The sequence below is a fragment of the Camponotus vicinus genome, unplaced genomic scaffold (assembly GCF_025532165.1).
Source record: "Camponotus vicinus isolate PSW18456_S1 unplaced genomic scaffold, iyCamVici1.0 SCAF_4, whole genome shotgun sequence".
Taxonomy (NCBI): domain Eukaryota; kingdom Metazoa; phylum Arthropoda; class Insecta; order Hymenoptera; family Formicidae; genus Camponotus; species Camponotus vicinus.
Window position 1 is genome coordinate 15,391,125 of NW_028141976.1, and position 72,089 is coordinate 15,463,213.

Sequence of the window (72,089 nt, forward strand, 5' to 3'; positions counted from 1 at the left end):
CTGTAGTCTCTCTGCCTTTAAAATTTGTAATGGGTGTTTGACAAAAATCTGTTCTAACAGATTTGGCTATCTGGGGATGTGATTCAATTGATTCTTCGACGTACTCAGTAGAATCAATGCTAATGCTTTTTCGTCTCTTGATGTCCACACATCACTATTTTCGGTTGTACGAATTTCGACTCCACTCGTATATTTCCACAGTTCCTTGCATACGAGTATACTTTTTATTTGAATCTTCTATGATTCGTAATTAGTGTCGTTCAGCTTCTCGATATTTTGCGTTCCGATAGTAACCGACATGGCGTGCTTCTTCAGAGCGTTACTTCTCAGAAAGGCAATAAGAATTAGACTATACTCACGCACACACTTTTCTTCTCTTTATACCCTGCGTGCCCTGGGTCCATAACCTGTCTGAGTTTAGGTTGAAATAGCACACATCTAACTATATAACTATACCCAATAAGCAATTTGCGCGCAAATTGCCAGCAAATTGACGACAAATTTGATCAAAACTTGGCAGCAAATTGGCATCAACTATGTCCGCAATACGCTCGTGTTTTGCTGGCAAATCTTGCTAACAAAACCTGAGTGCAAATTGGTAGCAAAACCCGAACAAAGCTTGTTGACAAGATTCGACGACAAATTGGCGACAAATTGTGAGCAAATCTTGCCGACATAACCTGACAGCAAATTGATGGCAAATCACGAGCAAAGCTTGCTAATGCTTGACGTCAAATTGTCGCCAAATTGTGAGCAAACCTTGACATTCCGAAGCCATTTTATGGATATTTAATTTTTAGTTTCTAATTTTTTCTCTTTAAATAATTGAAATTATTTATACGTAGAAAAAACTTTATTTTATTTTATAAATATAATATTGTATCATATACAAGTTTTTTATATTCAAATACACATATCCCTAACAGCACATGTAGATACTGAGAACTTGTATGTATTTTATGTATATATATTCATATACAGGGTGTTTCAGATCACCCGTCCACCGCTTTTCTTTCAAAAACTAAGCATTTTTGAGAAAAACGTTTTAGACAAAAATTGTATGGTTTTGAGGGAAATATAAGATGGTGTCATTGGTTACACCCTCAATAGTCGTTTGAAGGTCACGTAAAGGTCACTTTCAATTTCTTAAATGGGACTCCCTACTTTTCATTGCATATTCTTGTAGCTTATCTCAAGAGCTTTCCAAAACACTATAATTAAATATTTTTTCATTAAGTACTTTTCGAGCTATGAGGCTTGAAATAATTTCTTAATTTTACATAAACTATAAAATATCTAATAAAATATTCATCTTTCGATTATCTTACCTTGACACTTTTACGTACAAAATAATGAGAGGAATCAATTAGTGTAAAGAAAAAACATAATTGTCTCGAAGAAAAAATATGTAATTGTTAATTGCAAATTACATATTTTTTCTTCAAAACAACTATGTGTTTTCTTTACACCAGTTGATTCCTCTCATTATTTTGTACGTAAAAGTATTAAGGTTAGATAATCGAAAAATGAATATTTTACTAGATATTTTACGGTTTATGTAAAATTAAGAAATTATTTCAAGCCTCATAACTCAAAAAGTACTTAACGAAAAGGTACTTAATTATAGTGTTTTGGAAAGCTCTCGAGATAAGCTACAAGAATATGCAATGACAAATAGTAGGTTCCATTTAAGAAATTGAAGGTGACCTTCATGTGACCTTCAAATAACTCTTCAAGGTCAAACCAATGATACCATCTTATGGCCCCCTCGAAACCAAACAACTATTGTTTGAAACATTTTTCTCTCCCGGGCTTGGTTTTCGAGTTATTCTCCATTAAAGGTTAAAATGATCCACCCTGTATATGTATATATATATGTACGTGTGTGTGTGTGTGTGTGTGTGTGTGTGTGTGTGTGTGTGTGTGTGTGTTGTATAATACACAAAAATCAGTAAAAATAAGAAAATATAATATAATACATAAAAATAATTTTAAAAAGCATTGATACTAAAAATATTGATAGAAATTTAATTAATAATAATTTAAAATTTGTTACATTACTGTCAAGGTGTAATAAAAATAAAAATATATAAAAACATATTATAAAAGAACGCAAAGTAATAAGTATATATAAGTATATTATAAAATATTGTTTAAAATTATGTTATTATTATGTTAAATTATTTAAATTGTAGTTATAGAAGTAATTTTATTATATGTAAATTATAATTATATAAATAACTTTAAATTTTATTTTATTAAAAATATCTTACCAGAAACTGTGGCTAATCCTTTCCCTAATACTGGTTCAAAAAGTTTATACATTATACTTTTATCCATACTGTTATGCAAGATTACCTACAAAAGTTGTGTTATGTCAAGTACTTTTAAATGTATATCTGTTTGTGTTTAGATATTTAACATATTATATTGAGATAAAATTAACTGTAGAAAATTATTTTGATTACATCAGTGATGAGTTATTATAAAGAAATATAAAAGTATTATTTATTTGAAATAGACAACAGATTCTCTATATATAGATTTAAATTATTCATGAATATATAATGAAACAAACAAACGCTAATCTTTTTACCTGCATTTGGTCTGGTTCATATATACCAATTACTAATTTGTTGCCTAGTCAAAACTTGAATGGAGATGAGTAATATTCGGTCCATTTAATAAAAACATTCAAAAATTCTAAAAAATATTTTATGATTTATTATGTAAGATAATTTATTATCAACTTCTTGTTACTTTGAATTAATGCTATGTTGGTGATAGTTAATTTTTGAATAAATATCTCTTTATTATTACCTTCAGAATTCAGACGAAGAAAATAATGGGCACTTCCAATAAATGGAAAACTCGTTGAGCCGTTTAATATATTTATCTTTTTAATTATATGTAGGCGATGATTATTTAAAATAAAATAATATATATAGAGCAGTAAGACCCAAAAGTATTAATGAAGTAAATATCATTATCATTAAATTAATAATACAAATTTGTATTAATGTATTTTCTAGATATTTTTCTTTTATTTTGTCTTCCTCTCCTAAACATATAGATAAATACATAATTACAATTTATGAAATAATGGAGATACTTTTTTTAGATTAGAAAGTAAATAGAGATACATTAAATTGAGATACTACTTACCTTATCGAAAAGTATGGGTATTTGTTGTTACCGTTACACTTGCTACGATTCGCGATTACAGAACAGAGAGACACGCAATATATATGTGCGATACACTTAAAATATTCAGAACGTTTCATAAAAACTGGAACTAAACGAACAAGAAAAATTCCTTTTGATGACATCAAAGGGTAATAGATAATAATTTATTACCAGTACTACAAAAACAAATGATACGCTTATGCAGCTACAGAGGCATAACATTAGATTTCCGGGAAAGCCACTTATGCGACTCTTGAGTTGATAAGTTAGTGGTATTTCATAAATATTAAATTAATATAATAGAAGTAAAAAATTAGAAAACCAACGAAAAAGACCCAAAAGTAAAAGAGGAGCTTTCTACATCCACGTAATTAGTTCTCGATAATGTTAAAAGAAAGTTCTCTGCATAAGTCTATACGTTTATATTTATTCATGTTATCATTACTGCTCTTAGGCTTGAAATTTCATAAATCTATGTTCAGAATTAGAATCAGCGACATCAAAAACCTTACGTATTTTTGAGAAAATAAACATTTTTTATATTTGACCGTCCGTTGCCTGCCAGGAAAGCTACTTTTGTGGCTTTGAACAAATCTCAAAATTCTTCGCAATGTGTATGTCATTTACATGGTTAAATTTTTCGGAAAACACGTTATTTTTGATGAAAAAATGACCGCAGCCTAAAGGTTAATATAAGGTTAATATAATTTTATAATTGCGTCCAACGGAGCGCGCACACATTACTATACGCATACTACAGGGTAAGGTGTCCGAGATAATTTTTTGCACATCCGAAGTGTGAAGGTAGATTGGCTCAAATTAAGAAGGAATATCCTCTACTATTTTCTGATTTTTGCAATAATTAATTTCTTAACTTTTAGGCTGCCGGCATTTTTGAGATATAGAAATTATTTTCCAGAAATGCTAAGTCAATGTCAATTATAAGCTTGTTAATATGTTAATGACTTTATTAATAGAGGTCAATAAACATAGATCTATAAACATTCCTAAGCATGCGTATAGCGGAAATGATAATGCTTATTCTACTGTGTTATTAAAGAATGTCAATTTGTATTTGCATAGTATTACGTGATATATGTACAGTATAATGCATAGATTATTGATTAATAAAAAAATGGATCTATTATTAATATTAATAATTAATATTATAATGAATTCTCAAAAAAAAAAATATATATATATATATATATATATATATATATATATATATATATAATACGTTATCATATGTGAACTTTAACATCATGTTCCTACTAATGGATAGAAACACTAATTTAATAAATTAACAACAAGTTATTTAATTACGTAATACATCTGATTTTTCGTGGTAGGAAGGTCAAGTTAATAAAGGTGTTGAAAATTTATCTACCAGTCTGCGTATTCAGAAATGAGATTTTCGATTGGATAGAGAACGAAGGATAGACGAGGATGATTCTGAATTAAATTTTCCGATACTTCCCACACAACATTATGTCGTCTTAAAGATGTCTTAAAGACGTCATGAAATTTCTAAAGACGTCTTAAGAAGTTATCAGAATTACATCTTTATGACGTCTTTAAGACGTCTTATGTCCCGATTTAAGATATCTATCGGGCATTGTTTTAAGACGTCTCACTCAAGACGTCCCAATCAAGATATAATTAAATGTCTCACTCAGGATGTCATAAAGACGTCTCAGACATTTCAATTAAGACGACTTTTAGACGTGCGTAATTCGGTCGGTACAATAGCTGCATATTGATTTATTCTATAATAAATAACACAACTCATGATTTTAAGTTCATTTCTTTATTATATTTTGGTTGATACAAAGTTTTCAATGGTACAACTAGTCTAGTAGCATCAATACGCGATGATGACCAAGCATTCCATTGCGCACATCGTCACAATCTTCATTTTGTTGAATAAAATCTTCATATGTTGTCATAGTGCTGTAAAAAAATATACAAAAGATAATTAATATATTTTTTTTTTACAATATAGAATTTAATGTTTTACACACACACACACACACACACACAAAATTAAATATATAAGTGAAATATGATATAAGATGATATACATTTACATATATTAAAAAACATATATTAATTTCAATGTTTTCTCATTTTCAACACTAAAAATGTTATGCAGCAACATTATACAGCCCTATTGTTTTTTAAATAATATCGTATGGAATTTTCAATAATTTACCAACCTTTTTCTCCTTATTTCTTAAATAGTTGAGGCGATCTCCCGCATGTCGTAACCATTCTTGGATGGTCTTTTTAATATCGTGCATATTACTTTTTTCATCGTCCGAAACGTATGCTGAAAAACGATTTGTTACATAATTATTAAAATATTTTGTGCTTTAATTCCAATAGTTAGAATAGGGTAGTCATGAAGTAAAGTATAGCTATAAACGTTTGTAACTTTTGGAAAGAATATAAAAATTTTGATCCGTAAAAAATTGGAAAGAGTATAAAGTGTAGAAGAATATTTGAACGAAATTTGAAGTAAGATCTTATTAATAATTCTGAAGAAAAATTTAAAGTTAAAAGTGCACGTTACATCTAAGCATATGTTAGATACTATCTCGAATACTTATGTTCGAATACATTAAAGGTGCAACTATTTTTAAGCAATATTACATAAAAAGGAGAAATAAAAATATATCTTAAAGAAATAATAATTACCCATAATAACTGTGACAAAACTTGTGTCCTTAATTGCCGTTGATCCTTTTTGGCCTGTCCATGATAATTTGCGGCACAATTCATCCGATAATGTGTACTTTATAATATTCCTTGTCTTGTGAACGAAAGTGTTTCCTCCAATTTTTGCAATTTTCCGTTTCTATAACAGAATGTTACAAAAATGTTTAATAATATTTTCAATTTAAGCCGCTTGAATTGAAGAAAAAAGAAACATGAATTTAATATATTTTAAGAGCTTCTTTCAAAATTACTAAGCGACAAAAGGCAGCAAAAATTGTAATAAAATTTAAAAGAATGTTATATATTACGCTTTAAGTAAATTTAAGTAAATATTTTATACTATATATCTAAATTTGCGCACTAATAACCGCGTATCTTTTGATTTTTATTTGCCTTTTTACCCCTTAGTAATTTATTATTATGTTGAGCCTATTATTTTCATTATTTTATTTTTCAAAATTGTTTTTATTATATGAATAAATAAATAAATAAATAAATAAATAAATAAATAAATATATATATATATATATATATATATATATATATATACAGGGTGTGTCAGACCACCCGTATCAGCCGAATATCTCGAAAACCGAGAACGGCAGACAAAAATGTTTCCTATAAAAGTTATAGGGTTTCAAATAATGCACAGTAATATTAGTACAACCTTTTTAAATAAAATTTTGTGGTTCTTTCTCTCTTTCTTTCTACACACACACACACACACACACACACACACACACACACACACACACACACACACACACACACACACACACACACACACCACACCCACACCCACACCCACACCCATGACAATGATATATGTAAACAATAACGCGTTACTGTTTATCATCAAGGCTGAACATGTTATGGGTAATTTGTTGCCGAAATATTCTATGCATTATATAATATACACACGGAATATTAAATTATAGAAAAATATTAATTTATAGATTATTTAATTAATTATTTCTAAAATAATTAATTCATTCAGTCAGTGTTTTAAATAAGTTGGAAATTGTTACATAACTATTTTAATAACTGTATGGAATCTTAAGACGCGATCTAAGATCATACTTAAAATGATTTTAAATATACTCTCTAAAAGTGAATCAGTGTATTATCACTGTAATCAGTACTGTACTTATAACTGCTTGTAATCAGTGAGTATTTACTGTTTTTCAGTGATAATACACTGCTTCACGCTAGTGAAAGTAGTATATAGTATATTATCACTGAAAAACAGTAAATACTCACTGATTACAAGCAGTTATAAGTACAGCACTGATTACAGTGATAATACACTGATTCACTTTTAGAGAGTAAGAATAGTCTATATGAATATTGGCATATGTTACCGCCGGCATAGTTCTCAGGTTCATGAGAGTACTGAAACCTTCATACCCGGCAAATGCCTTCGTTAAGGTGGAGATATATTGAAGAGGAAAATTTTTTTTTAATTTTAGTTTAATTTCCTTTTAATACAGAGTTTCCAAACAGAGAATATAATACATATATAAAATATATATTACACATAATTATAATATATACAACGTAAATTACAATTAATTTGCAATTACATAAAAAACACATTACAAATAATTACAAATAAATTACAAATTAAATTATTAACTAACATAAAAAATATTAACATAAACATACTAACATAAACATATTAAATTATCCTTTTTTTTTCAACACCCTGTATATTAATTTAATTTATGTATTCAAAAACAGACGTTTTTTAAACTTCAATACTATCCATTTCAAATCATCTTTTATACTTTTGATTTTTAGACTTTTTACCTCAGGAAACTTTTGATCAGCATCACCTAAACTACAACATATTTCAATTTTAGCCAATTTGACCGAAGCCACTTTTTTAATATAAAATGTGCGGGGTCTTTTTGCACAATTTAAGTGCATTTATATATATACAAATATTATATATATGAATATGTTTATATGTACACACACACACACACACACACACACACACACACACACACACACACACGTACAATTCTTTTCTAATTTTTATATATAATATAATAAATGTTTGTTTATATACAAACATTATGTAAAAATTATATAGAGATATTTTACATACCGCTAATATCATCGTAAGTAAATTCTCCCGTATTGTTTCTTGCCGAAATTTCCCGTTAGACATTTTTATTAGTACATCGAGAAGTGTTTTATTTATATTATAAAAGAAAAAATGTAAAATTTTGTGCATGTGTGGATACATGTTAATTATTTTCTCAAGTTTTCTAATAGCATAAATATATAATAATATACAATAACATATATATAAGAAAAATTAGATATTCTAAAAATTAATATTAAAAATAAAGAAATAATAGAAGAAAAGAAAAATATTTTTAGCATTGATTAAAATTAGACATTATAATAGTATTTTAACAATGAAAGCAAGCACTTTAACAGCATTTTAAGCTTTTGAAAAATATTATTTTGCTGAAAAATATATTATTTACAAATCTTGCATCATAATAACAATGAAAATATACAAATAAAATATAGACAAAACTTACGAGTTGTTTCATTTTCATTGTTGCTATTCTCTGCATTTATTAAATGCTGTTGTATTAACTGTGAAATAATAATTTATGAGTAAGTATAAAGTATAAGTTAAAATTAATTCCTTATTAATATTCATAATATTTACCTTATCCATAAAAGAGTATAAAATGTTTATATTTTCTTTTTGTTTTCGTCCTGCAGCTGTCAGATTAAATATGAAATCAGGATACAAGAACACATTCCGTAATCTTAATGTGAAAATTTTCCTCATGCTAAAACACACACATCTTTCTATTAAAATAATATTCTATATTATAAACTATAAAAATATATTTAATTAATTTAATTCCACAAATAGAGCAAAAGAAAAATATTGTTTTCCTGGTTATATATGTCAACAAAATTATTTATAATAAAGATTTAATTTAAAATATAATTTCTACAAACCCTTGTAAAAATTCTTTTGAAAGTGCAATTTTTTAAAGAATTTTATAAATTATTTTCAGATAGACTTATTTTTACGATTTGTGCATATTTTAATATTGTAAGAAGTCAAGTAAAAAAAATTACTTTAAAAAACAATAATGTAAAAGAGAGAAACAATAATATAAAATATTATTTTACCTCGCACTTATTTCGAGACATTGATTGATCTGATTTGATAAGAGTTCAGGTTTGACGTTCATCATTGTGGCTTCATAATGATACATGAAAAGAAATTCATTACTCAAGATATTAACTATTATAGTAATTGAATAATAATATTGATTTGTACATTTTATTCAATGCATTTGCTAAATAAATATGATATGAAATTATAAAATAAAAAATAAATGTTTTGTTATCTAAATATTTTTGAAAATAATAATCAACTTGGTAAAATTATATGCATTTTATTATTTTTATTGTTTCAATATTCTCGATATTAATTTATGTCGAATGTCGAACGTCGAACAATATTTTGCAGCGTATATTACACATATTGTCATTAAAATGTTTTCAAAAGTAACAAACATAAGAACTGAAAAATCAAAAGACACGATAATAAAGTCACTCGCAGCAACGACAAGATTAGTCTCGTATCTATGTATCTACGTATATGCGAGTTGCTCATTTAGAAGTATCATCGATTATCAGATTTCAATAACTATTTCAATAACTATTCAATATCAATCTTAATAGACTTAATCAATAGCTTGGGTTTCATTAAGGAAAGTATCTGTAGTTGTGTTCTACGTGTCTATAAACAGAAATATTACAATTAAAGATAGGGAAATAGATGCAAAATTCCAAATATTTGTGAATATTTTCATTTAAGAAATGTTTTAGACAGATGATAATTACTTTTCCGTTCTTTTCTATTACATATGTTTCGATTACATATGTCGCACGCACTAAAATAAATCTAATTCTGCTGTTGTCGAATTTTATTACACAATTTTTTTTTATATTTTATACTCTATGAAATTTTATCATTAAATCAACAGGATTTAATATATTATTTAATTCACAAATAATAAAATAATACAAATTATACTATATTATATTTAATATGTAATTTGTGTGTCTCTTTCTTTATCTCTTACAAAGTTTTTGATTTCTTTTTATGATAACAAATATAGTATACACACATGTTTTATAATAAATAAAAATACTTGGCCTTACCACATATTGTATTTATCAAGAGACACGGTAGTGTCTCGCGCCAAGTTCATGCGAAGCATTAGCGCGGCACTCCGTGTATCTATACGCGAGTCGGACAGTTGAGAGTAACTCAGATTTCAATAACGGCTGAACGGATCGAATTCTTACTAGCCTTAATCGATAGAGCGGGTTTGAATTGTATAAAGAAAGTATCTTTATTTTTGTGCTGCATGATCTATAAACGGAAATATCATAACGCAAAATCGAAATATGAAAATTTTCAATTAAGAAATGTCTTTATCATCATCATCATCGTCATCAACGCACATGTACACAACACATAGAAAGAGAAAACGTACATTTCCTACTCTCGACGGAAGATTGCGCTAATGACGCTTTGCGATATTTGCGATATTAATGACATGTGTCATATGTGTCATTAGTGACATGTATTATTAACCGCATTTTGAGTAGTGATAAATAATAAAGGGCAAGTTAAATAATAAATAATAAAATTATTAATTAAAAATTCGCAAGAGCCAGTAAGGTATGATAATTGGAGCGCAAAGTAAATAAATATATCTATTTTACAAGCTAAATATAAATATATATAATATAATTATATATATATATATATATATATATATATATATATAATATATATTATATATACTTATTCTATATATATTTTTATATAATTTGCTTATATATTTAAAAAAATATACATATATATATATATATATATATATATATATATATATATACAGGGTGAATTTTAATGGTTGTGTCAATCTTTTTATCATACGGGAGATTACCGATAGCAATTTTAATAAATTGATTGATACATAGATGTCAGTTAATTGAATGGACCGAATCGAAGGCCGAAATATAATGTGTACAATTGAAGCAAGTTAAAAGCTGAAATTATGTAATGTGGATTTATTATTATTATTAAAGCTATGCATTTATTATTATTATTATTATTATTATTATTATTATTATTATTATTATAATTATTATTAAATATATATGTTATTATATTTATTATTATTATTATTATTATTATTATTATATTATTATTATTATTATTATTATTATTATTATTATTATTATTATTTTACTATGATCAAAACACAAGGGATTTATTATTATATATATTCGATATATTAAAGCGGAAGAAATACATATTTAAAAATTCAATTCAAATTTAACACTTTAATGTTTTATGTAAAACTTTATTTCAAATTCCGCATTTATTTTTATGATAAATTTTTATTGTATTATATGCTAAAAACATGCTGCAAAAAATTTTCTTCCTTAAAATAAAATTACGCAATTGTTTTATAAAAATGTATTTCTTGTGGAACAATTGCGTGATTTTATTTCAAGAAGGCAGAAATACTACATACCTTTAACGTATAACAATAATAAAAATTTTTATCATAAAAATAAATGCGGAATTTGAAATAAAGTTTTACATGAAACGTTAAAGTGTTAAATTTGAAATGAATTTTTAAATATGTATTATTACTGCTTTAATATATTAAATATGTATACGTAGCTTTAATAATAATAATAAATCCACACTACATAATTTCAGCTTTTAACTTGCTTTAATTGTACACATTATATTTCGGCCTTCGATACGGTCGATTCAATTAACTGACATCTATGTATCAATTAATTTATTAAAATTGCGATCGGTAATCTCCCGTATGATAAAAAGATTGACACAACCATTGAAAATTCACCCTGTATATGTATGTATATATATATATATATATATATTTTTTTTTTTAATATAATATCTCTTAGCACACAAATTAGACTAAAAAAAGAAGTGATATAATTCCCAAAAACTTACCTTTTTAAAAAAAGGTAAAAAAAGGGCGCCAAGTTCATGCACTAATTGTATCCAACTGTCATATTGTCTACAAAAGTAGTGATATAAAAAAATTGCGACAACTAAGAATAAAAATTTGTACAAGATAAATAGAAGTACAAGGAAGAAAACTTGTACAAGTTAAATAGAAATATTTTAATTGAAAACATTGTTATACAAAATAGTTGTTTTAATTTTCAAAAATAATAATATTAAGAAATTAAAAATTTATTTAAAAATTGAAAACTGAAAATTAATATAAAACAAAAAAGTAAAAAAAATTTTAATTAAAAGAACTTGGCGCTAAGAATGTATTTCTTATGGAACAATTGTGTAATTTTACTTTAAGAAGGAAGAACATTTTTTTGCTGCATACTTTTAACGTATAAATCAATAATAACAATTTATGAATCATAAAAATAAATGCGGATTTTGAAATAAAGTTTTACATAAAAAGTTAAAGTGTTAAATTTGAAAACTGAATTTTTAAATATGTATTTCTACTGCTTTAATATATCGAATATGTATACGTAGCTTTAATAATAATAATAAAAAATATATTAATATGTATATATATATATATTTAATAATAATAATAATAATAATAATAATAATAATAATAATAATAATAATAATAATAATAATACGTAGCTCTAATAATAATAAATCCATACCACATAATTTGATTCACCTTTTAACTTGTACATATTATATATGGATCGATACGGTCGATTCAAATAACTGACATCTGTGTACCGATTAATTTATTATAATTGCAGTCGATAATCTCTCGTATGATAAAAAGTTTGACACAGAAAATAAAACTCACCCTGTATATATATATATATATATATATATATATATATATATATATATATATATATATATGCCATCCAAGGTCAAACCAATGACACCATCTTATGTTCCCCTCAAAATCATACAATTTTTGTCGAAAATGTTTTTCTCTAAAATGCTTAGTTTTAGAAAGAAAAGGGGTGTACGGGTGGTCTAGGACACCCTGTATATACAGGGTGACCCATTTTAACTTAGGCAGCCAAATAACTCGAAAAATAAGCAAGATAGAGAAAAATGTTTTAGACAAAAGTTGTATGGTTTCGAGGGGGCCATAAGATGGTATCATTGGTTTGACCTTGAAGAGTCATTTGAAGGTCACGTGAAGGTCACTTCAATTTTTTTAAATGGAATACCCTATATATTTTTGTACATTCTTGTAGCTTATTTCGAGAGCTTTCCAAAACACTATAATTAAGTACCTTTCCGTTAAGTACTTTTTGAGTTATGATGCTTGAAATAATTTCTTAATTTTACATAAACCGTAAAATATCTTGTAAAATATTCATTTTTCGATTATCTTACCTTAATATTTTTATGTACAAAATAATGAGAGGAATCAATTGGTGTAAAGAAAACACATAGTTGTTTTTAAGAAAAAATATGGAATTGTTAATTGCAAATTACATATTTTTTCTTCGAAACAACTATGTGTTTTCTTTACACCAATTGATTCCTCTCATTATTTTGTACATAAAACTATTAAGGTACGGTAATCGAAAAATGAATATTTTACAAGATATTTTACGGTTTATGTAAAATTAAGAAATTATTTCAAGCCTCATAACTCAAAAAGTACTTAACGAAAATGTACTTAATTATAGTGTTTTGGAAAGCTCTCGAGATGAGCTACAAGAATGTACAAAAATATATAGGATGTTCCATTTAAAAAAATTGAAGTGACCTTCACGTGACCTTCAAATGACTCTTCAAGGTCAAACCAATGATACCATCTTATGGCCCCCTCGAAACCATACAACTTTTGTCTAAAACATTTTTCTCTATCTTGCTTATTTTTCGAGTTATTTGGCTGCCTAAGTTAAAATGGGTCACCCTGTATATACAGACCACCCGTACACCCCTTTTCTTTCTAAAACTAAGCATTTTAGAGAAAAACATTTTCGACAAAAATTGTATGGTTTTGAGGGGAACATAAGATGGTGTCATTGGTTTGACCTTGGATGGCATCGTTAAGGTGAGGTCAAGGACACCTTTAATTTCTTAAATGGAACCACCTATTTTTTATTGCATATTCTTATAGCTTATGTCGAGAGCTTTCCAAAACACTATAATAAAGTATTTTTTTCATCAAGTACTTTTCGAGTTATAAGGCTTGAAATAATTTCTTAATTTTACATAAACCATAAAATATCTAGTAAAATATTCATTTTTCGATTATCTTACCTTAATACTTTTATGTACAAAATAATGAGAGGAATCAATTGGTGTAAAGAAAACACATAATTGTTTCGAAAAAAAAATGTAATTTGCGATTAACAATTGCATTTTTTCTTATATATATATATATATATATATATATATGTGTACATCTTTTTTAAATATGACAAAAAAATATTAATTACTAAAATCAAAATTTTAATTATAATCTATTGAATACTATTACAAAACTTTTTATAATGCGCAGAAAATTCAAATACTACAATCTAATATAATGAATATCTTTTTTATTGTATGTACTATATTATAATATATATGTGTGTGTATGTATGTATACATTAATTAAATGTATATTGTTACATAATTATTACATAATATATTTCTTTTTATACTATTTTACTAGTGTGGACCTCGTGTTTTTAATTTAACGCTTAAAGGTTTCACGCTAGATAAAGCAACATTCATGTTCAATTTTATTTCATTGATTTTAATATTAGAATCCGCTTCAAATGTGAAATTGCGTATTAATGTTGCTAGTAGAATTTTCATCGATAACAAAGCAAAACCTCCACCTGCAAAAACTTGTTAGTTAATTATAAATAAATTTGATCTTAATATCTTGTGATTTATTGCTCACCTATACAATTTCTTACGCCATAACTAAATGGCATGTAATGTTTCTGTGATATTTCTATTTTGTCTGGCAAAAATCTATCTGGATCAAATGTTAGTGCATTTTGCCAGAACTTTTCATTTCGATGGAGAGCTATTATCCCCAATATAACTTCCGTGCCTTTTGGCAAAATAGTGTCTCCTAAAACATATATCTCTTTATACTTAAACGTTAAAAAAAGATATAAAAAATAATATTTATATATGTATGGTATATATAAGGCAACATATAAAAGTAGTTTATATATAAAAACAAAATGAGCACATAATATAATATAATTTTTAAATAATAAAATATATTTGTAATTATTCTTTAAAAATTATGGTTTTTCGTGCTTAAGCTATATAATGATTATATGTATTCTAACACACATATAAAGTAATAGAATTTTAATATTTGAAAACATACCAATTTTTACGTCCTTAGTTAAAGACCGCCCAATTAATGGAACAGCTGGAAATAGTCTCATTGTTTCTTTTATTACACAATCTAAGTATTCCATGTAATGTGAATCTTCATATTTAACAGGATCAGTTCCACAAATTTCTTTAATTTCTTCATATACTTTATTCTATTATAAAATTAAATAAGATATTTAATTATATAAATATAAACATGTACAATATATAAGAGAGATGTAATCTTATTTATTATATTTACGAATTTTTATCAGTTTGGTATTGAAATGCAGATAATAGCATTTTATGCTGCATTAAAATTCTTAATTTAATAGAAACATTACACACAAAATTTTTATTTAAGCAAATTTTGTAATGAGATTATAACATATATTATACATATTTCTTGTTTGCTGAACTGTTATAAACATACTTTGAAAAAAATGTTTATACTAACCAAATTTAAGTTACAATTTGAACAAAGTATGGTAATTTAATATAGTAATTTAATCTTATTAACATCATTAGAAATTATTTTATAATTTATATAATATGCCAAAAGAGATTCTGAGCGAATTATTATTTGTGTAAATAATAGAATTTATTGAGAAAGAACTTTCTTTGATTATTACTAGAAAAATTTTTTTATATTCGTCGTTGAAAATTGTATTATTTGCATTTACTTCGTTTATTATACCGAATTAATTGTATTAATTGTATAATTAATTGTATTATTTCGAATAAATTTAATAAATACTTACTTGTATATGTGGATGCAAGGCCAGCATAAAGATAGCAAAATTTAATGTTATTGCCGTTGTATCCGACCCCTAATAAATAACAATTTTTTATATGTTAATTTAAATGATTCGTTGATAATAAACAACTAAAAACATATATATATATATATATATATATATATATATATATACCTATATATATTGAATATAAAAAAATCGGAAAGGAGAATAAAACTAATGAGAAGAAAGCGTAGTAAATAAATGCAATTAAATTATGCAAAATTTCACTTTAATAATAATTCAATTCTTCCGATGGGAGAAAAATAAACACATAGGGACACTTAAATTTTCGTTTAACATTAATTTTCCAATAATCCAGCATACATGGTAAAGACATTCGGTATTATATGTCGATTGATTCTATTTTTCTGATGCTTAATAAACAACAGATCTTATAATAATTTTTACTTAAAATAATTATTATATCCAAAACTTCAACGTTATCCTATTCAACTGTAATTAAAAAAAAGAAGTAATTCAATGCTCTTTGACTATCACAGAATATTGTAAAGTGTCGTTATTAATATGAATACAATCTTCATAAATGCGTAATTTTAATATTTTATCTATTTAACTGACCAACATATGATGCATCACAATCTTTACATGAAATTTTATATACTATATTTTTATTTGATTTATTTTTTGCTGAGAAAAAGAGTCCTTATGTAGTTTAATGATGGCATGTAACTTGTTCATATCAGTGTAAAATAAAAATATTTTCCAATCACGGACCAAATCTAAATTGTTCCGAAAAAAATGTAACGAAATGGTATGTTAAAAAATGTAAAGTAATCCGTGTTATTAATTATTACTATTTGTAATCGATTTTTATCTCTTTATTATGCTTATTAGATAATATTAGCTACATTGTAGCAGTATATTATTTATTTTTATATGCTGAAGAGAGATACGATACAAATGCATCGAAACGTTATTATCAAAAAGAATATTTACACAATATAAATGCATTTATTTATTGTGCTTAGCTCTTATTAGACTAATTCTTTTTTAACTTTTTATATATAATATAATAAATATTTGTTTATATACAAACATAATTATGTAAAAATTATATAGAGATATTTTACATACCGCTAGTATTATAGTAATTAAATTCTCCCGTATTACTTCTTGCGGGCATTTCTCGTTATCAAACATTTCTATTAATGTATCGAGAAGTGTTTTATCTAAATAAAATGAAAGAAAAAGTATAAAATTTTGTGCATGTGTGTATATATGTTAATTATTTTCTCATAGCATAAGAATATATAATAATAGTATATTATATATATATATACACTACAAACAAGCGCTCGAGCGGCTGAGCGCTTCTTTCGTATGTCCGATTTTAATATTTAATATTTCTGTTATTATTGCGAAAATTGTAAAATGGTACAAGACTTTTCTGTTCAATTTACTGGTCTGTACCTCCTCACAAGCGCTTGTATGTAGTGTTCTGGGACGCCATGTATATATAAAAGAAAAATTAGATATTTTGAAAATTAATATTAAAAATAAACGTAGAAAAAGAAAAATATCTTTAGCATTGATTAAAATTAGACATTATAATAGTGTTTTAACAATGAAAGCAAGCACTTTAATAAAGTTTTAAGCTTTTGAAAAATATTATTTTGCTGAAAAAAATCATTTACAATCTTGCATCGTAACAACAATGAAAACATACAAATAAAATATAGACAAAACCATAGACGTAGTATACAAGGACTCCGCATATGGCCAAAAAAGTGAAGCCAACATATAGAAAGAAACAGATGATCTAACCTTTCTGTTCAGACTTTGTCTCTTTCTGCGCAGACGAATTGCAAAAAAAAAAACAAAAAGAAAGAGAGAGACGAAAAAGCTCTCTATTCTCGCTCTCTTTCTAGATGTTGGCTTCACTCAATTAGATAGACAAAAAAGGGCATGCGGAGTCTATATACTACGTCCATATAGTACGTCCATAGACAAAACTTACGAGTCTTATCATTATTAATGTTACTATTCTGTGCATTTATTAGGTGCTGTTGTATTAACTGTGAAATAATAAATTATGAGTAAGTATAAAGTATAAGTTAAAACTAATTTGTTATTAATATTCATAACATTTACCTTATCCATAAAAGAGTGTAAAAAGTTTATATTTTCTTTTTGTTTTCGTCCTGCAGCTGTCAAATTATATATGAAATCATGATACAAGAACACATTCCGTATTCTTAATGAGATAATTTTCCTCATGCTAAAACACACACATTTTTCTATTAAAATAATATTCTATAGACTTCTATAATCTTTTCATAAAATATAAAAATATATATAACGAATTGTGATTATTAAATTCGACGAATAGAACACGAGAAAAATATTCTTTCTTTAGTTACATATATAACAGTATCTATATTTAGTTATATGTCGACAAAAGTATTTATAATAAAGATTAAATTAAAATGTAATTTCCACAAATACATTTGTAAAAAATTCTTTTGAAAGTGCAATTTTTAAAGAATTTTATAAATTTTATAAATTTTCAGATAGACTCATTTTTATGATTTGTGCATATACTTTAATATTGTAAGAAGTAATATTGTAAAAAGTCCAGGTTAAAAAAATTATATTAAAAAACAATAACATAAAAAAGAGAAACAATAATATAAAATATTATTTTACCTCGCACTTATTTCGAGACATTGATTGATCTGGTTTGAGAGAAGTTCTGGTTTGACGTTCGTCATTGTGGCTTTATTATGACACATGAAAAGAAATTCATTACTCAAGATATTAACTATTATAGTAATTGATATTAACTATTATAAATTGATATTAACTATTAATTGGTATTAACTATTATATTATTATTTAGTTAATTGATACTAACTATTATATTATTATTTAGTTAATTGATATTAAATATTATAGTAATTGAGTAATAATTTTGATTTGTACATTTTATACAATGCATTCCCTAAACAAATATGATATGAAATTTTTTAAAATAAAAAATAAATGTCTTGTTATCCAAATATTTTTGAAAATAATAATCAACTTAGTAAAATTATATGCATTTCATTATTTTTATTGTTTCAATATTCTCGATATTAATTTACTATGTTGAACAATATTTTGCAGCATATTTTACACATACTGTCATTAAAATGTTTTCAAAAGTAACAAACATAAGAACTGAAAAATCATGAAACACATTAATAAAGTCACTCGCAGCAACTTATATGCGAGTTGCTCATTTAGAAGTATCATCGATTATCATATTTCAATAACTATTGAGTCAATGTTAATAGACTTAATCAATAGCTTTAGTCTCATTAAGAAAAATATCTATAGTTGTGTTCTATGTGTCCTATAAACAGAAATATTACAAAAATGCTAATATGAATATTTTCATTTAAAAAATGTTTTGAACACCATCATAATTATATTTCTGTACTTTTCTATTACATATGCTTCGATTACATATGTTCTATTGCATATGTTTGTCTTTTTCAATTATATGCACAAAATTTCTATAAAAAGTGATATGAACAATATAACCCCTATAGAGTACTCTGGATTAAATTAATACTGGCGATAATTTAAATTAGAAATGGTAATTATGCATAAAAAGGGCCCACCTTCGCACAAATCATGTCATTGACATATGTTGTCAAGGTCATATCTCTAATTAATATTCTGAAGGTTTTAGCTGGCGGTCGTTGTTTATTAAAAAGTTATTAACAAAAGAATTTCACAATTTTAATGCTTTTTATCTCCGAAAATATTGATTTGAGAAAAAAATTTTAAGCAAAAAATATAGCCGCTGAGAAACTCTACAAAAAAGGTTATATGCATTTTTTTCATAAACCTACTATTTTAGCTGTTATATGAAAAAATAATAATTTTAAATACATTTAATACAATTTAAATTTATATAGAATTTAATACAATTTAATACAATTAAAAAATATCACAAATGTATGTGTACACACACACACACACACGCGCGGGGGGTGCAAGGGGGGCCTTCGGCCCCCCCTCCCGCAACCACCCCGCCGGTAGGCAAGGTGGACCTCGCTTTACAACTTACAACATATATCCATTGTGATTGAACTCTTCGCAATGCGTCCCTACCGGCGGGGCGGTTGCGGGAGGGAGGCCGAAGGCCCCCCTTGCACCCCCCCCTCGCGCGCGCGTGTGTGTGTGTGTACACATACATTTGTGATATTTTTTAATTGTATTAAATTGTATTAAATTCTATATAAATTTAAATTGTTTACCTTTTTTTTATTTACCTTTAATTTACCTTTTTTCTTCGACTTGCGAGTTCGACCACTATTTTTAAGTTTCATATTCGTGTTCAGGTGGTAAAAATACGTAGAAATTGGGTATTCTTACCCATTATTTCATATAGGTAGGTTTTCCGAAGGTTTTCGGAAGGTTTATCTTATTTTTGTATTTATTATTTTTATTCTTTTTCAGCCTATATCTCCAAAACTATTTGAATCCGACCCTTATATACCATATATATATATGAAATTACTCGGGAAAATCTCCCCTATAACATATTTAAAAATAAAGCAAATCGGTGAACAAATAAAGTAGAATCTTTATGTCAATATTTCTCACATTTATTTGTTAATAACTTTTGAATAAAGAACGACCGCCGGCTAAAACCTTTAGAATGTTAATCAGGGATAACATCTTCACAACATACGTCAATAACACATTTGTGCGAAGGTGGGCCCTTTTTATGCATAATTACCTTAGAATATATATATATATATATATATATATATATACACATATATGTACATTGTACATTGATATGATTAACATTTTATTTCTGTGGAATAATTTATATTGTTTAAATTTTTGTTCTTCTTTCTATGTACACACGATACACACACACACACACACACACACACACACACACACGCACGCACGCACGCACGCACGCACGCACGCACGCACGCACGCACGCACGCACGCACGCACGCACGCACGCACGCACGCACGCACGCACGCACGCACGCACGCACGCACGCACGCACGCACGCACGCACGCACGCACGCACGTACGCACGCACGCAAATAATAAAATAATACAAATTATACTATATTATACTTAATGTATAATTTGTCGTCTACGTAATAACGTGTCTTTCTCTTGATTTCTTGCAAAATTTTTGATTTCTTTTTACTTTTATGATAACAAATATAGTATACAGATGTTTTATATTAAATAAAAATACTTGGCCTTACCACATATAACGTTAAGCGTATATTTGAAGATATAATGGGAAAGATCTATTTCTTTTCCATTTAATCCGATCTTTTTAAGTTCCTTTGTTAAATTTAGAGATTGATCGACAAATGTATCCGAAAAGTTTCGTAATATTGGAGTATTAAAATTTAATGCAATAACTTTTCGATGTTTTCTCCATATAGGTACTGAAAAAAATATTATAGGAAAGATATATTAAAGAAGATAAATGAAGAAAGCATGTATGTATATATATATATATATATATATATATATATATATATATACATGTGTGTGTGTGTGTGTGTGTGTGTGTGTGTGTGTATTTATATATATACAGGGTGTCACAGGTATCATTCGTCAAAAAAAAACCATAAGTAGAGCTCGCTAAACTGAACTAAAAAGTTCTATACCATTTTGCAAACAACCACGTAAAATTTCGAGATATTAATTAAAAAAGATTGGTTAATAAGCGCGCGATCGGTGTGATTAGGCAGTCGGCCATTTTAGCGAGGACGGTGCGAAGTGATTGGATCGTATTTTTATGACATTTCCACGCGGTTTTGTCAGAAATTTTAATCACTTTCTAGTCAAATAATTATTTTTCAAATAAGGATCATATTGATTTTTAAATGTTAAAAATGGTTTTTATTTGAAAAATAATTATTTGACTAGAAAGTGATTAAAATTTCTTACAAAACCGCGTGAGAATATTGCAAAAATACAATCCGATCACTCCGCGTTGTCCTCGCTGGAATGGCCGACTGTCTAATCACGCCAATTGTACGCTTATTAGCCGATCTTCCTTAATTAATATCTCGAAATTTTACGTGGTTGTTTGCAAAATGGTATAGGACTTTTTAGTTTAGTTTAGCGAACTCTATTTATGGTTTTTATTTGACGGATAATACCTGTGACACCCTGTATATATATATATACAGGGTGACCCATTTTAACTTAGGCAGCCAAATAACTCGAAAAATAAGCAAGATAGAGAAAAATGTTTTAGACAAAAGTTGTATGGTTTCGAGGGGGCCATAAGATGGTATCATTGGTTTGACCTTGAAGAGTCATTTGAAGGTCACGTGAAGGTCACTTCAATTTTTTTAAATAGAATACCCTATATATTTTTGTACATTCTTGTAGCTTATTTCGAGAGCTTTCCAAAACACTATAATTAAGTACCTTTCCGTTAAGTACTTTTTGAGTTATGATGCTTGAAATAATTTCTTAATTTTACATAAACCGTAAAATATCTTGTAAAATATTCATTTTTCGATTATCTTACCTTAATACTTTTATGTACAAAATAATGAGAGGAATCAATTGGTGTAAAGAAAACACATAGTTGTTTTTAAGAAAAAATATGGAATTGTTAATTGCAAATTACATATTTTTTCTTCGAAACAACTATGTGTTTTCTTTACACCAATTGATTCCTCTCATTATTTTGTACATAAAACTATTAAGGTAAGGTAATCGAAAAATGAATATTTTACAAGATATTTTACGGTTTATGTAAAATTAAGAAATTATTTCAAGCCTCATAACTCAAAAAGTACTTAACGAAAATGTACTTAATTATAGTGTTTTGGAAAGCTCTCGAGATGAGCTACAAGAATGTACAAAAATATATAGGATGTTCCATTTAAAAAAATTGAAGTGACCTTCACGTGACCTTCAAATGACTCTTCAATGTCAAACCAATGATACCATCTTATGGCCCCCTCGAAACCATACAACTTTTGTCTAAAACATTTTTCTCTATGTTGCTTATTTTTCGAGTTATTTGGCTGCCTAAGTTAAAATGGGTCACCCTGTATATATATATATATATATATATATATATATATATATATATATATATATGTACATGTAATACATAAAAATAATATTAAAAAGCATTGATATTAAAAAACTTTGAAAACAAATTTAATTAATAATAATTTTAAATTTGTCACATTGCAGTCAAAGTAACAAAAGTAAAAATATAAGTATATATTATATAAGAATGCAAGTAATAATTATATTATAAGTATGTTATAAAGGATTTTTTAAAATTATATAATGTTATTATGTAAATTGTAGTTATGAAACTACATAATTTTATTATGTGTAAACTATAGTTATAGGAATAATTTTAAATTTTATGTTACTAAAAATATCTTACCAGGAGCTGTGACTAATCCTTTGCCTATTATAGGTTCAAAAAGTTTATATAGCATACTTTTATCCACACTGTTATGCAAGATTACCTATAAAAGTTGTATTATGTGAAGTACTTTTAAATATTTCAAATGTATATCTGTTTATCTGTATATCTGTATATCTGTCATTTAGATATTTAACAATATATTATATTTAGATAAAGTTAACTGTAGAAAATTATTTTGATTAGATCAGTGATGAGTTATTATAAAGATATATAAAAGTATTATTTATTTGAAATAGACAACAAATTCTCTATATATAGATTTAAATAATTCATGAATATACAAACAAATAATAATGAAACATATAAACGCTATCTTTTTACCTGCATTTGATCTGGTTCATATATACCAATTACTAATTTGTTGCCTATCCAAAACTTGAATGGAGATGAATAATCTTGTGTCAGTTTAATAATAATATCCAAAAGTTCTAAAAAATGTTTTATGATTTATCATATAAGATTATTAACTTATTAAAATTTATTTTAATTATTAATATTAATATTATTTATATTATGAATTTATTAATATCTTTATTATTTTAAATTAATGCAATGTTGGTAATAATTAATTTTTTAAATATCTCTTTATTATTACCTCCATAATTCTGACGAAAGAAATAATAACCACTTCCAATAAATGGAAAACTCTTTGGGCCGTTTAATATATTTATCTTTTTAATTATATGTCGGCGATGATCATTTAAAATATAATAATATATATATATATATATATATAGAGCAGTAAGACCCAATAGTATTAATGAAATAAATATCATTATCATTAAATTGATAATACAAATTTGTATTAATGTATTTCCCAGATTTTTTTTTATTTTATGTCTTCCCCTTCTAAACATATAGATAAATACATAAATACAATTTATGAAATAATGGAAATGCTTCTTTCAGATTAAGAAGTAAATTCATTAATTATTTTCGAAGTGTCAAGTATCAAATAACATGGAAGCTATTATTTCGAGAATTTCTATGTTTAAGGAAAAATAAAAATTAAATAAGTTTCGTAGTTATTTAAAATAATCAATGTTTTTATAAAATTTTAAAAGATAATAATTTTATATGTAACAAAAATCTTCAATCTGCTTTATTTAAAAATTTTATTAATCTAAAATACTTAATAAAAAAGAAACTCCGCTAATAAAACAACAATAATTAATATAAAAAACTTTAAGGAACAAATAGAAATACTACTTACTTTATCGAAGAGTATAGGTATTTGCTGCTACACTTGAATTGTCGCGACTCACGGTTATAGAAGTCGGACGCAATATATACGTGCAATATACTGAAATATTCAAAATGTTCATTAAAATGTTCACTAAAACTGGAACTAGACGAGGAAGGAAAATTCTTTTTGATTAGAGGGTAATAGATGATAATTTATTATCAGTGCTACAAATATATTTTCTTGATTTGATATAAGACTCGGATTATTTCTATAACCTCTTCCTTTATTCTTTTAAGTAATAAGTTAAATTAATTAGTGAAATTAATTAGCGACTAGCCCGCACTTACAATTGTTCAATATTTGTTAACGACTGTCCGCTGCGCTCTCGCGATGGGCGGTTTTTAACTCCTCGTTTTTGCTAAAATTTGGGAGGGGATCGCCTAGTGACGTTATCATATAAGATCATGGTGAACTTTTCGTGACGGTCAAATCTTGGTGCAAGCGAAAGCGTTTCAAAATCGAAACCCTTTGCATTTTCGTGTTTCTGGCGAACTCACACGTAGTTCGCTGAGGTGACGATTTTACGCGGTTCGCAAACATTCCATTGCATTTTTTTGTTTAAATAAAATCTATATTAATATTAAACTAGAGTTATAGTCCTTCAGACTATAACAAAGAAAAATACATAAATACAATTTATGAAATAATGGAGATGCTTTTTTCAGATTAGAAAGTAAATAGAGATACACTAAATAGAGATACTACTTATCGAAAAGTATGGGTATTTGTGTTGTTACCATCACACTTGCTACGACTCGCGATTACAGAAAAGAGAGACACGCAATATATATGTGATACACTTAAATTATTCAAAACGTTTCACAAAAACGAACTAAACGAACAAGTAAAATTCTTTTTGATGACATCAAAGGGTAATAGACGATAATTTATTATTAGTGCTACAAATACAAATAGATGCACTTATGCAGCTACAAAGGCGCGACATTAGACTTCCGGGAAAGCCACTTTTGTGACTCTTGAGTTGATAAATTAGTGGTATTTCATAAATATTAAATTAATACCATAGAAGTAAAAAATTAGAAAACCAACGAAAAAGACTCTAAAGTAAAAAAGGAGCTTTCTACAGCCACATAATTAGTTCTCGATAATGTTAAAAGAAAGTTCTCTGCAGCTCTAAGTCTATACGTTTATATTTATTCATGTTATCATTACTGCTCTTAGGCTTGAAATTTCATAAATCTATGTTCAGAATTAGAATCAGCGACATCAAAAACACTATGTATTTTTGAGAAAATAAAAAATTTTTTTATATTTGACCGTCCGTTGTCTGTCAGGAAAGCTACTTTTGCGGCTTTAAACAAATCTCAAAATTCTTCGCAATGCACTGCAAATTTCAATGTGTTAATGTAACTTATTTCATTTGTGTAATTTCCAGAAAACACGTTTATCCATGTTATTTAAATACATATAAATGTGTAATGTATTAATTTTATACGAATCTTACGTGTTATAATGAGAATATGTACTCTCTAAAAGTGAATCAGTGAAAATATCACTAATTTAAACAGTAAAATAAGATTTCACTGAGAATCAGTGAGTATTTTACTGATTTTCAGTGGAAACGCTTATTTTTTTGTTATTTTATCTTATATCTCACTGATTATGATCAGTTAAAATAAAATTCACTGTAAAACCAGTAAATTTCACTGTAAAACCAGTAATCGCTAGTTCGTTCGTTTACCGCTACGATCGCTATCTCTCTCGTATTTAGTTTTAGTTATAAGAATTATATAAAGTTTGCAAAGAGCGACAGATAAAATTAAAAATATTACTTCAATTTAATTTCAGATGTTAAATCGATCTTATGAGTCGGACAAATAAATGTCTGGCGACTTAATGAAAATTATTCGTTCGTTATCTATTTAAGATAGCAAGTTCAATATGCATGTAATATAAATAAAATAAAATTTTTGATATAATAAATATTTAGTAAATATATATAAATAAAATTTTTAATTTTATATGAAATAGATAGAGAGATGAATTGTAGTTTAATATTACTGACAATAACGAAAGAAATATTACTGATTGAAACAGTCAAAATTATTAACTAATTCTTTCAATAAAATATCACTGATTTACAGTGCTGTACTTATAACTGCTGTAATTAGTGACTATTTACTGTTTTTCAGTGATAATACACTGATTCACTTTTAGAGAGTATGGAAACGTATAAAAAAATAACACACTTCTTTATTCAATGTTTGGGACGTGTTATAAAGAGGCATTTGTTCTTGATTTACACGTCTCAGCAGCTTAACACATTTAATGACTTACACAGATATCAAAATTATACAAATTGAAACTACATATATGTAAAATTTTTAATGTATATATTAATATTTCTAATAATATTATTATATAATATTATTATATAAATTTCTAATAATATTAATATTATAAATTATATTGCTTTGATTTTTTAAAGTAATGTTTACTTATAATAAATTTACAAATAATTTATTAAATATTATATTCTTGTCATGTATGATAACAATAAACCCAGGTAGCACACGGTCGTTTTATATACGTTTCTTAAACGTATCCAACATTTTTTAACCGTAAAGCATTAATAAGAAACGTTCCTATAGAAATGCTTTTAAAACCATAGTTAAGGAAATGTATTTTTCACGTTTCTATAGACAAAATAAAAATTAATTTTTATTAATTTCAAATTAATTTAAAACTATATATACATATGTACATACATATACATATACATATACATACATACATACATATACATATATATATATATATATATATATATATATATTATGAAAACTATATTAATTTCTATTTACAAATATATGAATAAGATCACTAAGAATCAGTATTTCATTGAACTCTAATAGAAACGCTTATTTTTTGTTATTTTATCTTATATCTCATTAATTATAGTCAGTGGAAGTAAAATTTCACCGCAAAATCAGTAATCGCTAGTTCGTTTGTTTACCGCTACGGTGCGCTATTTTTCTCGTACTTAAGTTTTAGTCATGAGAATTATATAAAGCTTGCAAAAGACGACAGATAAAATTAAAAATATCACTTCGATTTAATTTCTGATACAGTTTCAATAGAGGAACTTCAGATATTAAATCGATTTTATAAGTCGGACAAGTAAATGTTCGGCCAATAAACGAAAATAATTCGTTCATTATCTATTTAAGATGCATGTTCAATACGCACCTAAATATAAATAAAATTTTTAACTTTATAGTCTTTTATTAAAAAAATTTATCTTATGAACATTTTATTTTTTTTTAATATTTTATTTTATTTTTCCAACTTTAATTTTTCTATTTTTCTCTAATAATAATCATTTAATTTTAATTCCAAAGTTAGATATAAACTGATAAGGTTATTTAGAATAAGAAAAAATATATAATGTGTATTTCTTTGTAAAAAATATAAATATATTTTTATAAATTTCAAACAAGCACTTTATTGTAATGTACCATTAATTTGAAACCTATACATTTTAAATATATTAAATTAATGCATTTAAATATGATTAATTAACACGTTTTAATGTATTAAATTAAAATATATCAAGTGCATAAGTTATGCAGCAGGAAACGTATAAAAAGGGCTTCAGCTAATTTACACATTTATACGTGTAAATATAACATATTAAGATTTGCAGTGTACTTACCTTATCGAAAAGTATGGGTATTTGTTGTTACACTTGCTACGACTCGCGATTACAGAAGAGAGAAACACGCAATATATATGTGCGATACACTTAAAATATTCAAAACGTTTCATAAAAACTGGAACTAAACGAACAAAAAAAATTGTTTTTTATGACATCAAAAAGTAATATACAGGGTGAGCCATTTTAATTAACGCACGCAATTATTTCGGAAACAAAGCATTTTAGAGAAAAATGTTTCAGACAAAAGTTTTATGGTTTCGAGGGGGCCATAAGATGGTATCATTGGTTTGACGTTGAAGAGTTATTTGAAGGTCACATGAAGGTCAACTTCAATTTCTTAAATGGAACCTTCTATTTGTCATTGCATATTCTTATAGCTTATCTCGAGAGCTTTCCAAAACACTATAATTAAGTACCTTTTCGTTAAGTACTTTTTGAGTTATGAGGCTTGAAATAATTTCTTAATTTTACATAAACCGTAAAATATCTTGTAAAATATTCATTTTTCGATTATCTTACCTTAATACTTTTACGTACAAAATAATGAGAGGAATCAACTGGTGTAAAGAAAACACATAGTTGTTTTGAAGAAAAAATATATAATTTGCAATTAACAATTCCATATTTTTTCTTAAAAACAACTATGTGTTTTCTTTACATCAATTGATTCCTCTCATTATTTTGTACATAAAAGTATTAAGATAAGATAATCGAAAAATGAATATTTTACAAGATATTTTATGGTTTATGTAAAATTAAGAAATTATTTCAAGCCTCATAACTCGAAAAGTACTCAAGAAATACTTTATTATAGTGTTTTGGAAAGCTCTCGAGATAAGCTACAAGAATAAGTAATAAAAAATAGGGGGTTCCATTTAAAAAATTCTAGGTTACCTTGCTCTGACCTTGGCGACGCGACGCCACCCAAGGTTAAACTCATAGCACCAGTAAATAGATGTTTTGAAATCCTACAACTTTGGTTCGAAACATTTTTCTCAAAAACGTTTCGTTTTCGAGATATTTGACCGTTTCTAGACTTTTCTAACACCCTGTATATATACATGTGCGATATACTTAAAATATTCAAAACGTTTCATAAAAACTGGAACTAAACGAACAAAAAAAATCGTTTTTGATGACATCAAAAGGTAATAAATATGATAATTTATTACCAGTGCTACAAAAACAAATGATACGCTTATGCAGCTACAGAGGCATAACATTACATTGCAAATCTTAATATGTTATATTTACACGTATAAATGTGTAAATTAGCTGAAGCTCTTTTCATACGTTTCCTGCTGCATAACTTATATGCACTTGATATACAGGGTTTAGCAAAAGTGTGGAAACCCCTTAATATTTCGAAAAATACGCATTTAAAAAAAAAATGTTTCATACAAAAGTTATAGGGTTTTATGTGGCGCATTACACAGCAACATTATTATGACCTCGAATAGTGTTGTCAAGGTTATGTGAAGGTCACCTCCAACTTTTTAAATGGGACACCCTATATGCTTTTGCATATTCTTGTAGCTTATCTCGAGAGCTTTCCAAAACACTATAATTAAGTTAGTTTTCATTAAGTACTTTCCGAGTTATGAGGCTTGAAATCATTTCTTAATTTTCCATAAACAGTCCATCAACCATAAAATATCTTGCAAAATATTCATTTTTCGATTATCTTACCTTAATACTTTTATGTACAAAATAATGAGAGGAATCAATTGGTGTAAAGAAAAAACATAGTTGTTTTTAAGAAAAAATATGTAATTTGCAATTAACAATTACATATATATATATATATATATATATATATATATATATATATATATATATATATATATGTATATACAGGATGTCCCATTTTAAAAGACCCACTCAAATATCTCAGAAACACTGCGTTAAATCGAAAAATGTTTCAAACAAAAGTTGTGTGGCTTCAAGGGGGCCATAAGATGGTGACAATGATTTGACCTTGGAAAATCATTTGAAGGTCATGTGAAGGTCAACTTTAAAATCTTAAATGGAAACCCCCATTTTTTATTTAGTATTCTTGTAGCTGACATCGAGAGCTTTCCAAAACACTATAATTCAGTATTTTTTCATTAAGTACTTTTCGAGTTGTGAGGCTTGAAATAATTTCTTAATTGTACATGAACCATAAAATATCTAGTAAAATATTCATTTTTCGATTATCTAACCTTAATACTTTTACGTACAAAATAATGAGAGGAATCAACTGGTGTAAAGAAAACACATAGTTGTTTTGAAGAAAAAATATGTAATTTGCAATTAACAATTACATATTTTTTCTTCGAGACAATTATGTTTTTTCTTTACACCAATTGATTCCTCTCATTATTTTGTACGTAAAAGTGTCAAGGTAAGATAATCGAAAAATGAATATTTTACTAGATATTTTACGGTTTATGTAAAATTAAGAAATTATTTCAAGCCTCATAACTCAAAAAGTACTTAACGAAAAGGTACTTAATTATAGTGTTTTGGAAAGCTCTCGAGATAAGCTACAAGAATATGCAAAAATATATAGGATGTTCCATTTAAGAAATTCAAGGTGACCTTCATGTGACCTTCAAATGACTCTTCAAGGTCAAACCAATGGTACCATCTTATGTCCCCCTTCGAACCAAACAACTTTTGTTTGAAACATTTTTCGATTTAACGCAGTGTTTCTGAGATATTTGACTGGGTCCTTTAAAATGGGACACCCTGTATATATATATACAGGGGTGTCAGGGAAATTTTTACCCACGCGAAGTAAGGAGGTAGATTGGCTCAAATTAAGAAGGAAGGACTTGTACTGTTTTGTGATATTCGCAATAATTAACGAAAAATTAAATAAAGAATATCGGCCAATCTGCGTGAGTAGAAGCGCGCGGCGACGAGAGTCGTCCCACTGTAATCTTATACTAGGCACGCGGCGAAGCGATGGGCGGATCGCTCTCCGAGACATGATGGTGGCGTGCGATATATCGCAATACCGCGCCGAAAAATGACCCGTCCTTTCAGTGGCGAGAAAATGATGCGCTATCATTTCCACACCACCTTGCGGTAGATAGCATGGTGCGCTTTTTTTATAGTGGTTTCCCCCATAGGCCTATTCCACTCTCAATTTAAATATTTGTGAAAATTGTTCAAAATGCCGTTACTGTACGCTGAATGTATCGTAAATGTAAAAAATTGATGATGACAGTACCTTCACAAAAATTGATCCGTGGTTGAAAATCCCTCGATAAAATGTGTTACACACGTTGGTAATGATACGGACGTAATCCATTACACGTAAAGCGTGATGTACTGCGTATCGCGAAAAACCAAATTCCCCACACGGAACAAAAACCTCTAATGGATGTTCACTAGACGTCTACCATGGAGATTCGAAACCTCCATTAGATGTCCATGAAACGTCCCGTAAACATCTACTAGACATCCACAGTTCCGCATTTCATACCTCCATTCGACATCCATTAGACGTATTCATAGATGTCATATGTACGTTATATGGAGTAATTATAGATATTGAATGAAGCGTTCATGGATGTCATATGTACGTTATATGGAGTAATTATAGATATTTTGTGGAGCTCTTATGGATGTCAGATATACGTTATATGGAGTAATTATAGATATTTTGTCGAGCTTTCATGGATGTCATATGTACGTTATATGGAGTAACAAATAGATAATGAACGGATCATTTTCGTTTATTGGCTGGACATTTACTTGTCCGACTTATAAAATCGATTTAATATCTGAAATTACTCTATTGAAACTGTATCAGAAATTAGATCGAAGTAATACTTTTAATTTTATCTGTCGCATTTTTGCAAGCTTTATATAATTCTCATGACTAAAACTCAAGTACGAGAAAAATAGCGCACCATAGCGATAAACGAACGAACTAGCGCGATTACTGATTTTACAGTGAAATTTTACTTCCACTGACTATAATTATTAGTGAGATATAAGATAAAGTAACAAAAAATAATATTTACCAATACTAGGAAAAATAATTAATAAAAATGATTTATGTTAAGAGAAATGTGTACACATCTATCATACATCCATAACCGACGTCTAATGAACATCCATGATGAATTTACAAATGACATCTACCGTGGAGATAATATGGATTTCTATTAGAGATCCATTGAACATCCACCGTGGAGATAGAGGTCACATGGAGGTATGGAGGTTATATGGACCTCCAATGGATGTCATGTTCCGTGTGGGACACACACACACACACATATATATATATATATATAATTATAAATTACATAATTATATTCCACAAAATAATAAATGTCTGTTCTCTTTATTAAGATTAATATATAATATGTCAAAATATATTATGTTTAAACAGATTAATGAAAAAAATTTTACAATATTTTTACCTTTTGATGAATATTACAAAATTTTTCACAATCCACTTGATTGTTGTTAAGTGTCACACACACAAGTCTGTGTTTTTATTATATAATAAATGTACTTGGCGTCGAGACGCTACCGCGTCGCTTGGTAATAACCTTTAATATGTCACTTCTCTTCCTTGTTCCGCACTATAGTTTTATTTATTTACTTATTTATTTATTATTATTATTTTTATTTTTATCATTTTTATTTATTTATTATTAATCTGTGTTTAATAACCTGACTGCTTAACGTGTCACTTCTCTTCCTTGTTACACTATTCCGCACTATACTTTAATAAATTTATCTTTCATACGTCCGTACACACATACATATACATATCACACGTATGTACGCACATGCACACATATGATTTTGTCTCTTAAAGCATTGTACATATCGAAGCAATCGTATACGCAGCGGTATGAACGCCGCTTGAGGGACAAACTCGCTTTGCGTGTGTGCATGCGAGCATATGTACGTGAGTCTGAACCTGGAAAAGGAAGAGAAAGAACGAAAAATGTCACAATTCTGATATTCGATCGTCATTTCTCAGGATTGACTGCACCGATTTTATTCAAACAGGTCGCAATCGAAAGCTTGTATTCATATTATATCATAAAAGTGTCGTTAGATTTTTGATTACGGCTTTAGTTTATTAAATATCTTAACCGAAAGTTTACTTGACGCGAAATTCCGGATAAGGTACTTGGTAGCACCGCGTCGAGAACAGTGACTCTCAACTCAATGCTTGGACCTGTTTTTTATGTACTTGGCGTCGCGACGCTACCGCGTCGCTTGATTATCGGCAAGTTAATTACAATTTTCTTCTAAAATGACATATATGTCATATGTTATATCGTAATATATGTTAATGTAATATATGTTATATCGTAGTTATATCTCATATAGCGAAGGACTAATTTAATTTAATTAAATTAATAATAAAGTAAATGATAAAAGTAAATGTAACTTGTAAAACTGGAGATGTAATTTATTTAGAATTAAATTCTTGCTTTATGTCTCAAATAGGCAGTACATGAATAATTTTCCATTTATCATATTGATTCGAATCAGTTTAATATTCTGAATCTCATCTGCTTGTATCAGATATCAGAAATTAAAGTGATAGAAATTAAAATGATAATTACTATATTTTTAGTCTTTTCTTCATATTCGCGACTTTATATATATTTCTGACAGAAATTAGATTACGAGAAAGTACAGCTCACGTAGCGGTAAGTGAAGGAATTATCGAATCATGCAAACTCTGTTCCGTTTCTGCCATTAATCTGCTATCAGAGATTGTGTGCGCAGATTCTGCTCGATTTTTGTTATCAATTTGCTATCAAATTGCGCCTCACAGATCCTGTTAAATTTCTGCCATCAATCTGCCGTCAGTTATATCAGCAGGCTCTACTTGATATCTGCCGAGAATTTGATATCAAATTTCATTGCGCAGATCCTGCTCGGTTTCTGCAACCAATCTGATATCAAACTGTGTTGCGCAGATCTTGCTCGATTTCTGCCACCAATGTGCCGTCAGTTACATCAGCAGGCTCTACCCGATTTCTGCCGACAATTTGATATCAAATTTCATTGCGCAGATCCTGCTTGGTTTTTGTTATCAATCTGCTGTCAAAATTGCGCCGCACAGATCCTGCTCGGTTTCTGCCATCAATGTGCCGTCAATTATATCAACAAGTTCTGCTCGGTTTCTATTGACGATCTGTTGTCCAGTTATGTGAACAGATTTTGTTGTATGTCTGCTGACATGCTGGCAACATGATCGAATATACCAATTCCTCTATGCAAACTGTAGTCTCTCTGCCTTTAAAATTTGTAATGGGTGTTTGACAAAAATCTGTTCTAACAGATTTGGCTATCTGGGGATGTGATTCAATTGATTCTTCGACGTACTCAGTAGAATCAATGCTAATGCTTTTTCGTCTCTTGATGTCCACACATCACTATTTTCGGTTGTACGAATTTCGACTCCACTCGTATATTTCCACAGTTCCTTGCATACGAGTATACTTTTTATTTGAATCTTCTATGATTCGTAATTAGTGTCGTTCAGCTTCTCGATATTTTGCGTTCCGATAGTAACCGACATGGCGTGCTTCTTCAGAGCGTTACTTCTCAGAAAGGCAATAAGAATTAGACTATACTCACGCACACACTTTTCTTCTCTTTATACCCTGCGTGCCCTGGGTCCATAACCTGTCTGAGTTTAGGTTGAAATAGCACACATCTAACTATATAACTATACCCAATAAGCAATTTGCGCGCAAATTGCCAGCAAATTGACGACAAATTTGATCAAAACTTGGCAGCAAATTGGCATCAACTATGTCCGCAATACGCTCGTGTTTTGCTGGCAAATCTTGCTAACAAAACCTGAGTGCAAATTGGTAGCAAAACCCGAACAAAGCTTGTTGACAAGATTCGACGACAAATTGGCGACAAATTGTGAGCAAATCTTGCCGACATAACCTGACAGCAAATTGATGGCAAATCACGAGCAAAGCTTGCTAATGCTTGACGTCAAATTGTCGCCAAATTGTGAGCAAACCTTGACATTCCGAAGCCATTTTATGGATATTTAATTTTTAGTTTCTAATTTTTTCTCTTTAAATAATTGAAATTATTTATACGTAGAAAAAACTTTATTTTATTTTATAAATATAATATTGTATCATATACAAGTTTTTTATATTCAAATACACATATCCCTAACAGCACATGTAGATACTGAGAACTTGTATGTATTTTATGTATATATATTCATATACAGGGTGTTTCAGATCACCCGTCCACCGCTTTTCTTTCAAAAACTAAGCATTTTTGAGAAAAACGTTTTAGACAAAAATTGTATGGTTTTGAGGGAAATATAAGATGGTGTCATTGGTTACACCCTCAATAGTCGTTTGAAGGTCACGTAAAGGTCACTTTCAATTTCTTAAATGGGACTCCCTACTTTTCATTGCATATTCTTGTAGCTTATCTCAAGAGCTTTCCAAAACACTATAATTAAATATTTTTTCATTAAGTACTTTTCGAGCTATGAGGCTTGAAATAATTTCTTAATTTTACATAAACTATAAAATATCTAATAAAATATTCATCTTTCGATTATCTTACCTTGACACTTTTACGTACAAAATAATGAGAGGAATCAATTAGTGTAAAGAAAAAACATAATTGTCTCGAAGAAAAAATATGTAATTGTTAATTGCAAATTACATATTTTTTCTTCAAAACAACTATGTGTTTTCTTTACACCAGTTGATTCCTCTCATTATTTTGTACGTAAAAGTATTAAGGTTAGATAATCGAAAAATGAATATTTTACTAGATATTTTACGGTTTATGTAAAATTAAGAAATTATTTCAAGCCTCATAACTCAAAAAGTACTTAACGAAAAGGTACTTAATTATAGTGTTTTGGAAAGCTCTCGAGATAAGCTACAAGAATATGCAATGACAAATAGTAGGTTCCATTTAAGAAATTGAAGGTGACCTTCATGTGACCTTCAAATAACTCTTCAAGGTCAAACCAATGATACCATCTTATGGCCCCCTCGAAACCAAACAACTATTGTTTGAAACATTTTTCTCTCCCGGGCTTGGTTTTCGAGTTATTCTCCATTAAAGGTTAAAATGATCCACCCTGTATATGTATATATATATGTACGTGTGTGTGTGTGTGTGTGTGTGTGTGTGTGTGTGTGTGTGTGTGTGTTGTATAATACACAAAAATCAGTAAAAATAAGAAAATATAATATAATACATAAAAATAATTTTAAAAAGCATTGATACTAAAAATATTGATAGAAATTTAATTAATAATAATTTAAAATTTGTTACATTACTGTCAAGGTGTAATAAAAATAAAAATATATAAAAACATATTATAAAAGAACGCAAAGTAATAAGTATATATAAGTATATTATAAAATATTGTTTAAAATTATGTTATTATTATGTTAAATTATTTAAATTGTAGTTATAGAAGTAATTTTATTATATGTAAATTATAATTATATAAATAACTTTAAATTTTATTTTATTAAAAATATCTTACCAGAAACTGTGGCTAATCCTTTCCCTAATACTGGTTCAAAAAGTTTATACATTATACTTTTATCCATACTGTTATGCAAGATTACCTACAAAAGTTGTGTTATGTCAAGTACTTTTAAATGTATATCTGTTTGTGTTTAGATATTTAACATATTATATTGAGATAAAATTAACTGTAGAAAATTATTTTGATTACATCAGTGATGAGTTATTATAAAGAAATATAAAAGTATTATTTATTTGAAATAGACAACAGATTCTCTATATATAGATTTAAATTATTCATGAATATATAATGAAACAAACAAACGCTAATCTTTTTACCTGCATTTGGTCTGGTTCATATATACCAATTACTAATTTGTTGCCTAGTCAAAACTTGAATGGAGATGAGTAATATTCGGTCCATTTAATAAAAACATTCAAAAATTCTAAAAAATATTTTATGATTTATTATGTAAGATAATTTATTATCAACTTCTTGTTACTTTGAATTAATGCTATGTTGGTGATAGTTAATTTTTGAATAAATATCTCTTTATTATTACCTTCAGAATTCAGACGAAGAAAATAATGGGCACTTCCAATAAATGGAAAACTCGTTGAGCCGTTTAATATATTTATCTTTTTAATTATATGTAGGCGATGATTATTTAAAATAAAATAATATATATAGAGCAGTAAGACCCAAAAGTATTAATGAAGTAAATATCATTATCATTAAATTAATAATACAAATTTGTATTAATGTATTTTCTAGATATTTTTCTTTTATTTTGTCTTCCTCTCCTAAACATATAGATAAATACATAATTACAATTTATGAAATAATGGAGATACTTTTTTTAGATTAGAAAGTAAATAGAGATACATTAAATTGAGATACTACTTACCTTATCGAAAAGTATGGGTATTTGTTGTTACCGTTACACTTGCTACGATTCGCGATTACAGAACAGAGAGACACGCAATATATATGTGCGATACACTTAAAATATTCAGAACGTTTCATAAAAACTGGAACTAAACGAACAAGAAAAATTCCTTTTGATGACATCAAAGGGTAATAGATAATAATTTATTACCAGTACTACAAAAACAAATGATACGCTTATGCAGCTACAGAGGCATAACATTAGATTTCCGGGAAAGCCACTTATGCGACTCTTGAGTTGATAAGTTAGTGGTATTTCATAAATATTAAATTAATATAATAGAAGTAAAAAATTAGAAAACCAACGAAAAAGACCCAAAAGTAAAAGAGGAGCTTTCTACATCCACGTAATTAGTTCTCGATAATGTTAAAAGAAAGTTCTCTGCATAAGTCTATACGTTTATATTTATTCATGTTATCATTACTGCTCTTAGGCTTGAAATTTCATAAATCTATGTTCAGAATTAGAATCAGCGACATCAAAAACCTTACGTATTTTTGAGAAAATAAACATTTTTTATATTTGACCGTCCGTTGCCTGCCAGGAAAGCTACTTTTGTGGCTTTGAACAAATCTCAAAATTCTTCGCAATGTGTATGTCATTTACATGGTTAAATTTTTCGGAAAACACGTTATTTTTGATGAAAAAATGACCGCAGCCTAAAGGTTAATATAAGGTTAATATAATTTTATAATTGCGTCCAACGGAGCGCGCACACATTACTATACGCATACTACAGGGTAAGGTGTCCGAGATAATTTTTTGCACATCCGAAGTGTGAAGGTAGATTGGCTCAAATTAAGAAGGAATATCCTCTACTATTTTCTGATTTTTGCAATAATTAATTTCTTAACTTTTAGGCTGCCGGCATTTTTGAGATATAGAAATTATTTTCCAGAAATGCTAAGTCAATGTCAATTATAAGCTTGTTAATATGTTAATGACTTTATTAATAGAGGTCAATAAACATAGATCTATAAACATTCCTAAGCATGCGTATAGCGGAAATGATAATGCTTATTCTACTGTGTTATTAAAGAATGTCAATTTGTATTTGCATAGTATTACGTGATATATGTACAGTATAATGCATAGATTATTGATTAATAAAAAAATGGATCTATTATTAATATTAATAATTAATATTATAATGAATTCTCAAAAAAATATATATATATATATATATATATATATATATATATATATATATATATAATACGTTATCATATGTGAACTTTAACATCATGTTCCTACTAATGGATAGAAACACTAATTTAATAAATTAACAACAAGTTATTTAATTACGTAATACATCTGATTTTTCGTGGTAGGAAGGTCAAGTTAATAAAGGTGTTGAAAATTTATCTACCAGTCTGCGTATTCAGAAATGAGATTTTCGATTGGATAGAGAACGAAGGATAGACGAGGATGATTCTGAATTAAATTTTCCGATACTTCCCACACAACATTATGTCGTCTTAAAGATGTCTTAAAGACGTCATGAAATTTCTAAAGACGTCTTAAGAAGTTATCAGAATTACATCTTTATGACGTCTTTAAGACGTCTTATGTCCCGATTTAAGATATCTATCGGGCATTGTTTTAAGACGTCTCACTCAAGACGTCCCAATCAAGATATAATTAAATGTCTCACTCAGGATGTCATAAAGACGTCTCAGACATTTCAATTAAGACGACTTTTAGACGTGCGTAATTCGGTCGGTACAATAGCTGCATATTGATTTATTCTATAATAAATAACACAACTCATGATTTTAAGTTCATTTCTTTATTATATTTTGGTTGATACAAAGTTTTCAATGGTACAACTAGTCTAGTAGCATCAATACGCGATGATGACCAAGCATTCCATTGCGCACATCGTCACAATCTTCATTTTGTTGAATAAAATCTTCATATGTTGTCATAGTGCTGTAAAAAAATATACAAAAGATAATTAATATATTTTTTTTTTACAATATAGAATTTAATGTTTTACACACACACACACACACACACACAAAATTAAATATATAAGTGAAATATGATATAAGATGATATACATTTACATATATTAAAAAACATATATTAATTTCAATGTTTTCTCATTTTCAACACTAAAAATGTTATGCAGCAACATTATACAGCCCTATTGTTTTTTAAATAATATCGTATGGAATTTTCAATAATTTACCAACCTTTTTCTCCTTATTTCTTAAATAGTTGAGGCGATCTCCCGCATGTCGTAACCATTCTTGGATGGTCTTTTTAATATCGTGCATATTACTTTTTTCATCGTCCGAAACGTATGCTGAAAAACGATTTGTTACATAATTATTAAAATATTTTGTGCTTTAATTCCAATAGTTAGAATAGGGTAGTCATGAAGTAAAGTATAGCTATAAACGTTTGTAACTTTTGGAAAGAATATAAAAATTTTGATCCGTAAAAAATTGGAAAGAGTATAAAGTGTAGAAGAATATTTGAACGAAATTTGAAGTAAGATCTTATTAATAATTCTGAAGAAAAATTTAAAGTTAAAAGTGCACGTTACATCTAAGCATATGTTAGATACTATCTCGAATACTTATGTTCGAATACATTAAAGGTGCAACTATTTTTAAGCAATATTACATAAAAAGGAGAAATAAAAATATATCTTAAAGAAATAATAATTACCCATAATAACTGTGACAAAACTTGTGTCCTTAATTGCCGTTGATCCTTTTTGGCCTGTCCATGATAATTTGCGGCACAATTCATCCGATAATGTGTACTTTATAATATTCCTTGTCTTGTGAACGAAAGTGTTTCCTCCAATTTTTGCAATTTTCCGTTTCTATAACAGAATGTTACAAAAATGTTTAATAATATTTTCAATTTAAGCCGCTTGAATTGAAGAAAAAAGAAACATGAATTTAATATATTTTAAGAGCTTCTTTCAAAATTACTAAGCGACAAAAGGCAGCAAAAATTGTAATAAAATTTAAAAGAATGTTATATATTACGCTTTAAGTAAATTTAAGTAAATATTTTATACTATATATCTAAATTTGCGCACTAATAACCGCGTATCTTTTGATTTTTATTTGCCTTTTTACCCCTTAGTAATTTATTATTATGTTGAGCCTATTATTTTCATTATTTTATTTTTCAAAATTGTTTTTATTATATGAATAAATAAATAAATAAATAAATAAATAAATAAATAAATAAATATATATATATATATATATATATATATATATATACAGGGTGTGTCAGACCACCCGTATCAGCCGAATATCTCGAAAACCGAGAACGGCAGACAAAAATGTTTCCTATAAAAGTTATAGGGTTTCAAATAATGCACAGTAATATTAGTACAACCTTTTTAAATAAAATTTTGTGGTTCTTTCTCTCTTTCTTTCTACACACACACACACACACACACACACACACACACACACACACACACACACCACACCCACACCCACACCCCCCCACACACACACACCCACACCCACACCCACACCCACACCCATGACAATGATATATGTAAACAATAACGCGTTACTGTTTATCATCAAGGCTGAACATGTTATGGGTAATTTGTTGCCGAAATATTCTATGCATTATATAATATACACACGGAATATTAAATTATAGAAAAATATTAATTTATAGATTATTTAATTAATTATTTCTAAAATAATTAATTCATTCAGTCAGTGTTTTAAATAAGTTGGAAATTGTTACATAACTATTTTAATAACTGTATGGAATCTTAAGACGCGATCTAAGATCATACTTAAAATGATTTTAAATATACTCTCTAAAAGTGAATCAGTGTATTATCACTGTAATCAGTACTGTACTTATAACTGCTTGTAATCAGTGAGTATTTACTGTTTTTCAGTGATAATACACTGCTTCACGCTAGTGAAAGTAGTATATAGTATATTATCACTGAAAAACAGTAAATACTCACTGATTACAAGCAGTTATAAGTACAGCACTGATTACAGTGATAATACACTGATTCACTTTTAGAGAGTAAGAATAGTCTATATGAATATTGGCATATGTTACCGCCGGCATAGTTCTCAGGTTCATGAGAGTACTGAAACCTTCATACCCGGCAAATGCCTTCGTTAAGGTGGAGATATATTGAAGAGGAAAATTTTTTTTTAATTTTAGTTTAATTTCCTTTTAATACAGAGTTTCCAAACAGAGAATATAATACATATATAAAATATATATTACACATAATTATAATATATACAACGTAAATTACAATTAATTTGCAATTACATAAAAAACACATTACAAATAATTACAAATAAATTACAAATTAAATTATTAACTAACATAAAAAATATTAACATAAACATACTAACATAAACATATTAAATTATCCTTTTTTTTTCAACACCCTGTATATTAATTTAATTTATGTATTCAAAAACAGACGTTTTTTAAACTTCAATACTATCCATTTCAAATCATCTTTTATACTTTTGATTTTTAGACTTTTTACCTCAGGAAACTTTTGATCAGCATCACCTAAACTACAACATATTTCAATTTTAGCCAATTTGACCGAAGCCACTTTTTTAATATAAAATGTGCGGGGTCTTTTTGCACAATTTAAGTGCATTTATATATATACAAATATTATATATATGAATATGTTTATATGTACACACACACACACACACACACACACACACACACACACACACACACACACGTACAATTCTTTTCTAATTTTTATATATAATATAATAAATGTTTGTTTATATACAAACATTATGTAAAAATTATATAGAGATATTTTACATACCGCTAATATCATCGTAAGTAAATTCTCCCGTATTGTTTCTTGCCGAAATTTCCCGTTAGACATTTTTATTAGTACATCGAGAAGTGTTTTATTTATATTATAAAAGAAAAAATGTAAAATTTTGTGCATGTGTGGATACATGTTAATTATTTTCTCAAGTTTTCTAATAGCATAAATATATAATAATATACAATAACATATATATAAGAAAAATTAGATATTCTAAAAATTAATATTAAAAATAAAGAAATAATAGAAGAAAAGAAAAATATTTTTAGCATTGATTAAAATTAGACATTATAATAGTATTTTAACAATGAAAGCAAGCACTTTAACAGCATTTTAAGCTTTTGAAAAATATTATTTTGCTGAAAAATATATTATTTACAAATCTTGCATCATAATAACAATGAAAATATACAAATAAAATATAGACAAAACTTACGAGTTGTTTCATTTTCATTGTTGCTATTCTCTGCATTTATTAAATGCTGTTGTATTAACTGTGAAATAATAATTTATGAGTAAGTATAAAGTATAAGTTAAAATTAATTCCTTATTAATATTCATAATATTTACCTTATCCATAAAAGAGTATAAAATGTTTATATTTTCTTTTTGTTTTCGTCCTGCAGCTGTCAGATTAAATATGAAATCAGGATACAAGAACACATTCCGTAATCTTAATGTGAAAATTTTCCTCATGCTAAAACACACACATCTTTCTATTAAAATAATATTCTATATTATAAACTATAAAAATATATTTAATTAATTTAATTCCACAAATAGAGCAAAAGAAAAATATTGTTTTCCTGGTTATATATGTCAACAAAATTATTTATAATAAAGATTTAATTTAAAATATAATTTCTACAAACCCTTGTAAAAATTCTTTTGAAAGTGCAATTTTTTAAAGAATTTTATAAATTATTTTCAGATAGACTTATTTTTACGATTTGTGCATATTTTAATATTGTAAGAAGTCAAGTAAAAAAAATTACTTTAAAAAACAATAATGTAAAAGAGAGAAACAATAATATAAAATATTATTTTACCTCGCACTTATTTCGAGACATTGATTGATCTGATTTGATAAGAGTTCAGGTTTGACGTTCATCATTGTGGCTTCATAATGATACATGAAAAGAAATTCATTACTCAAGATATTAACTATTATAGTAATTGAATAATAATATTGATTTGTACATTTTATTCAATGCATTTGCTAAATAAATATGATATGAAATTATAAAATAAAAAATAAATGTTTTGTTATCTAAATATTTTTGAAAATAATAATCAACTTGGTAAAATTATATGCATTTTATTATTTTTATTGTTTCAATATTCTCGATATTAATTTATGTCGAATGTCGAACGTCGAACAATATTTTGCAGCGTATATTACACATATTGTCATTAAAATGTTTTCAAAAGTAACAAACATAAGAACTGAAAAATCAAAAGACACGATAATAAAGTCACTCGCAGCAACGACAAGATTAGTCTCGTATCTATGTATCTACGTATATGCGAGTTGCTCATTTAGAAGTATCATCGATTATCAGATTTCAATAACTATTTCAATAACTATTCAATATCAATCTTAATAGACTTAATCAATAGCTTGGGTTTCATTAAGGAAAGTATCTGTAGTTGTGTTCTACGTGTCTATAAACAGAAATATTACAATTAAAGATAGGGAAATAGATGCAAAATTCCAAATATTTGTGAATATTTTCATTTAAGAAATGTTTTAGACAGATGATAATTACTTTTCCGTTCTTTTCTATTACATATGTTTCGATTACATATGTCGCACGCACTAAAATAAATCTAATTCTGCTGTTGTCGAATTTTATTACACAATTTTTTTTTATATTTTATACTCTATGAAATTTTATCATTAAATCAACAGGATTTAATATATTATTTAATTCACAAATAATAAAATAATACAAATTATACTATATTATATTTAATATGTAATTTGTGTGTCTCTTTCTTTATCTCTTACAAAGTTTTTGATTTCTTTTTATGATAACAAATATAGTATACACACATGTTTTATAATAAATAAAAATACTTGGCCTTACCACATATTGTATTTATCAAGAGACACGGTAGTGTCTCGCGCCAAGTTCATGCGAAGCATTAGCGCGGCACTCCGTGTATCTATACGCGAGTCGGACAGTTGAGAGTAACTCAGATTTCAATAACGGCTGAACGGATCGAATTCTTACTAGCCTTAATCGATAGAGCGGGTTTGAATTGTATAAAGAAAGTATCTTTATTTTTGTGCTGCATGATCTATAAACGGAAATATCATAACGTAAAATCGAAATATGAAAATTTTCAATTAAGAAATGTCTTTATCATCATCATCATCGTCATCAACGCACATGTACACAACACATAGAAAGAGAAAACGTACATTTCCTACTCTCGACGGAAGATTGCGCTAATGACGCTTTGCGATATTTGCGATATTAATGACATGTGTCATATGTGTCATTAGTGACATGTATTATTAACCGCATTTTGAGTAGTGATAAATAATAAAGGGCAAGTTAAATAATAAATAATAAAATTATTAATTAAAAATTCGCAAGAGCCAGTAAGGTATGATAATTGGAGCGCAAAGTAAATAAATATATCTATTTTACAAGCTAAATATAAATATATATAATATAATATATATATATATATATATATATATATATATATATATATATATATTATATATACTTATTCTATATATATTTTTATATAATTTGCTTATATATTTAAAAAAATATACATATATATATATATATATATATATATATATATATATATACAGGGTGAATTTTAATGGTTGTGTCAATCTTTTTATCATACGGGAGATTACCGATAGCAATTTTAATAAATTGATTGATACATAGATGTCAGTTAATTGAATGGACCGAATCGAAGGCCGAAATATAATGTGTACAATTGAAGCAAGTTAAAAGCTGAAATTATGTAATGTGGATTTATTATTATTATTAAAGCTATGCATTTATTATTATTATTATTATTATTATTATTATTATTATTATTATTATAATTATTATTAAATATATATGTTATTATATTTATTATTATTATTATTATTATTATTATTATATTATTATTATTATTATTATTATTATTATTATTATTATTATTATTTTACTATGATCAAAACACAAGGGATTTATTATTATATATATTCGATATATTAAAGCGGAAGAAATACATATTTAAAAATTCAATTCAAATTTAACACTTTAATGTTTTATGTAAAACTTTATTTCAAATTCCGCATTTATTTTTATGATAAATTTTTATTGTATTATATGCTAAAAACATGCTGCAAAAAATTTTCTTCCTTAAAATAAAATTACGCAATTGTTTTATAAAAATGTATTTCTTGTGGAACAATTGCGTGATTTTATTTCAAGAAGGCAGAAATACTACATACCTTTAACGTATAACAATAATAAAAATTTTTATCATAAAAATAAATGCGGAATTTGAAATAAAGTTTTACATGAAACGTTAAAGTGTTAAATTTGAAATGAATTTTTAAATATGTATTATTACTGCTTTAATATATTAAATATGTATACGTAGCTTTAATAATAATAATAAATCCACACTACATAATTTCAGCTTTTAACTTGCTTTAATTGTACACATTATATTTCGGCCTTCGATACGGTCGATTCAATTAACTGACATCTATGTATCAATTAATTTATTAAAATTGCGATCGGTAATCTCCCGTATGATAAAAAGATTGACACAACCATTGAAAATTCACCCTGTATATGTATGTATATATATATATATATATATATTTTTTTTTTTAATATAATATCTCTTAGCACACAAATTAGACTAAAAAAAGAAGTGATATAATTCCCAAAAACTTACCTTTTTAAAAAAAGGTAAAAAAAGGGCGCCAAGTTCATGCACTAATTGTATCCAACTGTCATATTGTCTACAAAAGTAGTGATATAAAAAAATTGCGACAACTAAGAATAAAAATTTGTACAAGATAAATAGAAGTACAAGGAAGAAAACTTGTACAAGTTAAATAGAAATATTTTAATTGAAAACATTGTTATACAAAATAGTTGTTTTAATTTTCAAAAATAATAATATTAAGAAATTAAAAATTTATTTAAAAATTGAAAACTGAAAATTAATATAAAACAAAAAAGTAAAAAAAATTTTAATTAAAAGAACTTGGCGCTAAGAATGTATTTCTTATGGAACAATTGTGTAATTTTACTTTAAGAAGGAAGAACATTTTTTTGCTGCATACTTTTAACGTATAAATCAATAATAACAATTTATGAATCATAAAAATAAATGCGGATTTTGAAATAAAGTTTTACATAAAAAGTTAAAGTGTTAAATTTGAAAACTGAATTTTTAAATATGTATTTCTACTGCTTTAATATATCGAATATGTATACGTAGCTTTAATAATAATAATAAAAAATATATTAATATGTATATATATATATATTTAATAATAATAATAATAATAATAATAATAATAATAATAATAATAATAATAATAATAATAATACGTAGCTCTAATAATAATAAATCCATACCACATAATTTGATTCACCTTTTAACTTGTACATATTATATATGGATCGATACGGTCGATTCAAATAACTGACATCTGTGTACCGATTAATTTATTATAATTGCAGTCGATAATCTCTCGTATGATAAAAAGTTTGACACAGAAAATAAAACTCACCCTGTATATATATATATATATATATATATATATATATATATATATATATATATATATATGCCATCCAAGGTCAAACCAATGACACCATCTTATGTTCCCCTCAAAATCATACAATTTTTGTCGAAAATGTTTTTCTCTAAAATGCTTAGTTTTAGAAAGAAAAGGGGTGTACGGGTGGTCTAGGACACCCTGTATATACAGGGTGACCCATTTTAACTTAGGCAGCCAAATAACTCGAAAAATAAGCAAGATAGAGAAAAATGTTTTAGACAAAAGTTGTATGGTTTCGAGGGGGCCATAAGATGGTATCATTGGTTTGACCTTGAAGAGTCATTTGAAGGTCACGTGAAGGTCACTTCAATTTTTTTAAATGGAATACCCTATATATTTTTGTACATTCTTGTAGCTTATTTCGAGAGCTTTCCAAAACACTATAATTAAGTACCTTTCCGTTAAGTACTTTTTGAGTTATGATGCTTGAAATAATTTCTTAATTTTACATAAACCGTAAAATATCTTGTAAAATATTCATTTTTCGATTATCTTACCTTAATATTTTTATGTACAAAATAATGAGAGGAATCAATTGGTGTAAAGAAAACACATAGTTGTTTTTAAGAAAAAATATGGAATTGTTAATTGCAAATTACATATTTTTTCTTCGAAACAACTATGTGTTTTCTTTACACCAATTGATTCCTCTCATTATTTTGTACATAAAACTATTAAGGTACGGTAATCGAAAAATGAATATTTTACAAGATATTTTACGGTTTATGTAAAATTAAGAAATTATTTCAAGCCTCATAACTCAAAAAGTACTTAACGAAAATGTACTTAATTATAGTGTTTTGGAAAGCTCTCGAGATGAGCTACAAGAATGTACAAAAATATATAGGATGTTCCATTTAAAAAAATTGAAGTGACCTTCACGTGACCTTCAAATGACTCTTCAAGGTCAAACCAATGATACCATCTTATGGCCCCCTCGAAACCATACAACTTTTGTCTAAAACATTTTTCTCTATCTTGCTTATTTTTCGAGTTATTTGGCTGCCTAAGTTAAAATGGGTCACCCTGTATATACAGACCACCCGTACACCCCTTTTCTTTCTAAAACTAAGCATTTTAGAGAAAAACATTTTCGACAAAAATTGTATGGTTTTGAGGGGAACATAAGATGGTGTCATTGGTTTGACCTTGGATGGCATCGTTAAGGTGAGGTCAAGGACACCTTTAATTTCTTAAATGGAACCACCTATTTTTTATTGCATATTCTTATAGCTTATGTCGAGAGCTTTCCAAAACACTATAATAAAGTATTTTTTTCATCAAGTACTTTTCGAGTTATAAGGCTTGAAATAATTTCTTAATTTTACATAAACCATAAAATATCTAGTAAAATATTCATTTTTCGATTATCTTACCTTAATACTTTTATGTACAAAATAATGAGAGGAATCAATTGGTGTAAAGAAAACACATAATTGTTTCGAAAAAAAAATGTAATTTGCGATTAACAATTGCATTTTTTCTTATATATATATATATATATATATATATATGTGTACATCTTTTTTAAATATGACAAAAAAATATTAATTACTAAAATCAAAATTTTAATTATAATCTATTGAATACTATTACAAAACTTTTTATAATGCGCAGAAAATTCAAATACTACAATCTAATATAATGAATATCTTTTTTATTGTATGTACTATATTATAATATATATGTGTGTGTATGTATGTATACATTAATTAAATGTATATTGTTACATAATTATTACATAATATATTTCTTTTTATACTATTTTACTAGTGTGGACCTCGTGTTTTTAATTTAACGCTTAAAGGTTTCACGCTAGATAAAGCAACATTCATGTTCAATTTTATTTCATTGATTTTAATATTAGAATCCGCTTCAAATGTGAAATTGCGTATTAATGTTGCTAGTAGAATTTTCATCGATAACAAAGCAAAACCTCCACCTGCAAAAACTTGTTAGTTAATTATAAATAAATTTGATCTTAATATCTTGTGATTTATTGCTCACCTATACAATTTCTTACGCCATAACTAAATGGCATGTAATGTTTCTGTGATATTTCTATTTTGTCTGGCAAAAATCTATCTGGATCAAATGTTAGTGCATTTTGCCAGAACTTTTCATTTCGATGGAGAGCTATTATCCCCAATATAACTTCCGTGCCTTTTGGCAAAATAGTGTCTCCTAAAACATATATCTCTTTATACTTAAACGTTAAAAAAAGATATAAAAAATAATATTTATATATGTATGGTATATATAAGGCAACATATAAAAGTAGTTTATATATAAAAACAAAATGAGCACATAATATAATATAATTTTTAAATAATAAAATATATTTGTAATTATTCTTTAAAAATTATGGTTTTTCGTGCTTAAGCTATATAATGATTATATGTATTCTAACACACATATAAAGTAATAGAATTTTAATATTTGAAAACATACCAATTTTTACGTCCTTAGTTAAAGACCGCCCAATTAATGGAACAGCTGGAAATAGTCTCATTGTTTCTTTTATTACACAATCTAAGTATTCCATGTAATGTGAATCTTCATATTTAACAGGATCAGTTCCACAAATTTCTTTAATTTCTTCATATACTTTATTCTATTATAAAATTAAATAAGATATTTAATTATATAAATATAAACATGTACAATATATAAGAGAGATGTAATCTTATTTATTATATTTACGAATTTTTATCAGTTTGGTATTGAAATGCAGATAATAGCATTTTATGCTGCATTAAAATTCTTAATTTAATAGAAACATTACACACAAAATTTTTATTTAAGCAAATTTTGTAATGAGATTATAACATATATTATACATATTTCTTGTTTGCTGAACTGTTATAAACATACTTTGAAAAAAATGTTTATACTAACCAAATTTAAGTTACAATTTGAACAAAGTATGGTAATTTAATATAGTAATTTAATCTTATTAACATCATTAGAAATTATTTTATAATTTATATAATATGCCAAAAGAGATTCTGAGCGAATTATTATTTGTGTAAATAATAGAATTTATTGAGAAAGAACTTTCTTTGATTATTACTAGAAAAATTTTTTTATATTCGTCGTTGAAAATTGTATTATTTGCATTTACTTCGTTTATTATACCGAATTAATTGTATTAATTGTATAATTAATTGTATTATTTCGAATAAATTTAATAAATACTTACTTGTATATGTGGATGCAAGGCCAGCATAAAGATAGCAAAATTTAATGTTATTGCCGTTGTATCCGACCCCTAATAAATAACAATTTTTTATATGTTAATTTAAATGATTCGTTGATAATAAACAACTAAAAACATATATATATATATATATATATATATATATATATACCTATATATATTGAATATAAAAAAATCGGAAAGGAGAATAAAACTAATGAGAAGAAAGCGTAGTAAATAAATGCAATTAAATTATGCAAAATTTCACTTTAATAATAATTCAATTCTTCCGATGGGAGAAAAATAAACACATAGGGACACTTAAATTTTCGTTTAACATTAATTTTCCAATAATCCAGCATACATGGTAAAGACATTCGGTATTATATGTCGATTGATTCTATTTTTCTGATGCTTAATAAACAACAGATCTTATAATAATTTTTACTTAAAATAATTATTATATCCAAAACTTCAACGTTATCCTATTCAACTGTAATTAAAAAAAAGAAGTAATTCAATGCTCTTTGACTATCACAGAATATTGTAAAGTGTCGTTATTAATATGAATACAATCTTCATAAATGCGTAATTTTAATATTTTATCTATTTAACTGACCAACATATGATGCATCACAATCTTTACATGAAATTTTATATACTATATTTTTATTTGATTTATTTTTTGCTGAGAAAAAGAGTCCTTATGTAGTTTAATGATGGCATGTAACTTGTTCATATCAGTGTAAAATAAAAATATTTTCCAATCACGGACCAAATCTAAATTGTTCCGAAAAAAATGTAACGAAATGGTATGTTAAAAAATGTAAAGTAATCCGTGTTATTAATTATTACTATTTGTAATCGATTTTTATCTCTTTATTATGCTTATTAGATAATATTAGCTACATTGTAGCAGTATATTATTTATTTTTATATGCTGAAGAGAGATACGATACAAATGCATCGAAACGTTATTATCAAAAAGAATATTTACACAATATAAATGCATTTATTTATTGTGCTTAGCTCTTATTAGACTAATTCTTTTTTAACTTTTTATATATAATATAATAAATATTTGTTTATATACAAACATAATTATGTAAAAATTATATAGAGATATTTTACATACCGCTAGTATTATAGTAATTAAATTCTCCCGTATTACTTCTTGCGGGCATTTCTCGTTATCAAACATTTCTATTAATGTATCGAGAAGTGTTTTATCTAAATAAAATGAAAGAAAAAGTATAAAATTTTGTGCATGTGTGTATATATGTTAATTATTTTCTCATAGCATAAGAATATATAATAATAGTATATTATATATATATATACACTACAAACAAGCGCTCGAGCGGCTGAGCGCTTCTTTCGTATGTCCGATTTTAATATTTAATATTTCTGTTATTATTGCGAAAATTGTAAAATGGTACAAGACTTTTCTGTTCAATTTACTGGTCTGTACCTCCTCACAAGCGCTTGTATGTAGTGTTCTGGGACGCCATGTATATATAAAAGAAAAATTAGATATTTTGAAAATTAATATTAAAAATAAACGTAGAAAAAGAAAAATATCTTTAGCATTGATTAAAATTAGACATTATAATAGTGTTTTAACAATGAAAGCAAGCACTTTAATAAAGTTTTAAGCTTTTGAAAAATATTATTTTGCTGAAAAAAATCATTTACAATCTTGCATCGTAACAACAATGAAAACATACAAATAAAATATAGACAAAACCATAGACGTAGTATACAAGGACTCCGCATATGGCCAAAAAAGTGAAGCCAACATATAGAAAGAAACAGATGATCTAACCTTTCTGTTCAGACTTTGTCTCTTTCTGCGCAGACGAATTGCAAAAAAAAAAACAAAAAGAAAGAGAGAGACGAAAAAGCTCTCTATTCTCGCTCTCTTTCTAGATGTTGGCTTCACTCAATTAGATAGACAAAAAAGGGCATGCGGAGTCTATATACTACGTCCATATAGTACGTCCATAGACAAAACTTACGAGTCTTATCATTATTAATGTTACTATTCTGTGCATTTATTAGGTGCTGTTGTATTAACTGTGAAATAATAAATTATGAGTAAGTATAAAGTATAAGTTAAAACTAATTTGTTATTAATATTCATAACATTTACCTTATCCATAAAAGAGTGTAAAAAGTTTATATTTTCTTTTTGTTTTCGTCCTGCAGCTGTCAAATTATATATGAAATCATGATACAAGAACACATTCCGTATTCTTAATGAGATAATTTTCCTCATGCTAAAACACACACATTTTTCTATTAAAATAATATTCTATAGACTTCTATAATCTTTTCATAAAATATAAAAATATATATAACGAATTGTGATTATTAAATTCGACGAATAGAACACGAGAAAAATATTCTTTCTTTAGTTACATATATAACAGTATCTATATTTAGTTATATGTCGACAAAAGTATTTATAATAAAGATTAAATTAAAATGTAATTTCCACAAATACATTTGTAAAAAATTCTTTTGAAAGTGCAATTTTTAAAGAATTTTATAAATTTTATAAATTTTCAGATAGACTCATTTTTATGATTTGTGCATATACTTTAATATTGTAAGAAGTAATATTGTAAAAAGTCCAGGTTAAAAAAATTATATTAAAAAACAATAACATAAAAAAGAGAAACAATAATATAAAATATTATTTTACCTCGCACTTATTTCGAGACATTGATTGATCTGGTTTGAGAGAAGTTCTGGTTTGACGTTCGTCATTGTGGCTTTATTATGACACATGAAAAGAAATTCATTACTCAAGATATTAACTATTATAGTAATTGATATTAACTATTATAAATTGATATTAACTATTAATTGGTATTAACTATTATATTATTATTTAGTTAATTGATACTAACTATTATATTATTATTTAGTTAATTGATATTAAATATTATAGTAATTGAGTAATAATTTTGATTTGTACATTTTATACAATGCATTCCCTAAACAAATATGATATGAAATTTTTTAAAATAAAAAATAAATGTCTTGTTATCCAAATATTTTTGAAAATAATAATCAACTTAGTAAAATTATATGCATTTCATTATTTTTATTGTTTCAATATTCTCGATATTAATTTACTATGTTGAACAATATTTTGCAGCATATTTTACACATACTGTCATTAAAATGTTTTCAAAAGTAACAAACATAAGAACTGAAAAATCATGAAACACATTAATAAAGTCACTCGCAGCAACTTATATGCGAGTTGCTCATTTAGAAGTATCATCGATTATCATATTTCAATAACTATTGAGTCAATGTTAATAGACTTAATCAATAGCTTTAGTCTCATTAAGAAAAATATCTATAGTTGTGTTCTATGTGTCCTATAAACAGAAATATTACAAAAATGCTAATATGAATATTTTCATTTAAAAAATGTTTTGAACACCATCATAATTATATTTCTGTACTTTTCTATTACATATGCTTCGATTACATATGTTCTATTGCATATGTTTGTCTTTTTCAATTATATGCACAAAATTTCTATAAAAAGTGATATGAACAATATAACCCCTATAGAGTACTCTGGATTAAATTAATACTGGCGATAATTTAAATTAGAAATGGTAATTATGCATAAAAAGGGCCCACCTTCGCACAAATCATGTCATTGACATATGTTGTCAAGGTCATATCTCTAATTAATATTCTGAAGGTTTTAGCTGGCGGTCGTTGTTTATTAAAAAGTTATTAACAAAAGAATTTCACAATTTTAATGCTTTTTATCTCCGAAAATATTGATTTGAGAAAAAAATTTTAAGCAAAAAATATAGCCGCTGAGAAACTCTACAAAAAAGGTTATATGCATTTTTTTCATAAACCTACTATTTTAGCTGTTATATGAAAAAATAATAATTTTAAATACATTTAATACAATTTAAATTTATATAGAATTTAATACAATTTAATACAATTAAAAAATATCACAAATGTATGTGTACACACACACACACACACGCGCGGGGGGTGCAAGGGGGGCCTTCGGCCCCCCCTCCCGCAACCACCCCGCCGGTAGGCAAGGTGGACCTCGCTTTACAACTTACAACATATATCCATTGTGATTGAACTCTTCGCAATGCGTCCCTACCGGCGGGGCGGTTGCGGGAGGGAGGCCGAAGGACCCCCTTGCACCCCCCCCTCGCGCGCGCGTGTGTGTGTGTGTACACATACATTTGTGATATTTTTTAATTGTATTAAATTGTATTAAATTCTATATAAATTTAAATTGTTTACCTTTTTTTTATTTACCTTTAATTTACCTTTTTTCTTCGACTTGCGAGTTCGACCACTATTTTTAAGTTTCATATTCGTGTTCAGGTGGTAAAAATACGTAGAAATTGGGTATTCTTACCCATTATTTCATATAGGTAGGTTTTCCGAAGGTTTTCGGAAGGTTTATCTTATTTTTGTATTTATTATTTTTATTCTTTTTCAGCCTATATCTCCAAAACTATTTGAATCCGACCCTTATATACCATATATATATATGAAATTACTCGGGAAAATCTCCCCTATAACATATTTAAAAATAAAGCAAATCGGTGAACAAATAAAGTAGAATCTTTATGTCAATATTTCTCACATTTATTTGTTAATAACTTTTGAATAAAGAACGACCGCCGGCTAAAACCTTTAGAATGTTAATCAGGGATAACATCTTCACAACATACGTCAATAACACATTTGTGCGAAGGTGGGCCCTTTTTATGCATAATTACCTTAGAAATATATATATATATATATATATATATATATACACATATATGTACATTGTACATTGATATGATTAACATTTTATTTCTGTGGAATAATTTATATTGTTTAAATTTTTGTTCTTCTTTCTATGTACACACGATACACACACACACACACACACACACACACACACACAAACGCACGCACGCACGCACGCACGCACGCACGCACGCACGCACGCACGCACGCACGCACGCACGCACGCACGCACGCACGCACGCACGCACGCACGCACGCACGCACGCACGCACGCACGCACGCACGCACGCACGCACGTACGCACGCACGCAAATAATAAAATAATACAAATTATACTATATTATACATAATGTATAATTTGTCGTCTACGTAATAACGTGTCTTTCTCTTGATTTCTTGCAAAATTTTTGATTTCTTTTTACTTTTATGATAACAAATATAGTATACAGATGTTTTATATTAAATAAAAATACTTGGCCTTACCACATATAACGTTAAGCGTATATTTGAAGATATAATGGGAAAGATCTATTTCTTTTCCATTTAATCCGATCTTTTTAAGTTCCTTTGTTAAATTTAGAGATTGATCGACAAATGTATCCGAAAAGTTTCGTAATATTGGAGTATTAAAATTTAATGCAATAACTTTTCGATGTTTTCTCCATATAGGTACTGAAAAAAATATTATAGGAAAGATATATTAAAGAAGATAAATGAAGAAAGCATGTATGTATATATATATATATATATATATATATATATATATATATATATACATGTGTGTGTGTGTGTGTGTGTGTGTGTGTGTGTGTGTATTTATATATATACAGGGTGTCACAGGTATCATTCGTCAAAAAAAAACCATAAGTAGAGCTCGCTAAACTGAACTAAAAAGTTCTATACCATTTTGCAAACAACCACGTAAAATTTCGAGATATTAATTAAAAAAGATTGGTTAATAAGCGCGCGATCGGTGTGATTAGGCAGTCGGCCATTTTAGCGAGGACGGTGCGAAGTGATTGGATCGTATTTTTATGACATTTCCACGCGGTTTTGTCAGAAATTTTAATCACTTTCTAGTCAAATAATTATTTTTCAAATAAGGATCATATTGATTTTTAAATGTTAAAAATGGTTTTTATTTGAAAAATAATTATTTGACTAGAAAGTGATTAAAATTTCTTACAAAACCGCGTGAGAATATTGCAAAAATACAATCCGATCACTCCGCGTTGTCCTCGCTGGAATGGCCGACTGTCTAATCACGCCAATTGTACGCTTATTAGCCGATCTTCCTTAATTAATATCTCGAAATTTTACGTGGTTGTTTGCAAAATGGTATAGGACTTTTTAGTTTAGTTTAGCGAACTCTATTTATGGTTTTTATTTGACGGATAATACCTGTGACACCCTGTATATATATATATACAGGGTGACCCATTTTAACTTAGGCAGCCAAATAACTCGAAAAATAAGCAAGATAGAGAAAAATGTTTTAGACAAAAGTTGTATGGTTTCGAGGGGGCCATAAGATGGTATCATTGGTTTGACCTTGAAGAGTCATTTGAAGGTCACGTGAAGGTCACTTCAATTTTTTTAAATAGAATACCCTATATATTTTTGTACATTCTTGTAGCTTATTTCGAGAGCTTTCCAAAACACTATAATTAAGTACCTTTCCGTTAAGTACTTTTTGAGTTATGATGCTTGAAATAATTTCTTAATTTTACATAAACCGTAAAATATCTTGTAAAATATTCATTTTTCGATTATCTTACCTTAATACTTTTATGTACAAAATAATGAGAGGAATCAATTGGTGTAAAGAAAACACATAGTTGTTTTTAAGAAAAAATATGGAATTGTTAATTGCAAATTACATATTTTTTCTTCGAAACAACTATGTGTTTTCTTTACACCAATTGATTCCTCTCATTATTTTGTACATAAAACTATTAAGGTAAGGTAATCGAAAAATGAATATTTTACAAGATATTTTACGGTTTATGTAAAATTAAGAAATTATTTCAAGCCTCATAACTCAAAAAGTACTTAACGAAAATGTACTTAATTATAGTGTTTTGGAAAGCTCTCGAGATGAGCTACAAGAATGTACAAAAATATATAGGATGTTCCATTTAAAAAAATTGAAGTGACCTTCACGTGACCTTCAAATGACTCTTCAATGTCAAACCAATGATACCATCTTATGGCCCCCTCGAAACCATACAACTTTTGTCTAAAACATTTTTCTCTATGTTGCTTATTTTTCGAGTTATTTGGCTGCCTAAGTTAAAATGGGTCACCCTGTATATATATATATATATATATATATATATATATATATATATATATATATGTACATGTAATACATAAAAATAATATTAAAAAGCATTGATATTAAAAAACTTTGAAAACAAATTTAATTAATAATAATTTTAAATTTGTCACATTGCAGTCAAAGTAACAAAAGTAAAAATATAAGTATATATTATATAAGAATGCAAGTAATAATTATATTATAAGTATGTTATAAAGGATTTTTTAAAATTATATAATGTTATTATGTAAATTGTAGTTATGAAACTACATAATTTTATTATGTGTAAACTATAGTTATAGGAATAATTTTAAATTTTATGTTACTAAAAATATCTTACCAGGAGCTGTGACTAATCCTTTGCCTATTATAGGTTCAAAAAGTTTATATAGCATACTTTTATCCACACTGTTATGCAAGATTACCTATAAAAGTTGTATTATGTGAAGTACTTTTAAATATTTCAAATGTATATCTGTTTATCTGTATATCTGTATATCTGTCATTTAGATATTTAACAATATATTATATTTAGATAAAGTTAACTGTAGAAAATTATTTTGATTAGATCAGTGATGAGTTATTATAAAGATATATAAAAGTATTATTTATTTGAAATAGACAACAAATTCTCTATATATAGATTTAAATAATTCATGAATATACAAACAAATAATAATGAAACATATAAACGCTATCTTTTTACCTGCATTTGATCTGGTTCATATATACCAATTACTAATTTGTTGCCTATCCAAAACTTGAATGGAGATGAATAATCTTGTGTCAGTTTAATAATAATATCCAAAAGTTCTAAAAAATGTTTTATGATTTATCATATAAGATTATTAACTTATTAAAATTTATTTTAATTATTAATATTAATATTATTTATATTATGAATTTATTAATATCTTTATTATTTTAAATTAATGCAATGTTGGTAATAATTAATTTTTTAAATATCTCTTTATTATTACCTCCATAATTCTGACGAAAGAAATAATAACCACTTCCAATAAATGGAAAACTCTTTGGGCCGTTTAATATATTTATCTTTTTAATTATATGTCGGCGATGATCATTTAAAATATAATAATATATATATATATATATATATAGAGCAGTAAGACCCAATAGTATTAATGAAATAAATATCATTATCATTAAATTGATAATACAAATTTGTATTAATGTATTTCCCAGATTTTTTTTTATTTTATGTCTTCCCCTTCTAAACATATAGATAAATACATAAATACAATTTATGAAATAATGGAAATGCTTCTTTCAGATTAAGAAGTAAATTCATTAATTATTTTCGAAGTGTCAAGTATCAAATAACATGGAAGCTATTATTTCGAGAATTTCTATGTTTAAGGAAAAATAAAAATTAAATAAGTTTCGTAGTTATTTAAAATAATCAATGTTTTTATAAAATTTTAAAAGATAATAATTTTATATGTAACAAAAATCTTCAATCTGCTTTATTTAAAAATTTTATTAATCTAAAATACTTAATAAAAAAGAAACTCCGCTAATAAAACAACAATAATTAATATAAAAAACTTTAAGGAACAAATAGAAATACTACTTACTTTATCGAAGAGTATAGGTATTTGCTGCTACACTTGAATTGTCGCGACTCACGGTTATAGAAGTCGGACGCAATATATACGTGCAATATACTGAAATATTCAAAATGTTCATTAAAATGTTCACTAAAACTGGAACTAGACGAGGAAGGAAAATTCTTTTTGATTAGAGGGTAATAGATGATAATTTATTATCAGTGCTACAAATATATTTTCTTGATTTGATATAAGACTCGGATTATTTCTATAACCTCTTCCTTTATTCTTTTAAGTAATAAGTTAAATTAATTAGTGAAATTAATTAGCGACTAGCCCGCACTTACAATTGTTCAATATTTGTTAACGACTGTCCGCTGCGCTCTCGCGATGGGCGGTTTTTAACTCCTCGTTTTTGCTAAAATTTGGGAGGGGATCGCCTAGTGACGTTATCATATAAGATCATGGTGAACTTTTCGTGACGGTCAAATCTTGGTGCAAGCGAAAGCGTTTCAAAATCGAAACCCTTTGCATTTTCGTGTTTCTGGCGAACTCACACGTAGTTCGCTGAGGTGACGATTTTACGCGGTTCGCAAACATTCCATTGCATTTTTTTGTTTAAATAAAATCTATATTAATATTAAACTAGAGTTATAGTCCTTCAGACTATAACAAAGAAAAATACATAAATACAATTTATGAAATAATGGAGATGCTTTTTTCAGATTAGAAAGTAAATAGAGATACACTAAATAGAGATACTACTTATCGAAAAGTATGGGTATTTGTGTTGTTACCATCACACTTGCTACGACTCGCGATTACAGAAAAGAGAGACACGCAATATATATGTGATACACTTAAATTATTCAAAACGTTTCACAAAAACGAACTAAACGAACAAGTAAAATTCTTTTTGATGACATCAAAGGGTAATAGACGATAATTTATTATTAGTGCTACAAATACAAATAGATGCACTTATGCAGCTACAAAGGCGCGACATTAGACTTCCGGGAAAGCCACTTTTGTGACTCTTGAGTTGATAAATTAGTGGTATTTCATAAATATTAAATTAATACCATAGAAGTAAAAAATTAGAAAACCAACGAAAAAGACTCTAAAGTAAAAAAGGAGCTTTCTACAGCCACATAATTAGTTCTCGATAATGTTAAAAGAAAGTTCTCTGCAGCTCTAAGTCTATACGTTTATATTTATTCATGTTATCATTACTGCTCTTAGGCTTGAAATTTCATAAATCTATGTTCAGAATTAGAATCAGCGACATCAAAAACACTATGTATTTTTGAGAAAATAAAAAATTTTTTTATATTTGACCGTCCGTTGTCTGTCAGGAAAGCTACTTTTGCGGCTTTAAACAAATCTCAAAATTCTTCGCAATGCACTGCAAATTTCAATGTGTTAATGTAACTTATTTCATTTGTGTAATTTCCAGAAAACACGTTTATCCATGTTATTTAAATACATATAAATGTGTAATGTATTAATTTTATACGAATCTTACGTGTTATAATGAGAATATGTACTCTCTAAAAGTGAATCAGTGAAAATATCACTAATTTAAACAGTAAAATAAGATTTCACTGAGAATCAGTGAGTATTTTACTGATTTTCAGTGGAAACGCTTATTTTTTTGTTATTTTATCTTATATCTCACTGATTATGATCAGTTAAAATAAAATTCACTGTAAAACCAGTAAATTTCACTGTAAAACCAGTAATCGCTAGTTCGTTCGTTTACCGCTACGATCGCTATCTCTCTCGTATTTAGTTTTAGTTATAAGAATTATATAAAGTTTGCAAAGAGCGACAGATAAAATTAAAAATATTACTTCAATTTAATTTCAGATGTTAAATCGATCTTATGAGTCGGACAAATAAATGTCTGGCGACTTAATGAAAATTATTCGTTCGTTATCTATTTAAGATAGCAAGTTCAATATGCATGTAATATAAATAAAATAAAATTTTTGATATAATAAATATTTAGTAAATATATATAAATAAAATTTTTAATTTTATATGAAATAGATAGAGAGATGAATTGTAGTTTAATATTACTGACAATAACGAAAGAAATATTACTGATTGAAACAGTCAAAATTATTAACTAATTCTTTCAATAAAATATCACTGATTTACAGTGCTGTACTTATAACTGCTGTAATTAGTGACTATTTACTGTTTTTCAGTGATAATACACTGATTCACTTTTAGAGAGTATGGAAACGTATAAAAAAATAACACACTTCTTTATTCAATGTTTGGGACGTGTTATAAAGAGGCATTTGTTCTTGATTTACACGTCTCAGCAGCTTAACACATTTAATGACTTACACAGATATCAAAATTATACAAATTGAAACTACATATATGTAAAATTTTTAATGTATATATTAATATTTCTAATAATATTATTATATAATATTATTATATAAATTTCTAATAATATTAATATTATAAATTATATTGCTTTGATTTTTTAAAGTAATGTTTACTTATAATAAATTTACAAATAATTTATTAAATATTATATTCTTGTCATGTATGATAACAATAAACCCAGGTAGCACACGGTCGTTTTATATACGTTTCTTAAACGTATCCAACATTTTTTAACCGTAAAGCATTAATAAGAAACGTTCCTATAGAAATGCTTTTAAAACCATAGTTAAGGAAATGTATTTTTCACGTTTCTATAGACAAAATAAAAATTAATTTTTATTAATTTCAAATTAATTTAAAACTATATATACATATGTACATACATATACATATACATATACATACATACATACATATACTATATATATATATATATATATATATATATAATTATGAAAACTATATTAATTTCTATTTACAAATATATGAATAAGATCACTAAGAATCAGTATTTCATTGAACTCTAATAGAAACGCTTATTTTTTGTTATTTTATCTTATATCTCATTAATTATAGTCAGTGGAAGTAAAATTTCACCGCAAAATCAGTAATCGCTAGTTCGTTTGTTTACCGCTACGGTGCGCTATTTTTCTCGTACTTAAGTTTTAGTCATGAGAATTATATAAAGCTTGCAAAAGACGACAGATAAAATTAAAAATATCACTTCGATTTAATTTCTGATACAGTTTCAATAGAGGAACTTCAGATATTAAATCGATTTTATAAGTCGGACAAGTAAATGTTCGGCCAATAAACGAAAATAATTCGTTCATTATCTATTTAAGATGCATGTTCAATACGCACCTAAATATAAATAAAATTTTTAACTTTATAGTCTTTTATTAAAAAAATTTATCTTATGAACATTTTATTTTTTTTTAATATTTTATTTTATTTTTCCAACTTTAATTTTTCTATTTTTCTCTAATAATAATCATTTAATTTTAATTCCAAAGTTAGATATAAACTGATAAGGTTATTTAGAATAAGAAAAAATATATAATGTGTATTTCTTTGTAAAAAATATAAATATATTTTTATAAATTTCAAACAAGCACTTTATTGTAATGTACCATTAATTTGAAACCTATACATTTTAAATATATTAAATTAATGCATTTAAATATGATTAATTAACACGTTTTAATGTATTAAATTAAAATATATCAAGTGCATAAGTTATGCAGCAGGAAACGTATAAAAAGGGCTTCAGCTAATTTACACATTTATACGTGTAAATATAACATATTAAGATTTGCAGTGTACTTACCTTATCGAAAAGTATGGGTATTTGTTGTTACACTTGCTACGACTCGCGATTACAGAAGAGAGAAACACGCAATATATATGTGCGATACACTTAAAATATTCAAAACGTTTCATAAAAACTGGAACTAAACGAACAAAAAAAATTGTTTTTTATGACATCAAAAAGTAATATACAGGGTGAGCCATTTTAATTAACGCACGCAATTATTTCGGAAACAAAGCATTTTAGAGAAAAATGTTTCAGACAAAAGTTTTATGGTTTCGAGGGGGCCATAAGATGGTATCATTGGTTTGACGTTGAAGAGTTATTTGAAGGTCACATGAAGGTCAACTTCAATTTCTTAAATGGAACCTTCTATTTGTCATTGCATATTCTTATAGCTTATCTCGAGAGCTTTCCAAAACACTATAATTAAGTACCTTTTCGTTAAGTACTTTTTGAGTTATGAGGCTTGAAATAATTTCTTAATTTTACATAAACCGTAAAATATCTTGTAAAATATTCATTTTTCGATTATCTTACCTTAATACTTTTACGTACAAAATAATGAGAGGAATCAACTGGTGTAAAGAAAACACATAGTTGTTTTGAAGAAAAAATATATAATTTGCAATTAACAATTCCATATTTTTTCTTAAAAACAACTATGTGTTTTCTTTACATCAATTGATTCCTCTCATTATTTTGTACATAAAAGTATTAAGATAAGATAATCGAAAAATGAATATTTTACAAGATATTTTATGGTTTATGTAAAATTAAGAAATTATTTCAAGCCTCATAACTCGAAAAGTACTCAAGAAATACTTTATTATAGTGTTTTGGAAAGCTCTCGAGATAAGCTACAAGAATAAGTAATAAAAAATAGGGGGTTCCATTTAAAAAATTCTAGGTTACCTTGCTCTGACCTTGGCGACGCGACGCCACCCAAGGTTAAACTCATAGCACCAGTAAATAGATGTTTTGAAATCCTACAACTTTGGTTCGAAACATTTTTCTCAAAAACGTTTCGTTTTCGAGATATTTGACCGTTTCTAGACTTTTCTAACACCCTGTATATATACATGTGCGATATACTTAAAATATTCAAAACGTTTCATAAAAACTGGAACTAAACGAACAAAAAAAATCGTTTTTGATGACATCAAAAGGTAATAAATATGATAATTTATTACCAGTGCTACAAAAACAAATGATACGCTTATGCAGCTACAGAGGCATAACATTACATTGCAAATCTTAATATGTTATATTTACACGTATAAATGTGTAAATTAGCTGAAGCTCTTTTCATACGTTTCCTGCTGCATAACTTATATGCACTTGATATACAGGGTTTAGCAAAAGTGTGGAAACCCCTTAATATTTCGAAAAATACGCATTTAAAAAAAAAATGTTTCATACAAAAGTTATAGGGTTTTATGTGGCGCATTACACAGCAACATTATTATGACCTCGAATAGTGTTGTCAAGGTTATGTGAAGGTCACCTCCAACTTTTTAAATGGGACACCCTATATGCTTTTGCATATTCTTGTAGCTTATCTCGAGAGCTTTCCAAAACACTATAATTAAGTTAGTTTTCATTAAGTACTTTCCGAGTTATGAGGCTTGAAATCATTTCTTAATTTTCCATAAACAGTCCATCAACCATAAAATATCTTGCAAAATATTCATTTTTCGATTATCTTACCTTAATACTTTTATGTACAAAATAATGAGAGGAATCAATTGGTGTAAAGAAAAAACATAGTTGTTTTTAAGAAAAAATATGTAATTTGCAATTAACAATTACATATATATATATATATATATATATATATATATATATATATATATATATATATATATTGTATATACAGGATGTCCCATTTTAAAAGACCCACTCAAATATCTCAGAAACACTGCGTTAAATCGAAAAATGTTTCAAACAAAAGTTGTGTGGCTTCAAGGGGGCCATAAGATGGTGACAATGATTTGACCTTGGAAAATCATTTGAAGGTCATGTGAAGGTCAACTTTAAAATCTTAAATGGAAACCCCCATTTTTTATTTAGTATTCTTGTAGCTGACATCGAGAGCTTTCCAAAACACTATAATTCAGTATTTTTTCATTAAGTACTTTTCGAGTTGTGAGGCTTGAAATAATTTCTTAATTGTACATGAACCATAAAATATCTAGTAAAATATTCATTTTTCGATTATCTAACCTTAATACTTTTACGTACAAAATAATGAGAGGAATCAACTGGTGTAAAGAAAACACATAGTTGTTTTGAAGAAAAAATATGTAATTTGCAATTAACAATTACATATTTTTTCTTCGAGACAATTATGTTTTTTCTTTACACCAATTGATTCCTCTCATTATTTTGTACGTAAAAGTGTCAAGGTAAGATAATCGAAAAATGAATATTTTACTAGATATTTTACGGTTTATGTAAAATTAAGAAATTATTTCAAGCCTCATAACTCAAAAAGTACTTAACGAAAAGGTACTTAATTATAGTGTTTTGGAAAGCTCTCGAGATAAGCTACAAGAATATGCAAAAATATATAGGATGTTCCATTTAAGAAATTCAAGGTGACCTTCATGTGACCTTCAAATGACTCTTCAAGGTCAAACCAATGGTACCATCTTATGTCCCCCTTCGAACCAAACAACTTTTGTTTGAAACATTTTTCGATTTAACGCAGTGTTTCTGAGATATTTGACTGGGTCCTTTAAAATGGGACACCCTGTATATATATATACAGGGGTGTCAGGGAAATTTTTACCCACGCGAAGTAAGGAGGTAGATTGGCTCAAATTAAGAAGGAAGGACTTGTACTGTTTTGTGATATTCGCAATAATTAACGAAAAATTAAATAAAGAATATCGGCCAATCTGCGTGAGTAGAAGCGCGCGGCGACGAGAGTCGTCCCACTGTAATCTTATACTAGGCACGCGGCGAAGCGATGGGCGGATCGCTCTCCGAGACATGATGGTGGCGTGCGATATATCGCAATACCGCGCCGAAAAATGACCCGTCCTTTCAGTGGCGAGAAAATGATGCGCTATCATTTCCACACCACCTTGCGGTAGATAGCATGGTGCGCTTTTTTTATAGTGGTTTCCCCCATAGGCCTATTCCACTCTCAATTTAAATATTTGTGAAAATTGTTCAAAATGCCGTTACTGTACGCTGAATGTATCGTAAATGTAAAAAATTGATGATGACAGTACCTTCACAAAAATTGATCCGTGGTTGAAAATCCCTCGATAAAATGTGTTACACACGTTGGTAATGATACGGACGTAATCCATTACACGTAAAGCGTGATGTACTGCGTATCGCGAAAAACCAAATTCCCCACACGGAACAAAAACCTCTAATGGATGTTCACTAGACGTCTACCATGGAGATTCGAAACCTCCATTAGATGTCCATGAAACGTCCCGTAAACATCTACTAGACATCCACAGTTCCGCATTTCATACCTCCATTCGACATCCATTAGACGTATTCATAGATGTCATATGTACGTTATATGGAGTAATTATAGATATTGAATGAAGCGTTCATGGATGTCATATGTACGTTATATGGAGTAATTATAGATATTTTGTGGAGCTCTTATGGATGTCAGATATACGTTATATGGAGTAATTATAGATATTTTGTCGAGCTTTCATGGATGTCATATGTACGTTATATGGAGTAACAAATAGATAATGAACGGATCATTTTCGTTTATTGGCTGGACATTTACTTGTCCGACTTATAAAATCGATTTAATATCTGAAATTACTCTATTGAAACTGTATCAGAAATTAGATCGAAGTAATACTTTTAATTTTATCTGTCGCATTTTTGCAAGCTTTATATAATTCTCATGACTAAAACTCAAGTACGAGAAAAATAGCGCACCATAGCGATAAACGAACGAACTAGCGCGATTACTGATTTTACAGTGAAATTTTACTTCCACTGACTATAATTATTAGTGAGATATAAGATAAAGTAACAAAAAATAATATTTACCAATACTAGGAAAAATAATTAATAAAAATGATTTATGTTAAGAGAAATGTGTACACATCTATCATACATCCATAACCGACGTCTAATGAACATCCATGATGAATTTACAAATGACATCTACCGTGGAGATAATATGGATTTCTATTAGAGATCCATTGAACATCCACCGTGGAGATAGAGGTCACATGGAGGTATGGAGGTTATATGGACCTCCAATGGATGTCATGTTCCGTGTGGGACACACACACACACACATATATATATATATATATAATTATAAATTACATAATTATATTCCACAAAATAATAAATGTCTGTTCTCTTTATTAAGATTAATATATAATATGTCAAAATATATTATGTTTAAACAGATTAATGAAAAAAATTTTACAATATTTTTACCTTTTGATGAATATTACAAAATTTTTCACAATCCACTTGATTGTTGTTAAGTGTCACACACACAAGTCTGTGTTTTTATTATATAATAAATGTACTTGGCGTCGAGACGCTACCGCGTCGCTTGGTAATAACCTTTAATATGTCACTTCTCTTCCTTGTTCCGCACTATAGTTTTATTTATTTACTTATTTATTTATTATTATTATTTTTATTTTTATCATTTTTATTTATTTATTATTAATCTGTGTTTAATAACCTGACTGCTTAACGTGTCACTTCTCTTCCTTGTTACACTATTCCGCACTATACTTTAATAAATTTATCTTTCATACGTCCGTACACACATACATATACATATCACACGTATGTACGCACATGCACACATATGATTTTGTCTCTTAAAGCATTGTACATATCGAAGCAATCGTATACGCAGCGGTATGAACGCCGCTTGAGGGACAAACTCGCTTTGCGTGTGTGCATGCGAGCATATGTACGTGAGTCTGAACCTGGAAAAGGAAGAGAAAGAACGAAAAATGTCACAATTCTGATATTCGATCGTCATTTCTCAGGATTGACTGCACCGATTTTATTCAAACAGGTCGCAATCGAAAGCTTGTATTCATATTATATCATAAAAGTGTCGTTAGATTTTTGATTACGGCTTTAGTTTATTAAATATCTTAACCGAAAGTTTACTTGACGCGAAATTCCGGATAAGGTACTTGGTAGCACCGCGTCGAGAACAGTGACTCTCAACTCAATGCTTGGACCTGTTTTTTATGTACTTGGCGTCGCGACGCTACCGCGTCGCTTGATTATCGGCAAGTTAATTACAATTTTCTTCTAAAATGACATATATGTCATATGTTATATCGTAATATATGTTAATGTAATATATGTTATATCGTAGTTATATCTCATATAGCGAAGGACTAATTTAATTTAATTAAATTAATAATAAAGTAAATGATAAAAGTAAATGTAACTTGTAAAACTGGAGATGTAATTTATTTAGAATTAAATTCTTGCTTTATGTCTCAAATAGGCAGTACATGAATAATTTTCCATTTATCATATTGATTCGAATCAGTTTAATATTCTGAATCTCATCTGCTTGTATCAGATATCAGAAATTAAAGTGATAGAAATTAAAATGATAATTACTATATTTTTAGTCTTTTCTTCATATTCGCGACTTTATATATATTTCTGACAGAAATTAGATTACGAGAAAGTACAGCTCACGTAGCGGTAAGTGAAGGAATTATCGAATCATGCAAACTCTGTTCCGTTTCTGCCATTAATCTGCTATCAGAGATTGTGTGCGCAGATTCTGCTCGATTTTTGTTATCAATTTGCTATCAAATTGCGCCTCACAGATCCTGTTAAATTTCTGCCATCAATCTGCCGTCAGTTATATCAGCAGGCTCTACTTGATATCTGCCGAGAATTTGATATCAAATTTCATTGCGCAGATCCTGCTCGGTTTCTGCAACCAATCTGATATCAAACTGTGTTGCGCAGATCTTGCTCGATTTCTGCCACCAATGTGCCGTCAGTTACATCAGCAGGCTCTACCCGATTTCTGCCGACAATTTGATATCAAATTTCATTGCGCAGATCCTGCTTGGTTTTTGTTATCAATCTGCTGTCAAAATTGCGCCGCACAGATCCTGCTCGGTTTCTGCCATCAATGTGCCGTCAATTATATCAACAAGTTCTGCTCGGTTTCTATTGACGATCTGTTGTCCAGTTATGTGAACAGATTTTGTTGTATGTCTGCTGACATGCTGGCAACATGATCGAATATACCAATTCCTCTATGCAAACTGTAGTCTCTCTGCCTTTAAAATTTGTAATGGGTGTTTGACAAAAATCTGTTCTAACAGATTTGGCTATCTGGGGATGTGATTCAATTGATTCTTCGACGTACTCAGTAGAATCAATGCTAATGCTTTTTCGTCTCTTGATGTCCACACATCACTATTTTCGGTTGTACGAATTTCGACTCCACTCGTATATTTCCACAGTTCCTTGCATACGAGTATACTTTTTATTTGAATCTTCTATGATTCGTAATTAGTGTCGTTCAGCTTCTCGATATTTTGCGTTCCGATAGTAACCGACATGGCGTGCTTCTTCAGAGCGTTACTTCTCAGAAAGGCAATAAGAATTAGACTATACTCACGCACACACTTTTCTTCTCTTTATACCCTGCGTGCCCTGGGTCCATAACCTGTCTGAGTTTAGGTTGAAATAGCACACATCTAACTATATAACTATACCCAATAAGCAATTTGCGCGCAAATTGCCAGCAAATTGACGACAAATTTGATCAAAACTTGGCAGCAAATTGGCATCAACTATGTCCGCAATACGCTCGTGTTTTGCTGGCAAATCTTGCTAACAAAACCTGAGTGCAAATTGGTAGCAAAACCCGAACAAAGCTTGTTGACAAGATTCGACGACAAATTGGCGACAAATTGTGAGCAAATCTTGCCGACATAACCTGACAGCAAATTGATGGCAAATCACGAGCAAAGCTTGCTAATGCTTGACGTCAAATTGTCGCCAAATTGTGAGCAAACCTTGACATTCCGAAGCCATTTTATGGATATTTAATTTTTAGTTTCTAATTTTTTCTCTTTAAATAATTGAAATTATTTATACGTAGAAAAAACTTTATTTTATTTTATAAATATAATATTGTATCATATACAAGTTTTTTATATTCAAATACACATATCCCTAACAGCACATGTAGATACTGAGAACTTGTATGTATTTTATGTATATATATTCATATACAGGGTGTTTCAGATCACCCGTCCACCGCTTTTCTTTCAAAAACTAAGCATTTTTGAGAAAAACGTTTTAGACAAAAATTGTATGGTTTTGAGGGAAATATAAGATGGTGTCATTGGTTACACCCTCAATAGTCGTTTGAAGGTCACGTAAAGGTCACTTTCAATTTCTTAAATGGGACTCCCTACTTTTCATTGCATATTCTTGTAGCTTATCTCAAGAGCTTTCCAAAACACTATAATTAAATATTTTTTCATTAAGTACTTTTCGAGCTATGAGGCTTGAAATAATTTCTTAATTTTACATAAACTATAAAATATCTAATAAAATATTCATCTTTCGATTATCTTACCTTGACACTTTTACGTACAAAATAATGAGAGGAATCAATTAGTGTAAAGAAAAAACATAATTGTCTCGAAGAAAAAATATGTAATTGTTAATTGCAAATTACATATTTTTTCTTCAAAACAACTATGTGTTTTCTTTACACCAGTTGATTCCTCTCATTATTTTGTACGTAAAAGTATTAAGGTTAGATAATCGAAAAATGAATATTTTACTAGATATTTTACGGTTTATGTAAAATTAAGAAATTATTTCAAGCCTCATAACTCAAAAAGTACTTAACGAAAAGGTACTTAATTATAGTGTTTTGGAAAGCTCTCGAGATAAGCTACAAGAATATGCAATGACAAATAGTAGGTTCCATTTAAGAAATTGAAGGTGACCTTCATGTGACCTTCAAATAACTCTTCAAGGTCAAACCAATGATACCATCTTATGGCCCCCTCGAAACCAAACAACTATTGTTTGAAACATTTTTCTCTCCCGGGCTTGGTTTTCGAGTTATTCTCCATTAAAGGTTAAAATGATCCACCCTGTATATGTATATATATATGTACGTGTGTGTGTGTGTGTGTGTGTGTGTGTGTGTGTGTGTGTGTGTGTGTGTTGTATAATACACAAAAATCAGTAAAAATAAGAAAATATAATATAATACATAAAAATAATTTTAAAAAGCATTGATACTAAAAATATTGATAGAAATTTAATTAATAATAATTTAAAATTTGTTACATTACTGTCAAGGTGTAATAAAAATAAAAATATATAAAAACATATTATAAAAGAACGCAAAGTAATAAGTATATATAAGTATATTATAAAATATTGTTTAAAATTATGTTATTATTATGTTAAATTATTTAAATTGTAGTTATAGAAGTAATTTTATTATATGTAAATTATAATTATATAAATAACTTTAAATTTTATTTTATTAAAAATATCTTACCAGAAACTGTGGCTAATCCTTTCCCTAATACTGGTTCAAAAAGTTTATACATTATACTTTTATCCATACTGTTATGCAAGATTACCTACAAAAGTTGTGTTATGTCAAGTACTTTTAAATGTATATCTGTTTGTGTTTAGATATTTAACATATTATATTGAGATAAAATTAACTGTAGAAAATTATTTTGATTACATCAGTGATGAGTTATTATAAAGAAATATAAAAGTATTATTTATTTGAAATAGACAACAGATTCTCTATATATAGATTTAAATTATTCATGAATATATAATGAAACAAACA

General features: G+C 27.3%; 2 protein-coding genes and 2 long non-coding RNA genes across 8 annotated transcripts; all 4 read right to left on the reverse strand.

Annotated features, from left to right (window-relative positions):
- Positions 1-4,977: 4,977 nt before the first annotated feature.
- Positions 4,978-6,044, reverse strand: LOC145970123 (uncharacterized). The gene is made up of 3 exons (XR_014438331.1): positions 5,887-6,044; positions 5,406-5,518; positions 4,978-5,139 (listed from the first exon to the last, which is right to left on the reverse strand). It is a non-coding gene; the product is annotated as an uncharacterized LOC145970123 (long non-coding RNA).
- Positions 6,045-14,497: 8,453 nt separating this feature from the next.
- On the reverse strand, positions 14,498-28,603 carry LOC145970517 (cytochrome P450 4V2-like). Of its 3 annotated transcripts, XM_083097360.1 has the most exons (15): positions 28,493-28,513; positions 25,104-25,422; positions 24,784-24,873; positions 24,166-24,419; positions 23,892-23,998; positions 23,526-23,610; positions 21,355-21,543; positions 18,769-18,838; positions 18,214-18,340; positions 18,080-18,137; positions 17,197-17,291; positions 16,063-16,131; positions 15,312-15,474; positions 14,868-15,044; positions 14,498-14,802 (listed from the first exon to the last, which is right to left on the reverse strand). In XM_083097360.1, exons 4-15 carry the CDS (start codon positions 24,350-24,352, stop codon positions 14,630-14,632), a joined length of 1,500 nt encoding a protein of 499 aa, XP_082953486.1. In that variant the 5' UTR covers positions 24,353-24,419; positions 24,784-24,873; positions 25,104-25,422; positions 28,493-28,513; the 3' UTR covers positions 14,498-14,629. The 3 variants fall into 3 exon arrangements, with proteins under 3 accessions (XP_082953486.1, XP_082953485.1, XP_082953487.1); XM_083097359.1 differs by lacking the exon at positions 25,104-25,422 and having other exon boundaries at positions 28,493-28,603; XM_083097361.1 differs by lacking the exons at positions 25,104-25,422; positions 28,493-28,513 and adding an exon at positions 25,519-25,539 and having other exon boundaries at positions 24,784-24,871.
- Positions 28,604-39,723: 11,120 nt separating this feature from the next.
- Positions 39,724-40,790, reverse strand: LOC145970125 (uncharacterized). The gene is made up of 3 exons (XR_014438333.1): positions 40,633-40,790; positions 40,152-40,264; positions 39,724-39,885 (listed from the first exon to the last, which is right to left on the reverse strand). It is a non-coding gene; the product is annotated as an uncharacterized LOC145970125 (long non-coding RNA).
- Positions 40,791-49,255: 8,465 nt separating this feature from the next.
- On the reverse strand, positions 49,256-63,364 carry LOC145970511 (cytochrome P450 4V2-like). 3 transcript variants are annotated; one of them, XM_083097349.1, is made up of 15 exons: positions 63,254-63,274; positions 59,865-60,183; positions 59,545-59,634; positions 58,927-59,180; positions 58,653-58,759; positions 58,287-58,371; positions 56,110-56,298; positions 53,525-53,594; positions 52,970-53,096; positions 52,836-52,893; positions 51,953-52,047; positions 50,821-50,889; positions 50,070-50,232; positions 49,626-49,802; positions 49,256-49,560 (listed from the first exon to the last, which is right to left on the reverse strand). In XM_083097349.1, exons 4-15 carry the CDS (start codon positions 59,111-59,113, stop codon positions 49,388-49,390), a joined length of 1,500 nt encoding a protein of 499 aa, XP_082953475.1. In that variant the 5' UTR covers positions 59,114-59,180; positions 59,545-59,634; positions 59,865-60,183; positions 63,254-63,274; the 3' UTR covers positions 49,256-49,387. The 3 variants fall into 3 exon arrangements, with proteins under 3 accessions (XP_082953475.1, XP_082953474.1, XP_082953476.1); XM_083097348.1 differs by lacking the exon at positions 59,865-60,183 and having other exon boundaries at positions 63,254-63,364; XM_083097350.1 differs by lacking the exons at positions 59,865-60,183; positions 63,254-63,274 and adding an exon at positions 60,280-60,300 and having other exon boundaries at positions 59,545-59,632.
- Positions 63,365-72,089: the final 8,725 nt, after the last annotated feature.

Excerpts from the sequence above, each read along its gene's own strand:
- LOC145970517 (XM_083097359.1), bottom strand. The coding sequence starts at position 24,352 with ATGATAATGATATTTATTTCATTAATACTATTGGGTCTTACTGCTCTA. Across the intron at positions 23,611-23,891 it reads ATGAACCAGATCAAATGCAG|GTAATCTTGCATAACAGTGT; the intron begins GTAAAAAGATAG and ends CAACTTTTATAG. Across the intron at positions 16,132-17,196 it reads TAATTACTATAATACTAGCG|GGGTCGGATACAACGGCAAT; the intron begins GTATGTAAAATA and ends GTTATTTATTAG.
- LOC145970511 (XM_083097348.1), bottom strand. The coding sequence starts at position 59,113 with ATGATAATGATATTTATTTCATTAATACTATTGGGTCTTACTGCTCTA. Across the intron at positions 50,890-51,952 it reads TAATTACTATAATACTAGCG|GGGTCGGATACAACGGCAAT; the intron begins GTATGTAAAATA and ends GTTATTTATTAG. Across the intron at positions 49,803-50,069 it reads AACTAAGGACGTAAAAATTG|GAGACACTATTTTGCCAAAA; the intron begins GTATGTTTTCAA and ends TATATGTTTTAG.